The sequence below is a fragment of the Danio aesculapii genome, chromosome 25 (assembly GCF_903798145.1).
Source record: "Danio aesculapii chromosome 25, fDanAes4.1, whole genome shotgun sequence".
Classification (NCBI taxonomy): domain Eukaryota; kingdom Metazoa; phylum Chordata; class Actinopteri; order Cypriniformes; family Danionidae; genus Danio; species Danio aesculapii.
Window position 1 is genome coordinate 17,505,104 of NC_079459.1, and position 72,089 is coordinate 17,577,192.

General features: G+C 36.3%; 5 protein-coding genes across 5 annotated transcripts in view; all 5 read left to right on the top strand.

Moving 5' to 3' along the window:
- Window positions 1-2,728: 2,728 nt before the first annotated feature.
- zgc:171459 (uncharacterized protein LOC562056 homolog) lies at window positions 2,729-4,394 on the top strand. The gene is made up of 4 exons (XM_056451967.1): window positions 2,729-2,955; window positions 3,035-3,128; window positions 3,216-3,303; window positions 3,393-4,394. The coding sequence occupies exons 1-4, from the start codon at window positions 2,916-2,918 to the stop codon at window positions 4,080-4,082; spliced, it is 912 nt and encodes a 303-aa protein (XP_056307942.1). The 5' UTR covers window positions 2,729-2,915; the 3' UTR covers window positions 4,083-4,394.
- A 2,018-nt stretch (window positions 4,395-6,412) lies between these two features.
- zgc:113426 (uncharacterized protein LOC562128 homolog) lies at window positions 6,413-14,006 on the top strand. The gene is made up of 4 exons (XM_056451893.1): window positions 6,413-6,556; window positions 6,829-6,922; window positions 9,020-9,113; window positions 12,304-14,006. Exons 1-4 carry the CDS (start codon window positions 6,535-6,537, stop codon window positions 13,009-13,011), a joined length of 918 nt encoding a protein of 305 aa, XP_056307868.1. The 5' UTR covers window positions 6,413-6,534; the 3' UTR covers window positions 13,012-14,006.
- A 1,108-nt stretch (window positions 14,007-15,114) lies between these two features.
- mxh (myxovirus (influenza virus) resistance H) lies at window positions 15,115-30,006 on the top strand (the record flags this gene model as incomplete). The annotated part of the gene is made up of 13 exons (XM_056451293.1): window positions 15,115-15,144; window positions 18,350-18,536; window positions 20,310-20,447; window positions 20,570-20,724; window positions 22,243-22,381; window positions 23,234-23,432; window positions 24,215-24,293; window positions 24,370-24,492; window positions 24,591-24,723; window positions 25,992-26,150; window positions 26,239-26,315; window positions 26,404-26,661; window positions 29,397-30,006. Coding segments are annotated over 13 exons (1,902 nt in total), but the record flags the coding sequence as incomplete, so codon positions are not given.
- Window positions 30,007-34,354: 4,348 nt separating this feature from the next.
- On the top strand, window positions 34,355-51,131 carry mxg (myxovirus (influenza virus) resistance G). The gene is made up of 13 exons (XM_056451617.1): window positions 34,355-34,481; window positions 35,496-35,689; window positions 36,567-36,704; window positions 41,319-41,473; window positions 41,557-41,695; window positions 43,362-43,560; window positions 43,777-43,855; window positions 44,737-44,859; window positions 47,211-47,343; window positions 47,438-47,593; window positions 50,343-50,419; window positions 50,516-50,728; window positions 50,835-51,131. The coding sequence occupies exons 1-13, from the start codon at window positions 34,387-34,389 to the stop codon at window positions 51,069-51,071; spliced, it is 1,938 nt and encodes a 645-aa protein (XP_056307592.1). The 5' UTR covers window positions 34,355-34,386; the 3' UTR covers window positions 51,072-51,131.
- A 19,801-nt stretch (window positions 51,132-70,932) lies between these two features.
- The window catches only part of LOC130219023 (interferon-induced GTP-binding protein Mx3-like), a 15,042-nt gene continuing 13,885 nt past the window's right edge, over window positions 70,933-72,089 (top strand). Inside the window, exons 1-3 of the mRNA XM_056451294.1 lie at window positions 70,933-71,152; window positions 71,571-71,648; window positions 72,020-72,089. The exon at window positions 72,020-72,089 is cut by the window's right edge and continues 20 nt beyond it. Of these exons, the coding sequence (XP_056307269.1) occupies window positions 70,933-71,152; window positions 71,571-71,648; window positions 72,020-72,089 (368 nt within the window). The remainder of the gene's footprint in view (window positions 71,153-71,570; window positions 71,649-72,019) is intronic.

Sequence of the window (72,089 nt, forward strand, 5' to 3'; positions counted from 1 at the left end):
TTCTCCCTGCATTTGCGTGGGTTTCCTCGTGGTGCTCCGGTTTCCCCCACAGTCCAAAGACATACGGTACAGGTGAATTGGGTAGGCTACATTGTCCGTAGTGTATGAGTGTGTATGGATGTTTCCCAGAGATAGGTTGTGGCTGGAAGGGCATCCGCTGTGTAAAAACATAAGCTGTATAAGTTGGCGGTTCATTCCGCTGTGGCAAACCCAGATTAATAAAGGAACTAAGCCGAAAAGAAAATGAATGAATGAATGAAATTGGCCATAGCGTGTGAATGAGGGTGTATGGATGTTTCCCAGTACTGGGTTGCAGCTGGAATATATGTCTTAGTATTTCAGTTGAGATTACGTCAAATTTTGAATAAAAAATGCACATATCAAAGTACTTCACAGGACCACAAACAAACGTGAAGATGATCCAAAAAGGAACATGAACAAATGTATTGCAGTCTGCAACAGAACAGATTTTTTTTTGGCACAAACAGGATGTCATACATCCACATCCAACTAGTATTAACTAGACCACATCTCTCTCGTCCAATTAAGTGAAGAATTGTATGTTGACACTCTTCATCCTGACGGGACTTGTTGACTGTTTCTTCATTAGGGAAGAAGTCCCCCTGTATTATTAATAGTTTTGCAGAGGCTTTTAAAGGTCAGGTGCATTCATTGAAATTTCACACATGCTGTATAAAGAACTGGGGCAGGAAACAGAAGCTGTTGTTTGATAGAACTATAACTTATGATTTCAACTAAAATGCAAAATGTTTTATTTACAATATATATCGCAATTTTTCTTTCTCAAAGAATAATACCAATATTGTCTACCTAAAAAAAAACAAAAAAAAAAAAAAACGAATTGTGTAACTGACAACCATGGCACAACAATGGCAGACTATAGGACCATATATGTACAGCAGCATCGCCAACTACCGGTGTGGCATTTATAATACTGCATTATTAGTCATTTTCATATAAAAGGGACAATTGTTTGTTGTCTCCAAAGTTTTCAAAAAAGGCTATATTTTAATATATATAACTGATGATGACGTTACATGGGGATGCAAGATCGCTGAAGAATGCATATTGAGGAACAACCTTGATGTCTTTTTTGTTTATTTCTTCATTTAATCATTTACACTACTGTTTTTGAACATTCAGACACTCCCACATGGAGGAGGCAGGGTTGTAAACATGTCTAAATACTGAAAGGTATTTAGAAGTCAAAATGAACTTGTAAAATGAAGCCGAGAAGCAGAAGCAAGCTCAAAACAAACCCAATAATTCATAGAAAATTTATATTCAAGCAATGAAATTTGTCTTGCACTTGTTTTACACTTGACATTCTACTATCAACAATCGTTTATTGATAAAATGACAAATATTTGGGGATTTCTTTAAGTACAATGCAGAATTTTCTCTGTTAGCACTAGAGAACGTTTCTTTTAGATGTTAGTAGCAGTATGTTAGTTTTAAGGATATCTATAAGCTAATGTGCACCAAAACAGTGACCATTCATTTAGATGGAATTAAATTTTTTCATCACCTCAGACTTCAGTTTCTCATCAAATCTGGCATTCATAATACTGCATTATTATTGTCTCCAAAGTTATATGTAAGTATATATGTATATATGTATGTATATATGTATGTATGTATATATATATATATATATATATATATATATATATATATATATATATATATATATATATATATATATATATATATGTATATATGTATGTATGTATATATATATATATATATATATATATATATATATATATATATATAAATTTAAAAAAAAATATATATATATATTATATTTCACAATACTTTAGTAGGCTACATTGTTAGTGTAAAGGTACACAAAAAATATTGTATTTATTTAATTCGTTTAAACAAATCAAATGACAACTAACTGTAAAATAAGGGGAGATAATAACTCTTCAACTTTCACTGGGTATTTACTTGTCTTAAAGCCAAATGTTATATACAAAATTATTTTGTTTTGTTGTTTACCTGTTTACACTGGAACTTCTGACTCATTTTTTCACCTTTATCTTTGGTTGAAAAACGCTGTCCAGTTCTTTGCGATGACCATTTTATTTTTGTCTTTTTCCTCCTCCAGGAGGCGCTTAATGAAGCCGAATCTTTCAAGGGTGTATTTCAGTTTCACTCGATGGTTTCACGACATTTATGTTTATAAAGTTGGTGTTTGCAGTAAAATGATAATTGCTTCATCAAATAATTTGGTAACACCAACAAACTACCGTCGCACGATTAAAAAAGGCTCGTGTTTGGTCAAATCTGATCGCAATCGATGAGAAAAGTATCAGCTGTCGCATGATTGCATGGTCTTGTGATGCATGTTGTTTTTCTCTGCGCTGTTCGCGGTAGACCAATCACAGTTGTTTGTTAATACTCGTGAATCTTTAAGAGCTGAACAATAATTCAATAAGCTATATGGCAGTAAAGAGACTTTAATGATGTTTTAAAACGAAATCACACCTAAAATAACTACGACCATTGTTTTTAACCATTACAAATATACTCCGGTCCACTGAATCACGCCCATTTTAATGCTAATCATCTTGCTTTGGTGTTTGGTATGTCCTTTATAGCCTAGTCAGTAGACATATTTAAGTGCTCGTTAGTTTGTTTGAGTGTAATGTTATAATAGCAAAAACTAACTCTTTTAGCTCAAACTATATTTAACATTTCAAAAATGTTTATACATGCAATTTAAGAGCGCATTTGTACTCCTTCAAAATAAGGGCACTTAGTAGGCAGCCTATCCAGGCTGTGCTTGCGCGGCGCCATTTTCCCCTGGATGGAATGTTAAGAGAAGCACACTGCCAACGTGCACTATTAAGGGCCCTAGAAATCTGTTTTACGAAGTAATATAAAATATGGAATCAGCGCCGACCACCTCCAAACTCATCTATAAAAGTAAGCCGTTCGTTTTTGCGCGAAACTAATTAGCAATGTGCGCATAAAGCTAACCAACTGTCTGTTTGATGTGCACTAGTGTCTGATGAGGACATCACAAAACTGATCCAGCTGCGATCCAGCAACTCAGCGCTTTTTGATGGGAGGAAAAATTCATCCAAAACAGCGTGGAGGTGCCGTTTATAAGCATAAAATGTTTGACATATTCTCTCAGATAATGTGTTTGAATCACGTTATCGTTTTGTTGATTTATTTTCCAGTGCAATACTCAGAGAAATGGGGCTTGACGAGAGGATGACAACAGAGCAGATGGCCAAAAAGTGGGAAAACCTGAAGGCGAGATATAAGGTTTGCCCAAAAACCAATAGCATTTTTTCACCTCTAAAATGTTTCACACAGCATTCAACAGTTTAACACATTTTACAATTCATCACAAGGATGCAAAGTATCCCCCCACTGGCGTAGAGAAGAACCCCACCTGCTGGAAATGGTTCAATCTCATGGACGATGCTTTGGGGAAAGAGTTTGATGAAAAAATCAGCCAGCAAGTGATCGCATCAGAACCTGAAAATAATACAACACCTCATACGGGTAAGAGGTTACGACAAATTAAAGTTGGTGGTGAAATTTTGGAATATCTGGAAGAGGAAGGATCATCAGTGAATATACAACCACCAACCAGAACACACAAACCAGGAACACAAAAGGGCAAGCAGCTCATAGCTGAAGGTCATTCACTGGACATTATGAAATCCAAACTTCATAGAGAAAGACAGCTTTTAGAGAAGGAACTAGGGGGCCTAGACAGAGAGAAGGCCCTGTTGGAGCGGGAAAGGGCCCTTGCGGCACGGGAAAGAGCGGCTCTTCAGCGGGACAGAGTCCAGGTGGAGAAGGACAGAGCGGCGGTCAACAGAGACAAGGCCTCACTAGAACAGGACAGAGCCCGACTGCAGAAAGACAGAGAAGCTTTGGTGAAAGACAGAGCAGCCCTCGAAAGAAACAGAAGGTCGACGGATTTCACAAATCACCTGAAAAGCAATTCAAGCTGCAATGGGCTGGACTGTCCTCATGAGAAGAACAGAGAAAAGTTAATATTCTTACTCGAGAGGGTAATTGAAAAAATTTGAAGGCAGAAATTGCCACATGTCTAAAGTCTAAAGATACAGTTTAATGTGTCTTTTTGTGTACATTAAAATTATTGTTGTTACATATTTTTGGTATTTTTCACTCCAGATTTGTTCTCATTCGCTGTGTGGATTTTACTTGTGGCAAGCATCGACAGAATCCATATGGACACCTAAATAAAATGTGTTTGAGACTTGTTTACTGCTGTATAAAGGCTGGAATGTGGAGTGTTATTTGTGAATTAATGTAATATATCAGTGTCTGTATGTAAAGTGTACCTTTTGTGCCATAAAATAAATGTCAAAACACAAGAATCGGGGTCCACTTTGTTGTCTTTGAATGAATGAATGAATGAATGAAAGAACAAATGAGGGATTTAACAGTTTTCCAATCTACTGTTGCAGTAGCATTTTCATGGTATTTACACTTAAATCAGCTTATTTTATGTAGAAAGCACATTAAATACTGTAAAAGTAAAGTTTCTATTTGAATGTTTCTAATAACTAGTGAAATAAAAATTCTAAATAGGTGAAATATTGTTCCAGTTTATATCTCGGTAAATATTGCATACTTTTTTCTGACATATGGTGTATATCTATAAAGAATGTGATCATACTAAATTAATATTTTTGGTGACAAGCCTGTCTAATTTTGTGGCTTTATGGATAACCTGAAAGTATAAATTTTTAAAATCAGAGTATCAATTAGTATGTTATGAACTTGTTGCACATTTTAGAGCGTGTCTTCTGTAAATTATGGTAAAACTAATGATCTTTGCTCTGATAATAAAAAGTAAATTAAACAGGACACATACTGTATAAGGCGGAGTAAAAAAGTAAAGCTGTAAAATAAATCTTTAGATAAATATTTACCCGTCTCACTGTTTTTCTGTCTTTTTTTACACTTAAGTTGAGAAAGAATCTAAATAATTAAATAATAAAAATATTATCATGATTGTATAATAAATTTATTATATGACTGCATAATAAATAAAGCTTTTGGTAAGCGATTTTATAATGTGCTTTTACAGTATTTTAAATGTCATAATTTAGGTTTCAATTTTTTCTTAAATCAGTTTTAATCTTGAACTTTTTTCAGTAAGACAACACTTCTAATTACTCTTTTTGGATGTACTATTTATGTTGTATATTTGTGACTTAATTTCAGTTACACATTTATTTAAATATACATTTTGTTAAAATCTTTGTTTAAAATGTTAATTTTAATTAATGAATATATCAGTTTTGTTTAAGGCTTCTTATTTATTTTGCAAAACTCAATTTCTCACTATATTTGTAGATTTATGATCTCTAAATGATGAACATATTGATATGAAGATGTTAATTTTACTGTTATCATGACTGCATGAAAAATACTATAGTAATACATAGTATAGTCTTCTTGAACCATATTAGTAAAATGTATTACACTGTATATAATGTATTTGCAACTCTTCCATAATGAATGCTACAGAATATTGCAGTATTAACTACTGTGAACTGATAATACTGTAGTTTTTACTACGGTAACCTGTGGTGCAATGGCGCATATACCCTAAAATTGCCCAAAAATTGCAGAAATCTATAGTATTGAGTAATTTGTTTACTCTTTAATAGTTTTTATGTTACCATTTCAGCAACAATGGCATTACCACGACAAATTAATTCAGGTTTCAAAAATACTATTTACTACAAATTACTATATTTTGTCCATTTGGGCAGTTATAAAATAATACAAAAACATGATTAATCCTTTAACAAACATCGTAACCACCTGGTCAACCATTTATCCGCAGGCTATCATTATTATTTTAATTGCTTATTACTATTTATCAGAGTTGTGTCAGTATATTATTCAATGCAAGCATGGGCCAAAACATTTTTAAGGAGTGCACCTTAAAGGGTTATAATAGCAGTCAAATAGTAAATAATGATGTGATTAAAACATGTAAATGAATACAGTATTAAAGTGAGTAAGGGGGAAAAAATAACCAAAATTAATTAATTTCCAAATAATTTTTATATTTTTTTTCCTCAGTAAAATAAATATTTAGCAAAAAGATCTCTTTATACTGAAAACATGCCTTTTATATTACAAAACCCCAATATAATATAATATAATATAATATAATATAATATAATATAATATAATATAATATAATATAATATAATATAATATAATATAATATAATATAATATAATATAATATAATATAATATAATATAATATAATATAATATAATATAATATAATATAGCCATTTGTTCTCCTGACCGCTAGAGGGCAATAACCTGACACAATTCGTCCGTCCATTAGAAACGGGAGAAGCTGTGAAGAAGTGTGTCCGTGACACAGACCCTTGTTGAAGAAGTGAAAGAAAACAATAATATGGCATTACAGTATCTGTCATAAGAGGAGTTTGGCCACCTCTCACTCTTTGTGTGTGTCTTTAAGAAATGGCTCAACCGTCTCAACAGTGTGAGTGTCGCTGTGTAAACCTGCACTGTGTCTGTTTGCATCCATGACAAACTTTCGCACATTTCTCCAACTCTCCATTATAACTCAATTCATAATTCAAGCGTGATATAAAACTCGCTTCACCCACTCAATATCTGCATATGCTTTAGCTGACGTAAGGATTTGTTCGTGACTGACAGTTGTGATTGTTTAGTTTGTTTTGACTGCGTATGTTTATATAACATCATGTTACAGTAAAAATAGAGTAATTTGTACTGTACTGTTTGTTTCAGGGTCTCACAAGGACACAGAGACACTGATCAGGTGGCGAATGGCCCACAGCTATTTATTCTCAGGCTGGAGAAACACATGCAGAAATGGCTGGGAGTATGTATTCATTCTGAATCATAAAGTATTTGCATTGTATGTTATTTATAGCGTCGTTTATTATAATGCATAATAATATAGTTATTATAATTATTAAATATAGTTATAATATAATAGTTTTGTAATTAAGAAGAGTATGTGTAAATCCAGGAGGTTTCAAACTTTTGATACCATGGTGAGCCTGTTATCCTTACATAAATACAGATACTTCAGATACTAATGAGGCGGATACACTACCTGACAAAGGTCTAGTTGTCTATCTCAGTTGTAAGAGCAACAAGTAATAACTTGACTCCCAGGATTGGCCAGCCCAGTCACCAGAAATGAACATTATTGAGATTAAGTAAGATGAAGGAGGAGGCATTAAAGATGAATGCAAAGAATCTTGATGAAGGGAGTCCTGCAAGAACGCTTTCTTTGTTATTCAAGATGACTTTATTAAGAAGTTATTTGAGTCATTACAGAGATATGTGGATGCAGTCCTCCGAGCTCATGGGAGTCATACACAATATTAATACTTTTTCCACTGCACCATGACTTTATATTCTATACTGTACATTATTTTTGTTATGTGACATGCCTTTTGTCTAAGCTAAGTCTTACTGTCTTAATTAAATAACTAAAAATCAAGGCATGATCATATTTTATTTTGGTAAAATAAGCGTAATCTAGAGCAGTGTTTCCCAACCCTGTTCCTGAAGGCACACCAACAGTACACATTTTCAACCTCTCCCTAATCAAACACACCTGAATCAACTCAGCAGAACAATAGAAAAGACCCCAAAACCTGACACGAATGGGTCAGATAAGGGAGACATACAAAATATGTACTGTTGGTGTGCCTCCAGGAACAGGGTTGGTAAACACTGATCTAGAGGCCTTTGCCTTTCATATAAGCCACTTCTGATACCAAATGATCAACTAGAAGTCCAGTTACTATTTGTTGTTCCTAAAACTTGGATAGGCTTTTGTCAGCTAGTGTACTATAGTAATTCTAGCATTAAAATGAAAACAATTTAAAGTATAGAGTAAACATAAAATAAATAATATTCCAAAGCATATTTACAGACAATGTTGCTTTAAAAAATGTTTGCCTTTAGAAATCCAATTGAGGATTAGCAAGCAGAAACATTTTAGAAATATTTAACATGATTTTATTATTTTTTTTAGATAACATAGAATGTTGGTATTACAATAAGTGTTGATAAAATTAGATGTCAAATAAAATAACAATATAAAGGTAAATTATAAATCATCTTAAAATGTAAAACTAAAGAGAGCTTTCGCAATTAACAACATTTATTTGAGCAGTTTTCACGTTAAATACACTTCTGAAGTAGATATGAAGAGAATAATATCATCATGATTTATATATATATATATCAGTGTTTTTATTTTGAAATGTTACATCGGTATTAGGGCTGCACGATATTGGAAAAATCTGACATTGCAATATTTCGTTTTTACGCAATATGAATACACATTCATCAGATGCTTTCAAGAACTCTATTTGGAAAGTATTCATTCATTCAGTTTGATTGCAATAGGGGACTGAATCATGCATAAAAATAATAAACAAAATTAAAAGTATTGTTGCTTTGTGGTTTTGTCAAACAGTAATCAGGTACAGAATATGGAAAAAATTCTAAGTTAAAACAACGTATAGTTTTCATTGTATAAATAGTAAAATAAAACATATCTTTATTAAAGATACAAATGGTACCATTTCTTGTGCCTGAATGCTTTAAGCTCTTGAAATGTTTATACAGTCACAGCCCTTAAAAACACTTTAAAAAAACTATTAAACCCAACTCAACATTGCACATCCTGCAGTGTGACTATTGCAGATGCACACATTGCGATATCGATGCTGAAACAATATATTGTGCAGCCCTGTTTGTCAGTATTGTTATAAATGTTGTATTAAAAAGAAAATATGATAACAAAATGTGAAAAATGTAACAAGTAACATTAAAGTAAACCGAAATAGTGTTTTTTCTATTAGGTGCACACTTATATGAAAATACTATTTAATTTTTTTTTCCTAATCATTGTTAGAAACACATTTAAAGCTTAACCTGTGTTTTCTGCTTGCAGGATGTTCATACAAGAGTCAATCCTAAACCTGGATGGAAATATTACTTCTCAAAGAGCAAAACGAAAGTGGGAGAATCTAAAATGCAAATACAAGGTAAAAATATTTGCATTTAAAAATGAGCAGTTCAGAAAGTTGCACTTCTCTCATATTAAATATAGTGGCCTCCACAAATATTGACACAGTAAATATGACCAAAGGCGGCTTGTGATTTTATTACATTTTTTTTTATTGTATTTTAGTTAAAAAAGACTTCTGAGTTTGTTTTTGGATTAGACTAGTGGTGATCTGTGATGATGTTGATTATCTCGGTCTAGTTTTGGAGACTTTCTCTACCTCAAGAACCAATTAACCTACAATATTTCCTTTAATTTTAAAATGATCTTCATAGACGTGTGCAGGACAAAATTAAAGCACATTTTCCTCCAGGTTTATTCAGATCACTTTCAGTGGACTGAAATTTCTTTATCATTGCCTTAAAGGTGGAAATTGGTATTGTGCTGATGTTTTTGCTATATGTTATTGCCATTTTTTCCACAAATCAGAGCTGTGTTTTTTGGTTTTACCCATAAGGATTTTTCATAATTTATTTAAAATCATTTAAAGGCAAGCCATTGATTATCCTGCTAATTATTTCACTGTCATTTGCCAAGATGTAGACAAGTTACAACTAGTAATGCTCTTGGCGGCAAAATATTTGACCGAATTATTGTCAGGTATGACAGTATGGTCTCCCACTTTTAATCAGTCACAGGGCTTTGAGAGTTAATTTGTGTGCATGTAGATAGCTTGGACATAGCTAATAGCTCATTGTAGGGCTGCACAATATATATCATATTAGCATCGATATCGCAATGTGCAAATCTGCAATAGTCACATCCCAGGATCCACAATGTCAAATTAGATTTAGAATTAACTAGAAAACATTGTTCAGAACATGTGATTTATGGAATCGTTGCAAAGTTTAACTCTGATTTAATTATATGAAAGACTTTGATTTGGATGTGTTTTTTAAGGCCTGTGACTGAAAGATTTCAAGAAAATTTGGGCACAAAATTGAATAAGGTTTGCAGCTTTAGTAAAGATTAATTGTGTTTATTTAATACTATAGAATAAATACAATTCTGTGTTATTTTACATTTGATTATTGGATTTCTATATTCTATATACAGTTCAACCAAAACCCAGTCCAACCAAAAACCATAAAGTACTGTTTATTTAATTGTTATCTTAATTTAGTTATTTTCTTCTGTGCCTATTTTTTTTTTGTTGCACATTTTTGAATATATTTCTTGCAGATGCACTCAACTTCAAATGATTCCAATGAATTTAAAATGAGCAAGTTTCCAAATAGTCATCTTGTAAAATTATTTTCATGTCGCAATATCGCAGAAAAACATTGCAGTCAGTTTTTTCCAATATTGTGCAGCTCTAGCTCATAGTAACATCTGTTAGCTACCTCCATGGAAAGTTTTGATTATAATATTTTGTTTACTCGATTAATCCCTATCGGGCTTCCAGGTGAAGCACATAATGCTGTCCTCGTAACTACACAGATGAATGAAGGCGCTGTCAACCTTCACTGAGTTACTATATATACACAGTTAAAGTCAAAATGTTTTAGTCTTGAAATTGTAAATGAAATAGTCTTATTTCAGCTAGAATAAAAACAGTTTTTAATTATTTAAAAAACAATTCAAGGTCAAAATTTTTAGCCCTTTTAGGCTAGATATTTTTGATAGTCTACAGAACAAACCATTGTTATACATTCATTTGCTTAATTAACCTAACTTGTCTAATTAACCTAGTGAAGCCTTTAAATTGCACTTTAAGCTGAATACTAGTATCTTAAAAAGTATCTAGTAAAATATTACAATAACATACAGGGGAGATAATAATTCTGACTTTAACTGCATACATATATATTAGTGGTGGGTCGTTATCACATTAACGTGGTGCTGCGTTAACGCGAGACTCTTATATATATTATATACGCAAATAAAAATTATATCACCGTTAATCTATTCTCAAAGTTGGGTTGGGAGCTGGGTCTATTCTACGCAAGCTATGATGACTTTCACCTTGATATTTTAGCGCGGATGTATACCTGACCAGTGAGCCGTTTGTCAAAAAAGTGCCATTCGGAATCAAATCAGCAGGATGCCCTTCTCAGAATCAGAATCAGAAAGAGCTTTATTGCCAGGTATGTTCACACATACGAGGAATTTGTTTTCGTGACAGAGCTTCTACAGTACAACAAGATTACAGAGACAGGACAAAAAAAAAAATCTAGATCTTTCACTTACTTTAAAGACACTACTGACTACGTTTACATTGACATCTGTAATCTAGTTATTTGCCTTAATAGACAATAATATAATTAAGGTTTTTACGGGAAGAGCTTTCATGTAAGAGTTTCCTGTAATTTTGGGTGACTTTAACTGCAGTTCGGCAGTTTCACTTTAGCTCATCAACATTTCATTCATGCCCCTGTGACTAACTGGGGTATTGGATGCAAATAAGAAGTTGGGACTGGTGAGAGAAACTTCTACATTTTGCAGTCCTTTACTGACAGCCGCGTGTGTGGATCTTGTCGGAAAATATGGCGAAAAGTCGTACATGACGGTAATAGTTTGCGATGTTTACTTCAATAATGCCACTAATAAATGCATACTCCACATCTTAATTCTATTTCTGTTTAGTTCAGTTATGACTTTAGTCAGATTAAGGTGATTAAAAATCGCTGTTTGGAGCTTATGTAGGCCTACAGTTCAAAATTCATGTTTAACTGAATAAACAGTAAACACAAGTAAATGAATTTAATTTATTTTCATCACCAATTATCATAGTAGAACAGTTTCTCAAGCAGGTTGTGATGCATTTTGGAAACCAGAGATGAGCCCCTGGTCTAATGCGCCACCTTGCTTGAGCAACCCATTCTCAAATACTTATTATTTGGGTAGCACATATATTCTGAATGCCTTCGGCAGAATTCAAATGAGCCATTTTAATCTAGATTAATTCCAAGATTACAGTGAGATTAATCTAGATAAAAAAATTATCTATGCCCACCTATAATATATATATATATATATATATATATATATATATATATATATATATATATATATATATATATATGAATATATTGAATACAGATATTTTTTTACCATGTTTACTTGGTAAATATTTACATATTTACCAAGGCTGCTACTATTAACCACTTGCCCTGAATATGTGTATGCAATTGTCCTGACGTGTCTTTGTTTGTCATTTTTTGTTCTAGGTTCTAAAAGCTCTTGCAAAAGATGTCGAAACGGTTAAACCTGAATCCTGGCGATGGTTCAGACTCATGGAAAAGGCCGTTGATGGTGACCCAGGAGACATCGATCCTCCTAAACCCACTTTATTATCGAACCTGGCTGACGAACCCGATTGTGCAGCCCAGCCCAGTAAGAAGATGTATCAGGTGGAAATGGGGAGTGATATTCTCGAATTACTAACACACTCCGTAATCGAAGTCAACACTCAAACGACAGTTGCGGATGTAGGACCCTCATCAGACACAGTTGAAAGTGTGAAAGAGAAACAAATAGAAAAAAGCCCATCAGAGACTCAAGGTGAGCTACATTTGGAAAGAGCCAAACTCAGAAGAGAGCGACTGTTTCTAGAAAAGGAGCACGCGGACCTGGATCGAGAACGGCTGCTTCTGGAGCGCGAAAAATCTGTCGCAGAAAGAGAGAAAACGGCACTGGAAAGAGACAGAGCGCAGCTGGAAAAGGACAGAGCAGCAGTTGACAGAGAACGAGCGTTTCTGGAACAGGACAGAGCGAGGCTTGAACGGGACAGGGCAGCTCTTGAAAGAGACAGAGAGACGGTCAACGCCATGGCTCTCAGGACAAAGGGCACAGGACACACTGAAATAGACTCGCCATACGCCGAGGACAGAAAAAGGTTAATATTTTTGTTTGAAAAACTCATTGAGAGGTTTTGAGATCATTCTGACGCACTGAAAGAGGTCAGTGTTGATTATTTGGAAGGTATTTAAAATATTAAAGCACTTAAACAGATGGTTCACTCAAAAATGAACAATCTTCATTTAACACCCATTTAGAATCCCATAGTATTTATTTTTCCAATGATGCTGTAAATGGGTGGAGAGATATTTTTGGTTATTGACATATTTTCATTTGTGTAAAGCAGAACTTAGCAGAAATTAATACAGGTTAAAAAGAATTGTATGTTTTTGGTGAACTGTCCCTTTAAGAGAAAGCACTTCATGGGTAAGTTTCCACTTAAAACGATTTTGAGGATTCTCACGTTAACTGATGTAGTTCGCGAGTTCATTGTAGTTCACTACAAAGCATAATTGATAATAAATAATGTTCAGTTTATCCTCAAAGGTTCTTGGATGCATCAAGATTAAAGTTTTGTCTTTGTGTTGAATCGTTTACATTTTATTTGGTATTTTATGGCATTTTGTTCTTGTTTATGGAAGACCCATTAAGAGTAATTTTAGTAAGCAGGTCAAATGCAGAGCAAAAAATCACTTTCCGCTTGTCTTTATAAGGTTGCAAAAGAACTGAAGTGATCATTTTCAAGAAACACAATCAGATTATTTATATTTGAATATATTATATGTTTGTTTTAAAACATAATTAGTGTTTGATCATGTTAGTGTGTATGAGAAATTTGATTCAATGCTTTCTCTAACATTTATTTCATATTTTAATTTATTTATTTCTTTTTTTGGTCAAATTAAGCATGAAAGACGATGCTAAACGTTAATATTTAGTGCCTATGTTAATTTTAAGGATATTTAAGGAAGAGATTTGATGTAGATTTTGCATATTTTTTGCCTTAAGTATATTTGCACATTTCTTTATGTTTCTATAAATTTCATTTGGTTTAGACAGAAAACAGTTTCTGGCATTTTTTTCTGGAAATCAGGAAATACAAAACTGAAGACACCTTTTATTTTAACACCCCCCCCCCCCCCCCCCTTATTTTCCCCCTAATCTCTGTTTAACGGAGAGAAGATTTTTTCAACACATTTCTAAACATAATAGTTTTAATAACTCATTTCTAATAACTGATTTATTTTATCTTTGCCATGATGACAGTAAATAATATTTGACTAGATATTTTTCAAGACACTTCTATACAGCTTAAAGTGACATTTAAAGGCTTAACTAGGTTAATTAGGTTAACTAGGCAGGTTAGGGTAATTAGGCAAGCTATTTTATAACGATGGTTTGTTCTGTAGACTATCAAAAATATATAGGTTTAAAGGGGCTAATAATTTTGACCTTAAAATGGATTTAAAAAAATTAAAAACTGCTTTTATTCTAGCCAAAATAAAACAAATAAGACTTTCTCCAGAAGAAAAAATATTATAAAAAATATTTTTTTATTATAAAAAAAGAAATATTAAAAAAATTATTATATCTTAAAAATACAGTTGAAACCTGATTTACTTGTTTAAAAAAGTCAAATAAAATCATCTTGTCAAGACTTTTTGATCATATCATGTTTTTACAGTGATGTTTTTTTCCACTATTTTTGAACATTTGGAGTATATAGCAAATTGTTGCACCATTATTTATTAGTTTGCATAGTTTAATATGTACAGGTAAGGATGTTGTATAATTTTGACATTAATATTTGTTCATATATTTGTCAATTATTTGTGTCTGCTCTCTATGTACATGGCATTTGTCATTGAACTGAATTTGGACTATAGTCATGCACAGTTACTGATTACATTTATCGATTTGAATGGGGATTTCACATGAAGGATTTACCCATGCAGATTTGTTATCAGTTTCAAGATGAACAAATAGAAAGCCGATTGTTTTAACTATGGCTTCTGTGTGAACTTTACTTTCCTGCTGAATAAACCTTTTGTCCACAAAGATTCGCAGCTACTTAACTTTATTAACCCCTGCTGCCTGAATTTATTTATTTTTTGATTGTGTTGCATTTTCACCAAATATCAAATACCATTTGACAAATACCATTTAAGTTAAATTATTATTATTATTAATTATTTTTAAGAAAAGTCAAGTTAGGTTTGCTCAAGTTAACTTGACTATTATTCAACTCAAATTCTCAAATGGGAGAAAATATTTAAACTTAAGCCATTTAAACTGAAGCAAATTTATTCCACTTCCTTAAAATCTTAAGATAAAAATTTCAATTTAAAATGTAACTGTCAACATAAATAGAAAAACACACATTACAAAGGGTTCTGTATTTTGGATGATTTCGGCAAAGGCCTGAGAAATAATTACATTTGGTCACATCAAAAGCACAGAGACTATTTTACAATTATTGAACAATCCATTTACTACAGTATGATATTCATCTTTGTTAATGAAAATGAAGTCCTCACAGTTGCATAAACTAATGTTAGAACAACATGAGGTTTTAAAAATGCATTCGTAAACATTCATTCATTTTCCTTAGGCTTAGTCCCTTTATTTATCAGGTGTCGCCACAGCAAAATGAATCGCCAACTTATCCAGCATGGTTTACACAGCGGATGTCCTTCTAACTGCAATCCAGTACTGGGAAACATCCACACTCATTCACACACATACATTACGGCCAATTTAGTTTATTCAGTTCCCACTAACCACTGAGCCACTGTGTCTCCCACATTAATAAACAAACTATGATTAATAAATGCTATACAATCATTATTCGTTCTTATTAAATACATTAGTTAATGGAACCTCATTGTTAAGTGTGACCTAAAAAAACAGAAATATAGTGTAAATTAAGTAAATTTTTTAATGTAAAACATTTGCTGAAATGGCATGCCGGGTTGTTTTTAAACAACCAATGCAAATATCTGCTTCCTCGTTTGTATTTTTAAAGATTCTTGTAGCTAACATACACAATTCAGTGAACGTCTTTTAATAATTTGTGTATGCTCTATTTTTTCCAGCCAGACTATTGAAAAAGCAATTCTCAAATTTGAAATGCAAACTCATAAAGAGGTCATCAAATGACAAAATTATGGGAACTACTACAGTATTTCCCATAAAACATCTGGGGAAAAGTTCAAGTGTATTTGCCTCATGTTCTTCCTCTTTCTTTGAAATAACTCTGCTCAGTCAAAGTGCTGATTGTTTTCTTTTTTACCCTTCAGACCTGAATTATGTTCCAACTTTCCGAAAAAATGTAAAAGTACATTTTCCTTGTTCTTAAGGCGTCCATGAAAGAGACCAAATAAAAAATAATTATATTTCAATAACCTTTAATGGATTTTTGGTTGTCCATTTCAATGAACATCAGGTCAAAACAGCTGCACTTCAAAAGCAAGATCCCAACATGAAAAATAAAATAATAGAAATTGTTTATTGTTGTTTCTTAAGGTTACAAACCTGAATAATATAACATTTGAACTTTCAGGTTTTGCACGTTATTAAAACCCACTGCACACTAATGTATAGCCATTTAAAAAATGAGTTCAGATGCAAAAACCTCTAAGTGATCTGAAATTTTCTTCTGATATTAGCATTTTTCTCAGGCTCCTGTCTTGATTGAGTATTTCACTTATATGGCAAAGAATAGGTTATTTTTGATCACTTTTAACATGAAATAACTAAACATAAGAGGCTGAGAAAAATGCTCATTGTAGAAGAGAATGACAGACATCACTTCAAATAACTCTTCAAATAGTTCACCCAAAAATACAAATTCTGTCATCGATTGCTTATCCTTCACTTGTTTCAAACATTTATGAGTTTCACTTTTTTCTGTTGAACACTTTTTGAAGAAATATATTTGGATATTTTGAAGAAAGCTGGTAACCGGTATCCATTGACTTGCACAGTATTCTTGCACATCCTCCTGTTTTTTATTTTAGAAGTTATTTATTACAGGTTTTCAGCTCTTCTTTTGTGTTAAACAGAAAAAATAGAAACTCATAAGACATTTGGAATTACTTGAGGGTGAGTAAATAGTGATTTTTGGATGTACTATCAGGTTTACCTCTAAACCCACTGTCCATAGGACAATCTGATTTAAAGCCTGCCATACAATTGATTTTTAACTTATATTATGAAATGCTATCTTTCTTCTTTCTATACAATCTATGAAATATTGGCAAACATATTAATACGTCAATAAAATCTTTTAAAATGTTCCTTTGGTTTTTGGAACAAAGAGCTGCCTCTTTTCACCCTTATTACAACAAACAGAGCTTTACTGCTGTTTGATCGAATGACAAAAGTCCAATATCATAAACAACTGGCTTTAAATTTGGTAAAATGGCCCAGGAAATAAAAAAACATGACCTGACGTGATGTCAACTGAAATGCATGCAGGGTCCGAAAGGGTTAAAAATAATTTCTGCTTATATTTGACTGTTGTGTGTGGAACATCCTTTAAACCACATGCAAATAATACCTATAAAAGGTTCATAGAGTGCATTTGACTGTGATTTGTCAGGATTAATTTCTGACCTTTACTTGATTTATATATCAAATAAAGACATCACATTTGTGGCTAAAAAAAGTACTTTCTAATATAATATCACGCTTTGGCTGAGTCGGTGAGATTTCATTTCAGTCATGGACAGCTCACCAGAAATATTGGACTTTGATTCTTCAGATGAAAATGGGTAAGGAAGATCTTGATTTTTTTTTTTCTGAAAATAATCTGACATCCAGGTTTTTAAGTCAGTGATGCTCATTGTTCCTCGTTCATCTTCAGAACACAGATAAAGATATTTTAGATAAAACCGGAGAGCTCCCTCATCCTCCATAGACAGAAACAGATCTAAGATGCTGAAAGTCCAAAAAAAAATAAATAAATAAAAAACATTGTCAAAACATTCCATGTGACTTCGGTGGTTTGACTGTAATTATATAAACATATGCAGCAAAACAAATTGTAAATATGAATGTTTGCTTGTATCGGTCAGGACGTGCGTTTACTACAGGCTATAGAATGTACTGCCATTACAGTGTACATAATAAGTGATGTATTGGCCGTAAACGCAAAATCAAATCCGACGAGGAAGACATAGGTGAACAAAATCATTTTTAGAGCTCTTTTGGTGTACAAAACTGTTCTTGGAGCTTAATATGATTACAATTGAACCCCTGAAGACACCTGGAATGTTTTGACAAAGATTTTGGTTCCTTTTCTGGACATCTCTGCACTGTTGCTGTTTATATGGAGGATAAGAGAGCTCTTAATTTGTGTTTTGAATTAAGGTCTCATGGGATTGGAATGGGGAGGATGAGTAATAAATGACAGAATCTTCATTTTTTAAGTAAACTAACCCTTTAAATGTTTGTGTGTTGAGTCCTGAGAACAGTGGGATATTTCTGCAGCAGTGGGATGCACAGGTTCGGCCCTACATCGAGATGATTGACTTCATGAGGCGGATTGGCATCGAGAGGGAGCTCGCACTGCCGGCTATCGCAGTTGTTGGTGACCAAAGCTCAGGGAAAAGCTCTGTTCTAGAGGCGCTATCTGGAGTCGCTCTGCCTCGTGGAAGCGGTGCGTTGTACTCCTATAAAGCCATTTTAACATTTGTTACCCTGGACCAGTTCTAATGTTTGTAAGATTTTGAGATTTTAAACATCATCTGAAAGCTGATTTTGTAAAAGTTGCATTGATGTATTTGTTAAGATTTGGCTATTTGAGACAAAACTATTTATATATCTGAGGGTTAAAAAAAAATCTAAATATTGAGGAAAATCACCTTTAAATCTGTCTAAATGAAGTGCTAAGCAATGCAGATTACAAATATTACTAATCAAAAAAAAATGTTTTGAGATATTTATGATTGGAAATTTACAGAATATCTTCATGAAACATGATTTTTTATTTAATATATTAATGATTTTGACCCATACAATGTATTTTGACCACTGACTGGTTCTGTGGTCCAGTATGAAATTAATTCATTTACAGTAGTCTTTATTTTTATGCTATTAGTAGGCTACTGGTTTTTAAATGGTATCTATTGTCTATTAGTTCATATTATTTTCTTTTTCAGCTTATAGCATCTATTACTTTATTTACTGGTACTACTGTAAATTAAAATAATAGTACTTATTCGTTATATTTTGGGGTTACACTCTGTATTAAATTGTCTTTGTTACAGTAAAACTATTCATTTAACATTAATGTTAAATAGCTCTATAGTAAGTATGTGTAATAAATATTACTAAATATGTTAGATGAACATGTACTATGTTGTCTGTTAGACCCATGTGACATGTATAATGCTTAATCTTAGCCAGGACGCTCTTGTAAAAGAGATTTTTAATCTCAATGTATCTTTCCTGGTAAAATAAAGGTAATAATAATAATAATAATAATAATAATAATAATAATAATAATAATAATAACATGGTTAGGGTTAGAATATAGGTTAGGTTTAGGGTTAGTCACATGTCATTTTGCATAATTAATTGTAATTACTACTTGTGTAACAAGGACACCTTAAAATAAAGTGTTACAGATACTAGTGTTTCTATATTCCTTAGCAACATATTTAGTATATGGTACATATAAAAAGGTCTGTTAGTTATTTTACTAACATGAAAAAATCTTAATTAAAGATTTATTCATCTTTGTTGACATTAGTTGATGATATTTAAAGTTCATTGTTAGTTCTTGTTAACTCATAGTGCAGTAACTACTCTTAACAAGCACAACTTTGGATTTTAATAATGGATTAGTGAAAAGTAACTTGTCTTTTGTCATTAGAAACATTTGAATTAGGTTTTTATTTTAGCAATTAACAAAAAAACAAGAACATCTAATGAAGATGTATTAGTAATGTAATTTTAGGTACAATAAAAAAAGAGTTACTAGTAATAATTGGAATATGTACTATAGTAGTGTATAAAATATTTATACTAGCAACGAATGGATAATTACTACAATATAAATTTTGTCAAGTCACAATTTGTGAGTCAGATGTCAGATTTCTATAGATTTATTTACTAATTTTACTCAAAACAGAACTATAGTCACTTTTGAAAAAAGTAATTTGATTTAATAAATACTAGTATCTGATATTTAATCAAAAGGGATTAGTATTCAATAAGTCAAATTTTTTGTAATAAATGCTGTCATCTAAAGAAAAAAGTACTAATATTTTTATCTAGAATACTTGTATATAATAAATTTGAACTAGAATGTATGTTACTGCTTTTAGAAGCTAAAATAAGCACTACACAATATTAACTGTTAAATATTAAATCAACTTACCATAGTGTACAGTATTATATATATTTTTTACATTCTTTTGCTTAACAGGAATTGTTACTCGCTGTCCACTGGAGCTTAAACTGAGAAAAATGAATAGTGGGAGCGGATGGACTGCTGTAATCTCCTACAATGATGTGCGAGAGACGTTTCATGAACCCGCACAAGTTGAAAGTTTCGTCAGAAAAGGTATGGCTACTTTTAAAGCGAACATGTTTAGTAATCATTATAATATAGCAGGACATAAAATAGCTTCATCAGTTATAATCTTTATAAAGATTGGAGGATTAGTAGGTTGTTATCGTTTACAGCACAGAATATGCTCGCTGGAGATGGAGTAGGAATCTGTGATGATCTCATCAGTTTGGAGATTACATCACCTGATGTCTGTGACCTCACGCTGATCGATCTGCCTGGTATAACCAGAGTACCTGTGAAAGGTCAACCAGAGGACATCGGAGACCAGGTGAAAAATAAGAAAAATGACTTTATCAAAAAGCAAAGGCCTATGTTTAGTTCAAAAACAGAAATAGTAAGTTGCACTCTATGCTATTAACAAAATGTGTGGTGAAAATAAAGCAATGCAATGTGACCAACTTGACATTTCATGTGACGAATGAAACATCACTCTTTTGAAACATATGAAACATACACATTTTTGTGTAATTATAATTGACCTGACTGATCTTTTCAGTGAGAAGGAAACATGTCAAATTTAACACAAAAATTTGATCAAAATGATAAAACTGAACTTAATTCAATTTGAAAATAGATAAAAGATATAAAATCATTATTTTATGCAATTTTATATGATAGATTTTTTATTTCCAATTAGCAAACCAGATCATATTTGTATAATTAAAGTCGTAGTTGTCCAAAAATTTTTAATTTGCTGTTAATTTTAGAAAGTACATAGGTGATCTTTGTTTTCATTATGCTTGACTCACACCAAAAGCCATATCAAGTATTTGCACGAGTGGATTACACACAATGTCATTGCATATATATATATATATATATATATAGTTTACTGTAGTAAAGGCTAAAGTATACTACGGTAATTACTCTTATTTCATGATAGTTATTAATGATACTACAATATGTAAGTTAGTGTAATTTAATGCTTATTCATAAATATTTCCCTTTACTATACATTACTATAGTATTTTAAATGCGTAACACCTGGTTTTATTGTATTTTTTGTTTTTGCTGTTATGTACCATAATATGTTTCTGTTTGGTAAATTTATTATTTACAGAAAGTAACTGAACTGAACAATTCTGCCTCATATGATTCATTGACAGTTTTAGTGATCACTATACGAATGATAATTTAAGTTGCTTCGATTGCGATTGAAGTTGCTTCGAAAATTGCAAAAATAGCTTAAATGTAGCTAAGCTACTTTTGCAAAGTAGCTTTTAGCTTAGCTTGCTACATTTCCCAGGGTGTAGCTTTTTGTGTAGTTAAGCTACATTTTAAGTAGTGTAGCTAATAGCTTAGCTCGCTACATTTTTTAAGTATAGCTTGCCCAACACTACAAGCAAATATAGACAACATCTTTACTTCAATCACATCTTCTACGAAAGTTCCAGTAATTCAACTCCAGCTGAAAATTTGCTTGAGGTGAAAAACATCCCACGAGTAAACATAACATTGTGCTGTGTGTTTGTTGTAAATCCAGCATTTTTGTATAAGATCTTTTAGCTGAAACTGTGGTGATTCAATGAATTCAAAAATGGTAAAAATTGTATTCAATGGTTACCAAGATTCACTTTGCAGGTTAAAATTGACCAATCTTAAACTTTGGAATACAGCCAAATGCAAATTGAAAAATGGAAAGTATTTATGAATTAATCAAATATTGTACTGTGTCCACTCCTTAACCCTGTAACTTGATGAGAGCATACATGACTATCTAGTATACTACAGTTTGAAATATCTGCAGTCTTCTTTGTTTTCTTTATTAACTGTTAATTGATTGCAGATTCGGCGGCTAATTTTGAAATTCATTGCAAAAAAAGAAACCATTAATTTGGTTGTTGTTCCCTGCAATGTTGACATTGCAACCACTGAAGCACTTAGAATGGCTCAAGGTGTTGATCCTGATGGCGCAAGGACTTTAGGTATGACCTTTAATTACAAATGTTTAGCCCTCCTATGATTTTTTTCTTATTTCTTATTCAAATATTTCAGGAATTATGTTTAACAGAGCAAGACATTTTGCTGTTGAAGTATATAATATTTATTCTAATAATTTTCTAATTTTTATCCTATAAAAAAGAAACTCCTTTTTGTTTTATTTTGGCTGGAATAATCCAATAATTTTAATTAAGTTTTTAATTAAAAAAAACCTTATATGGTCGATATTATTAGCACCCTTAAGCAATATATAGTTTTTTTTGATAGTCTACAGAACAAACCATCATTATACAATAACTTGCCTAATTACCCTAACCTGCTTAGTTAACCTTATTAACCTAGTTAAGTGTTTAAATTGCACTTTAAGTCGAATACTAGTATCTTGAAAAATATCTAGTCAAATATTATTTACTGTCAACATAGCAAAGATAGAAGATCAGTTATTAGAAGTTATTAAAACTATTATGTTTACAAATGTGTTGAAAAAAACATCTTCTTTCTGTTTAAAAGAAATTGGGGGAAATATATTCAGGGGCTAATAATTCAGTGGGGCTAATTATTCTGACTTCTAACTTTTTGAATTAGTGGCTAATTTGTATGAATTTGTGCAATCTAATTCGTACAATTTAGTATGATTTGCTCTTTACTCAATGATTACTCAATGACTGAACTCGTATGAATTAGCCATTAAAAAACTGACAAAACAAAAAATACTTACATTTTCTTGTGAGATCAAGAATATGAAAAGTTATTAGATTTATTGATTATCTCACACAAAATATCACAGCAGGGCTTTTTTTAAAAATGTCGATTCAAAATATTTTTTACTGCTTCAGCGATATTAACAAAGCCAGACCTGGTGGATAAAGGAGCAGAAGCTGACATCTTACAAGTTCTACAAGGCAAAGTGGTTCCTCTCAAGAAGGGCTACACCATTGTCCGATGCAGAGGCCAGAGTGACATCAATGAAAACGTTTCTCTTTCTGAAGCCACAAGACAGGAAAAAGAGTTCTTCAGCAACCACCCACACTTTAGGTATTATCCACATGCACTCAAAATAAAAAAATATGACATCACTTACCATCATATCATCCTAAAACCATCACAAATTTAGTTTATTAACAGAAACGTAAATGAAGACTTTAAATATGTGCCTCAGTCTGCATTTTTGTGAATTGTACTTAAACATGTTTGACTGCAGTATGACACCAACAGATTTTGTTCCTTTTTACACTAATGATAGGTACAGGGATAATGAATTTAACTGTGTCTATGATTTGTAATAGAATATATTTTCCTCACCTGTCTATTTCCATATGAACAACTCTTCTGGCGTGGTCCATTTGCTCTGTGGCTGACTTTGTACATTGTTGTACTTGTGATGCAATGCGTTTGGCTTTAAATCTGGTTCGTTTTGCAATGTATAAGACAAACCCTGCCTTCTTGTTGAAGTGTACAGGAAAAACATGCATCTGAAACATACAACAAAACATACCCTAAGTAATGTATTTCAGATTTGCAAAAATGTAGAGCGCCCTCTAATAGATTTGTCATCTGAAATGTGCAACCAAAAAAAACATACCCAGAGCTACATATTTAAAATTTTACAAAAATGTAGGCTAAAGCACATATTTTGAATAAGCCTGTAGTACCTTTATATGATAAACAGAATAGCAAAAGTCCTTTGGGGGAGTAAAAAATGGCAGAATTTTTATTTTGGTGTGAATTAACCCTTTAACCTTGATGATGTTCAGTTAACTGTTGTTTTATACAACATCCATTTAAAATCCATTTAAAAGTGTTTCTGTTGCCATCAGTTATCTTCTTGAAGAGCAGAGGGCCACAACCTCCTGCCTGTCCACTAGACTTACTAAAGAACTGGTTGAACATATCAAGGCAAGTCTAAACAGGTCAAAATATTCTGAAACATACTCCAAACACTAAACCTACAGGGTTATTCCTTCTTTTACAGGCTTCCCTTCCATCTCTGAGAGATCAAATTCACATCAACTTGTCTGCAGTGAGGGTTGAGCTCAGGAGTTATGCTGATGGTCCTCCTTTAGAGACTGAGCGCATGGGGCCATATCTCAGCAAGGTACAGATAGAGCAAGTGTCATTACTTATATTTTCCAAAATCAAAAGAAGCCTGATTTAAATTTAACAATTTTAGATTCTGTTTATCTTTATGTGCAGAAAATATTGGAGTTCAGTGACCAGATCAGTGAATTGTGTAGAACTGGAGAATCAGAAACTGGAAACCTGTACTCACTCCTTCGTCCAGTGTTCAAGCAATGGGAATGTCATCTGAGTAACTCTAAAGCATTGTGTATGTTGTTTGATATATGACTAAGTGAAATAACATTAATCAATTTTTACACTGAATATGATTACACACAGGCAACATGGTGGCACAGTGGGTAGCACTGTCGCCTCACAGCAAGAAGGTTGCTGGTTCGAGGCCAGCTGAGTCAGTTGCCATTTCTGTGTGAAGTTTTGCATGCTGTCTCTGTGTTCACATGGATTTCCTCTGGGTGCTCCAGTTCCCCGCACAGTCCAAATATGTGCTGTAGTTGAATTGAATACGCTAAATTGGCCATAGTGTATGTGTGGGTGTGAATGCAAGAGTGTATGGGTGTTTCCCAGTGCTGGGTTGCGGCTGGAAGAGCATCCGCTGCGTAAAACATATGCTGGATAAGTTGGCGGTTTGTTCCTCTGTGGTGACCCCTGATTAATAAAGGGACTAAGCTCAAAGAAAATGAATGAATGAATGAATACACTCAATTCCCTTTACACCATGACAGGAAAGTTTATCCTAACATCATCTACTCATATGATATATATATTTATATAATTGGCATTGGGTGGCACAGTAGCTCAGTAGTCTTCTTGACAGTAGTCAAGAAGGTCTTGCTGGCTGGGCCAGAAGGCATTTGTACGTAAGGGTCTGAGAGGTGAGGATTCACATGCAGTTTATTGAAGGGAATAATCAGGCAGGCAACGATCAAAACAGGGAATGTGTGTAGGGGTGTTTCCTAGTAATAGGTTGTGGATGGAAGGGCATCCACTGCGTAAAACATATGGCGGGATAGTTGCTGGTTCATTCCGCTGCGGCAACCCCTGATAAATAAGAGACTAAGCCAAAGGAAAATGAATGAATGAATGAATGAATAACTGGCATCCTAAATCTGCGGTTCTCCATCCTGGTCCTCACGACCCCTCACTCTGCTTATTTTGCGTATTTTTTGCTTCTCTTGTTTACACACTTGACACTTGACTCCTAACCAAAAGTCAATGCACTGTTACAGCATGAATTATGAACTTGAAGATCAGTATTTAGAAGTATGTAGGATACCCTTTGGCGAGAGAAAGCCTATTTTGCCAGTTACCATCTGATCTTCTGCTATACAATGCAAAATTCCATATTACATCAGAACTGAATAACTGCTGCATCTTCTATCAAAAAAGACTAGCAGTGTCTTTTTGAACAAATCAGTTGAGTTGGTTCTTGTTGTTTCTTATCCCCTGGAGTAACCGTGCAACTCGTAACTTGTATTTTGTGTTTGAAATCACTATTGTAAATTTATTTTACTTTAGTCAGAGAATCCGTAAAAGAGATGACAGAAAACTATGATGAAGGCCATCGTGGGCGAGAGCTGGTGACCTTCAGTGACTACTGTGTGTATGAATCAATGGTGAAGAGACATGTTGGAGACCTTAAACAACCAGCCATGGAAACACTGAAGCTCATCAGAGGTAGCAGCCTGAATTTTTACTGCCAGTTTTTACAATAAATGTAGATTACATTTGAAATCTTTTATTAAAATGTTGGATATAATCATAGGTATTGTGCAGAAAGAATTTAGGGTCATGTGCGAACTTTGTTTCCCAAACTACCCGCATCTGAGACACATAATACAGGTTGACTCTTGTTTATCATTTTGTATCATTTTAATAGACAATAATAGTGCTGAAACGTAACATTCTCTAATATTTTGGTGTCCCTTAGAACCACATTGATGAGATTCACTCAAAGCAAGAGAGCAAGGTGGAAAAGAGGATCCATGAGTACATTAACATGGAGAAACTTGTGTACACACAGGATCCCATTTTTACCCAGAAAATTGTAGACTTCAAATTTGTGGAAAAAAGACAGGAGTATGAGTCTGTTACTTTGGATACAGGAGAAGACGCAACCTCACCCCACAACTGTGCTGTTTTTGACACCAGGAATCTGACACCTGATAAACTGATCATCTATTATGAGGTAAAAACCTATTTCAATGTCAGCGTCTTGGGTTCTTTACAGGGTATTTTACCGTATCTTTCCACGGTGTTGTGCTCCTTTATGCAAGATTTAAGATATAAGTCTGTGTATGAACCTTTAAAAGCAAATAAGCTGGTGTCTCATGTTCAAGAACAAACTTTAGACATGTCCAATTCCGATACCTAACACCTTGTCCTAACAACAAAAAATTCCAGCAAACAAGCATTTTGGTCGTTTGCACCAAATGTGACACAACAACGTTTAAATGACAGAAATGTTTAAATAGCAGAATCATTCAGAACCACCTCATTAACATTATTAAACTCACAAGCTGAATGACTGATGTCATTGGTTTACACTGAGTCACAGCTCTAATGTTCATGTTTAAAGGTCCATCAGAAAGTTTTACACCCAGTGGTTGAACTAGGTATTGCACTCCTGGTTCAAAACACACACAAGCACAGGTTGCCAGATTGAAAACATCAACAGGAGTGTGCCTGACTATTGAGCCTAAAGGCTGATTAAGGGTTGATTTAAGTTGTGTTCTAAATAAAAGCAACGGCACCCGATAGGAGTATTTTTCCATATTAAATGGAGTTGTTGTCCTAATTAGCACATTGAAGTTTATATTTTAGAAATGGCTTCTATTTCTCACAGGTTAACAACAGGATAAACTGACAATGATCCCCTCAGGTACACCTCATGTGCTTTATTCAGTGTTAAATGCTAACAATGTGAGTTTGAATACCAGTTCACGTGACATTTATTGCCATACTACTGAAAGCAGCAGCAGTGACTCAGTCCAAGCCAACACATACAAGTGATTCAGCTTGTACATTTAATAACGTTAAAGAGGTTTAATATGTATTAATTAAATTATAAACCTTCCCATTTTGTTGGAGTGCAGTGAGTGCACTATTTTGTGCTTCTGTATGGTTGTATTTAAATTTCTGTTGAGTTTTGTCTGGTGCAAAGAGCCAAATTGCTTATCAATGCAAATTTTGTCACGTCACCTACTGTTTTTGTTTGTAATATTTACATTATTTGCTAATTAATGAACACATCATGTGGTACTCTGAATCTGCGTCTCATTTTGGAGTCTGCTACTGTCCACCGGAGGTCGCATTTCGGTAGCAGACACATACTTTGAGAGCCTTTCTGACTAAATGAATGAAATACGCTGTTTTTTTTCACCAAGACAACCTGGGGTGCTGAAATATAATTGACTAAACTGGCATTGGGTGGGTAAAAGAGACCAAAGAGAAACAAGAATGCTCACTTAGCATGTTTCTTAAATATCTGCAAACATGTGGTATATGTATGCGTACTAACATATATTATAAACTAACATATACAGCACCTTTAAACTATATGTTTGCTAGTTACTTTCTTTTCAAGATTTATGGTAAACTAACTGCTGCTATCTTCAGCACGGCAATAAAAAAAGTCACAAAAAAGGGTATTTAAGCTCACATGAGTGACATTTAACCGTGATGTCAGAGAAGTCTTTATAAAATAAAAAACTATATTTTGTAGTGTTTGTTCATCCTTGTCACAATGGTGATTGAACCACACTCAAACTTCGCTAGAAAGTGCCCTATAAATAAACACCCCCACACACATATACACATTTAACATGTTGCTCTGTTGTTGTACAGGTTTCTGTAGAGTAAGGGAAGCATTTTCTTCAAAAGCTAATCTGATTAATCTGCCTTATCCTTAGCGGCTCAAATGTCAGGAGATGCTAATACCAACCCAGGTTCATTCTGAAAACGTACCCCATATACATTTCTGGAGAGTGCCAAATCCATCCCAGGAAGTACTTTTTTGCAGTTTTTGTTTTCGTGAATCCACCAGAGGCCGCTGTGTACACTTTTTGAGATTTCAAATTACTGTGCCATTTTATGCCTGCTGTTCTCGTGTAAATCCACTAGAGGCAGCTGTTGACTGACTGAATAACTGATCAACTTACCCACCCTCCTCCTTCCCTAAACCCAACCAATAGTTTTTTAAAAGCACAGACTGACCCACCCAGGCACTTCCCTAAACCCAACCCACAGTTGGAAACAGCAATCCAGAAAAAAAGAAACCCTTGCCTGATTTTGACCACGTTTTTGAATTCTTTCTCACCATATTTACTCTTCTATTTTTGGCTTCTGTTTTTGTCTTACCCACTGTCTGGAACCGTTTTTCACTGGACTCGAACCTCATTGTCGTAGTCAACTCCTCTCTGTGTTTCAAGTCTGCTGATTTACATGGCAAACTATTGGACAGACTGATAACAGCAGAAAAGCCGCCCATACGGAGGTAAGCGGCCAGCTGGTAAGCACAAAAAAGAACGTTGTCACACTGCCCTGTAGTGTTCATTCTAAAGATGAAATGCAATACGTTCCTCTGGCTACATAATTCGCAGTCTCCAGAAATGTATATAGGGCTGTGTCTTCAGAATGAGCCTATGTTGGCTAAAACACATCTGTCAATATCGGAGGGTGGAGCAACTGAAATATTACATCATATTGCGGACAGGTTCCAAAGTACTTGTTTTTTGAGCCTGGATTGATTTTATGAAGATTAAAAAAATGTACCTGGGTGGATTTTTATCATTCTAAGATGGCTCTGTACACACAATTCCATCACACATTGTTGTCCAAACATCTATTAAAAGTGGATTTTGCCCAATAGGTGCCCTTTAATTTTAATTGCACTGAAAATCTCATGTCCTCTCGGTTAATCAGATTGTGTATCAGCGTCTGGCCGACTACATTCCCATGGTGATCCTGTTGTTCATCCTGAAGGAAGCTGCCGTGATGCTGCGGGCTCATGCTATGGATCTGCGGGAAGGAGCTGACGTTGTGAAGCTGCTAATGGAAGATTCTGAGGCTGGACAGAAACGATCAGAACTGCATCAGCGCATGGAGCGACTGCGTTTAGCACAAGAACGCATCAGTATATACCTCTGAAACAGGAACCAGCAATGTTTCTCTGTTTTCTTAAATCTTGTCTTCACAACATAGGTGTTCATATTGGACAAGCACTCAACCTTGATGTGAATTACCAGATTCAAATTAGTTTTTATCAGCTAGAAAATATTGCAAAATTGTGTCTAAGAGATGGAAATGATAATACACGCATTAATTTCCACTTGCCTTGATTATTGCAACTCTCTTTTTACCGATCTTAGCAATTCAAAAAACGATTGTAAGTAGTTCAAAATGCTGCTGCTTTGCTTTTAACCCAGTCACATTACTCATGTAACTCCAAGTTTAAAGTCTTTACATTGGCTCGCTGTAAATTTTGAATGAATTAAAAAATTCTTGTCATGGTGTTTAGATTGCTGCATGGTCAAGCCGCAGAAGATTTATTGAGATGTTGCAATCATAACTCTAATAGAACACTGAGACAAGCTTCAAATCAGATGTTGTTAATTGGTCCACATACCAGACTAAGGGAGATTGTGCATTTGCAGTAGTGGCAAATGTAAAAGTAAGTTGTGCAATGCTCTCCCACTGAAATTGAGATCTGTGGACTCTGCTGACAATTTTAACTGAAAACTCACCTATTTACACGTGCTTTTGTTTAATTTCTGCTGTATGTATGTATTTGTATGGTTTTATGATTTTTATCTAGCAATGTTCTAGTAAAGCAATTACTGACTATTAGTGACCTTTATTTCTATGACTGAAAAGTGCCATAGAAATAAATATTGCTTACTTGCTTACCCACTACTGTAACTGCTCAAGAACTGAAAGTGAAACTACTATGGCTGTTTGTTGGTCAGCAAAGGAAGAAGTGTTTCAAATCACAATCTTGAAAAAACACTTATAGGGTACATACTGAGGCTTAGGTAGTAATGAATGCAACATTTTTTAGTTCAATCATTTGTATTATTTGAACTAATAGACCCTCACCATGATAATATTCTAGGAGTTTAGACAGTCTGTAGTAATAAAGGGTGTTATCCTCTGATAAATGTCTTTAAATGAAAGTAAAACAATGTCAGCTTGTATCAGTATTTTTATCTGAAATGGACATTAACAAAATGAACTCATACACACTTTAAAATAAATTTGATTTTACAAGTGTCAGAGGTTGAGGGTTTTTTTTTGTCATTGTCAGTGTGAAATTATTTACTTTTCTTTAGAAACAGGTATAAAATCACATGAAAACTAATAAATGCAAAAGTAAAAGAGATGCCAGCTGTAAAATTAAATGAAGAAGGTCTGCATTTTCATGATTAAGTAACATAATAACTTCTTTTACCTCACTTAAAGATTTCCCACCCAAATTGACAAGCTTCCCATGTCCACATACAGAGGTGCAGTTGAATTTTGCTATTAAAATGACATAAAACAATGTTGTAATGCTAAAAAAATGGTTGTATAAGTTGTCTGAACTAAATGAATCTATAAATTCCAGTACGTGACTGACCTTCCTCTGACACGTGTTCACTTTTTACATTTTCAATTTCATTGTTATGACACCTATTAAAAGTGGATGGTAACACTTTAGAATAATTGTCTGTTGTTAACAAGTAACTATGCAGAACGTAATAGATAGTATTGCATTAACTAATAGAAAAGCAAAACTAACTAAATAAGTAATAGCTAATTTAGGCCAATGGTAGTTCCCTATTAGGTATTTGATTATTACTAAAGAAAAATAATGTGGGAACTATGACCAATTAATTACGGAATATGAAAGTAGCCTAAATAAACTGAATACAGTTCTTAAGTTTACTTACATTTTTAACACATAGGTCTACTATGAGTAATAATAATAATTAATTTACAAATGTTGCTTACATAATTAGGAAATTACTCATGATTATATTAGTTATTATGAGCTCTATTCAGTTACATTAATGAGAGATCAAAATAAAATGAAATCCTACATTTAGTTCTTGAGTACCAGTAAGGTAACACATGAGTAATTAGTGAGGAGTTAACATGTTTTTCAATGATTTTACAAATAGTTTGAAGCTATTTTAAATTTTACGTCTGACACATACCATACAGCGATACATTTTTATGAGTTACTACTGATATTCTATGAGACATTGTTATCTGGATGTGGTTTTGTGCCTACAATATAAGTTTTTATGTGTTTTTATAGGGATGTAATAAACTACTTATATCATTAAAGTACTGATATTGGAGTGGAATGAAACTCATATTAGTGAACTAATACAATAATGAGCCTGTTGGTATCATTTTCTAATTATTTACCATTAAAAAATGAATTATTAATATAAATAAATATTAGTTTAAAATAAACAAAGAACATAAGTTATTCATGCTTTGGTATGTTCATCTTTTAGTACATTTGAATTAAGATTCATAAATTTGTCTACACTAAGAACATAAATATAAGTTTTATAGATGTTACTTTTGTGATCAGTAATTAATTGCCTATTCTTTATTAATTAGTCATAGTGCGCACAATATTTTTCTATAGTAATAATCAAATACCTAATAGGGAACTACCAATGTCCTAAATTAGCTATTACTTACTGCTTAGTTAGTTTCACTTTTATATTACCCACATAGCAAAGTATCTCTGGCCCAGCTCTGGCACACTCACAACCAGGTTTTGGTTTGGCCCACATGCCCCAGTGAATTACGGTACATGACTGGACAAAGTCTGGCTTCCAGACAAGGGCCAAACATGGACCATATCTGGGCCAAGTCTCAGGTAAGTTAATAACCCATAACTGAGCCTGAACTGGGCCAGATAGGTTGGCGTGTCATGACTGCAATGAAATTGCTAAACCTTTGAAACATTGTGCTTTAGGCATGCTACGGGCCTGCTTTTTCTCGAAGTGACCTGAATGGCAGAATTTTTTTTTCTTTATTCGAAAATAATTCAAATGTATTTTAAATGTGGGTCAAGACAGGCCAAACTTACACGGCCCACATATCAATTATTAACATCTGGGCCAAATGCTGCAATTTACATCTGGACATGCCGCCTCTACCAAATCAGAGCCATGTTTGGCCTACATGCTGTATGCCAGTGCCAGATGAATGCCTGCTGTGCCAGATTTATGTCAAATCTGAGCCAGAGTTCTTTAAATTCTTAAATTCCACCTTGAATCATAATAAGAATGAAAATGTAAAAAGTGAACTCGTGTCATTGGAGGATCAGTCACATACTTGACTCTAAAGGCTAATTTAGTTCAGACTAGGATAACCTTTTTAGCATTACAACATTGTTTTATGTCATGTCAAATGGTTTCCTCTAAAATGAAACCAAAATTCTGACACCTCTATACTGTCTGTGGGTATGTGAAGCTTTACAATTTGGGTAGGACATCATGTGTAATAAAAGAAGTAATTATGCTACCTGACTGTATATGGCTCAGCAAAGGATAAAGAGTTTAAAATCACTATCATCTCGGAAAAAACACTTATAGCAGGGGTTGAGAACTTCAGCAAAGAGCCATTTCTGATTTGTTTTATCAAATGTTTTTTTAAAGAGCCATTGGTGGTGTGTATATAACAAAACCTTTATTTATTATTAAACAAAACGTTTATTTATTATTAAACAAAACCTTTGTTTATATTCATGCACAATTCAAAAATAAACAAATATAACGCATCATAATGTATGGACAAAGGACAATTTGTAGATTTCTTTTTCTTTTTGCCATCGCCACTCATGAATGTTTGAATTTACATGCGCGAGGTTACCATAGAAATGTAAGTTGCTTGCTCTTTATAAGTGTCACGATTCAAGTTAAACCACAGCATCACATATCCGCATTGGTTAAAAAGCAAATTTATTGTAAACTGAGTTCTTAATCATTTTGCTGTAAAAAATACAATATAAAGAGAATTGTAATTGTATTTTCAATAGGAAACTGATTATAACACAGTTATAATTTTTAACTTTAAAATATTATTGAAGGGAGACAGCTGGAGAGCCATGTATTTTTGATCAAAGAACCACATATGGCTCCCGAGCGATAGGTTCCCTACCGAGCGATAGTACCCCTGACTTATAGGGTACTTTGTGAGGTATAGCTAGTAATGAATGTAAAATTGTTTAGTTCAATCATTGATATTAAAGTAATAAACCCTCATCATAATAATATTCTAGGAGTTTGAACGGGACCGTCTGTAGTGATAAAGAATGTTATCCACTGATAAATGTCTTCAAACGAAAGTAAAAGAATGTCAGCTTGTATCAGTATTTTTATCTGAAATGCACATTAACAAAATGAACTCATACACACTTTGAAATAAATATGATTTTACAAGTGTCAGGAGTTGAGGTTGTTGTTTGTCATTGTCCGTGTGAAATTATCTACTTTTCTTTAGAAACAGGTATAAAATCACATGAAAACTAATAAATGCAAAATTAAAAGAGATGCCAGCTGTAAAATGAAATGAGAAAGGTCTACGTTTTGATGATAAGATAACATAATTATTCCTTTATTTCACATAAACCTTTTGAAATGACATAAAACAATGTTGTAATTTTAATGGTGGTTGATTGGTTGCAACAACGTTGTATAAGTTGTCTTAGTCTTTAATGAACCTTAACAAAATTGACCTTTAGAGTCCAGTACGTGACTGACCCTCCCATGATACATGTTTACTTTTGACATTTTCATTTTCATTCTCAGTATGGGTGTAACACACTATAAAGTCAGTCTGATTTGGGTTTATAGTTAGTCTGAACACATTTTTGTTTCTCTTTCTAACCTGTTTTTTGCTCCCCAGAATGTCTGTTTCAAAGCAAAGCATGTTTTCTATGTTCTCATCTTCATTTTCATTAACCAGAAGCAGTGAGGATCCTGAAAATTCACTCTATGAAAGGTATGTATTTTCACATTTTTATATAACCTTTTCTACATGTATAGCAAGTTTCATAAACAATTGTTATTTAAAGTCTGTTCTTTAGCAGAGAGTAATATACAAACCTAAAAGAGATAAATGCATGCAATGTAGTGTATGCATTTTGAATTCCTTTTTATTTAAGCTTGATTTACTTTTTCGAAGCAGCTTTTGAATAGCATAAAAGTAAGGGAAATAGTGGATTACTTTTTTATTTCAACAGCCTTTAATTATTTTAACCTATTGAAGTCATAATATCATAATAACTAAAAATATTGTTAAAAATCACATTATTTTTTGTTGTTGCATGTAGCTTCACCATTTAAATGCCTGGGTATAAGGTGTATTTCAATCCGCAAGTAGCCTATATTTGAAACCTGTAGAGAGAGGTGGTGCAGTGATCATGGTTTGCTTAGAGCGGCAGTTGAGCTTAATAAAATGAATAACAGCATAGAAAAAGCCTTTTTAAACAGCATCCGCAGGATTAATGTCTTAAAATGTCTTAAATTTATTTATTTTTTTCAAAAAACCTTAAAAAGTCTTAAATTCACATAAATATTGGGTTGTTTATCATTTTAAACAGGTCTTCATTTTCCTATGTCCAGGTAAAGCTACCCCATCGAGCCAACACCCAATCATCAATAATCCATCTCAAAACTTTTTTTTAATATTTAATTTTTTTATTGCAAAGAGAGACAATTGACAACAGCTGTTGGACATTTTTCAGCAAATTCTGATCATTAAATTCTCTAATCAGGGAAAGAAAACTAAAGCAACACATCCCTTTACATGATCTACCATGATTACAAAAACTGTTTACAGAACAAGTTGGCCCATTAGAAAAATCCCTAATGTTTAGCCTTGTCTACATCTAAAATTTCATTCACAATGGTCTTAAAAAGTCTTGAAAAGACTTAAATTTGACTTGAAGAAACCTGCAGAAAAATATGCAATCCTACATTTGTACAAATAAACTGTATATTTTTATATTTACAGTCAGCAAATTAGAAAAGTTCACATTCATTTAGAGGAGAGCATTCGTCCTTACATTGACCTGATTGACACTCTGAGGTCAGTTGGCATTCAAAAGGATTTGGCATTGCCAACTATTGTAGTGATCGGAGACCAGAGTTCTGGAAAAAGTTCAGTGTTGGAAACACTTTCCGGAATTGGACTGCCAAGAGGAAATGGTGAGGAACCTGATTTACTGTCTAGATTTTGACATTTAAATTGATTGCTAATGAGAAAAGATTATGGCATCATGTGAATAGCTGAGTAAGATAGTTTTGTTTGCTAGTCATATTTAGAGATAAACAGCCATACCTCCAAAACCTAGGTGACTTTGACATTCCTGAAACTAATTTAAACTTTTTTTTTTTTTACAAAAAGATATTAACAAAACACATTTAGATTTTTTTTTGTTTACATTATGCTACAATTATTTATATAAAGTTAACAAAATAAAAATGAACGAATGGGAAGTCTGTCTAATCTGTTGATTTAATGACAATTTATTTCTGGACTGTTCATAGACGTCTGTTCGATTTTCATTGACAGCCCAAATATAATGTTGTTTTGACCAAGACCTAGACTTTAATGGGTAGTGTCTGGGTCTGTTTTTCATTGTATTCTGATATAGCAGTATAGGGCTGTGTTTTTGTAAGAGCATCATTGTTGCAGGACAAACTCACATGAGTGATGTTTAATAGCCAGTGATGTTTAATAGCAGAGAACAGTAGACAACTATCACAACCTTGACTGATTTTGTAATAATTTTGACTATTAGCAGGAAGACAGTGGCATAAAAGCAGTGCCAAGAGATGAACATTGGACATCTTACACAACCTCTGTTTTTATTCTACTTGTAGAACAGTGAACATCCACGATTATTGACGCAGATGTGAAGGGGGAGGAGAATTTACATGCGTGGCATTGCTGTTTATCTCTAAATTGTCAGGAAAATCGAAAACAAAACTAACTTTACACTGTCATGTCATCTACATGTTAATGTTGCATACATATTTACAGTTTGTTTTCTGGTTGTTAACTGAACTGTGTCTGCTGTAGGAATTGTCACCAGATGTCCACTAGAGCTGAGGCTGAAGAAGGTAACAGGTGGAGTCAGCTGGAAGGCAGTTATTTCTTACCGTGACAAGAGAACTGAATTTGATGATCCATCAATGGTTGAAAGACATGTTAAAACAGGTCAGTGGTTCCTACATATTTCATGGCAGTTTGAAGTCTAAAAGTTTGAAGATAAAAGCTTAATGCATTATCTTTTTGTAAAATAAACAGACCCTTAACCCTTGTATACTGTTTAAACTGATTACCCTTTCATTATGCTTGTAGCTGTTTTTGCCCCATTGACATCCATTATAACAATAGCCATGACACCAAATAATCATGCATTCTTGATTGTTGGTGTTTTTCCATGTTGGGAAGAGGTAAAACCTTTCATTTTTACTGTGAATCATTAGTTGGCACCATTACCCGTCTAGGCCTGTGCAAATAAGTGTCTAGCTTTCATATGGAGTTCTATAGAGTAAAACAACAAATAATAGAGTGTGTTTGTGTGTGTGTGTGCGTGTGTGTGTGTGTGTGTGTGTGTGTGTGTGTGTGTGTGCGCGCGCAAAAATACACTTACTCTGTTTACTATCTTCTGAAAACTGAGCTGTTCATTTTCTGTTTTCTAAAAGATATCAAGGTAAGTGGGCAAAGGTCTCTCTCACACTCTAACACGCACACACACACACACTATACATTTTTTTGCTACTGATGATCAACAGTAAAATTTACTAATTTCCCAACAGGGAAAACCAAGAACAATCAAGAATGCATGATTATTTGGTGTCATGGCTTCGCAATCAAAAAATGATATTGGGGCAAAAATAGCCACGAACATAACAAAAGGATAGTACATTTGCCAGTATACAAAATGAGTCAAAATAAGTTGTCACCAAAAATCATTACTATTTTGAAACACAGAGAAAATTGTGGCTAACTAAGGTTCAAAATCACCCCAGAGTGGATGAAAACCAAAAAAGTTAAAGAATTAAACAAGCCTTTGCTGAAACAACTATGCTATAACTGGCTCAAAAACTTTTGTCAAACCATATTTCACAAGACTTTTACCCAAATGCTCCACATCAGTTCACCAAAGGTGAGCGACTGTACTAATTTACTATGGTTAAAAGTCATATACATGTAGATGAAAAAAATAGTATCAAACATTTGCTGTCAACACTAAAGCATATAATTCATTGAAAATTCTTTAATTTGATGGTTGGAAGTCGGCAGTCACAAGCACCTGTAGCCCTGATTGTCATGGATCTGGAAGGAGGACCCAAATGCAAAATTATGTCAAGGGGATTTTATTGGCAAAACAGTTCAACAGGTGATGACAAGTGGTGTAGTGCTGGAGAGTCCTGAAAGATTGAGCAGGTTTGTCTGGGCCAGGCAGGAGGTGGTGAAGGCCTTGGATGAGGCACTGCAGAGCAGTCACTGGAGGATTGTAGCTTCTCTATCAGTAACAGCCTGGTAGAGGATGTCAGCAGCCGGGGACTTACAAAAAGACAAAGACAGACATGGAGAACTAAAAACTATGAAAACAAACAATAAACTAAATACCCAGAGACTATAAAAGGAAATGCTCTTAACAGTAAAAAAAAAAAAAAAAGCCAAATTAAATAAATTTTGCTTAAATTACTGAAATGACTGGATGGAATAAAAAAATCCATAGAAAAACTAAAAGAAGCTATTAATAAAACTGAGAAGATAAAGAATATAATTGCTAAGGTTTAGAAAATACTTATAAAGTATGAACTGGGCAATGCAGTGGAGAGTCTTGACGCTCAGGAACACACAAAGATCACACAAGTACAGAACAAACAATGTACTTGCAAAGACATGAAGGACAAGTAAACATTATAAAGGGAGGAAAAGCACACGAGGACCAGGTGGTGTCACTTACACAAACAAGGACAAGATACGGGCTAAACAAGGGGGTATTGAAGGGAAACAAGGATTGAAGGAATAGATGAGAACATGGCAGACACACACAAAGGCCCTGTCCACACGAACAGGTACAGTATTTTCAAAACGGCACTTTTTTTTTACAAAGTTTTGCTGTTTGTCCACATGAAAACACATTGTCAGGTGACTGAAATCAATATTTTCTGAATACTCCGGCCAGGGTTGAAGATTTTCCAAAACTCTGGGTACATAATTTGTTTGCATCGTGCCATTCGCGCATGGCAATAAACAATTGTTAATTCACCTCTGTTCTCACATTTGCATTGATTTGTATGTAATGTACTCTGCAAATACTTAATTCCCGTTTGGCATTAACTATGCATAAAAGTGTCATTATCTCCACCTGTTGGTTCAGCGTGCCCATAAGTTTTTACGTTTTTAGTGTTTTTTTGTGTGTGTATATATATATATATATATATATATATATATATATATATATATATATATATATATATATATATATATATATATATATATATATAAAGTTATTTAAATTTTTTATTTTGAGTTTGATTGATTGATTTTGATTGTAAGGTGCATTCTGAGGGATCAGGTCTGATTGTCTATAGGTGTAATGCAAGTTTGAGGCACGACTGTGTTTTTGTCTCCACGAATGATACTGAGGTGATCCTGAAGAGAAAATGCAAAAGTCAATGCAAATGTGAGAATAGAGGTGGATTACCGGCCCGTGGTGTGAATGATGCAGAATATGCAATGCACTTGCCGCAAACCTCCGCATTTGGTGTGAACCCAGCCGTGCTGGCCAATCAGAAAGTGCACACTCTGATGTCATGAGATAAAATCCACATGACCGCACTGTATCCAAAGATTCAGAAAATCTTCACCCTGGCCAGAGTTTACAGGTTTCAGTCACCCGATACTCTGTTCTTGTGAGGGCAAACAGCAAAACTGCATAGATAAAGTGCTGTTTTGAAAATACCCATGTTAGTGTGGACGGGGCCTAAGCCATGTGCTCAAACATAGGACAAACATAAAAACTTTAAACAAAGACAACAGAGATGTGACATACATTGGAGAGCTATGACACTGATAGATGTACATTTCTGTTTAACCTCTTCACTTCTCTGTTTTAAAGGGCACCTATGGTAAAAAATCTACTTTTCAAGCTGTTTGGAAAGACATATGTGCATGTATGGTGTATAGACCGTCATATTGGGGCGATATAAGCACACCTAGTGCTTTTTTTTTTCAATTTAACAACATAAAAAACGGTGGACCAATTGGAGCTGTTTTCAGATCGACCACAACTTTACGTAGGAGAGCGGTCCCGCCGCCCACCAATATTGATTGACAGGCGCGTCATCATATCCTCAGTTTGTTGATTCACGTCCGCCATTTTCAGCGTGAGTCGAAGCGATATCACTAAAGGAACACCCTAGCTCTATTTTTAGATGCAAGGCTCATTGGGCTCAACACAAGATCAATATTCTCCACATTATCGCTCTAATCGGAATTATTGGTTGTATCTTTAGGTAGGTTTGCAAACGTGTACTTCTCATTGAGTCTACCTTATACTTCAGCCTTATACTACCTTAACTAGCATGCGTTTTAGAATTCTATACATAGGTTTCTATCAGGGTACATTCAAGTCGACGGCTGGGCGCCGCGGATCGTTGCAGACTTGAAGCGCCGTTGTGTGTACCCTGATAGAAACCTATGTTTAGAATTCAAAAATGCGTGGCGCAACGATTCGGGACACTTCATGTTTCTGCCGCGCCACAGAGAGTGTCTGGTGTGCCGTGTCATGGCTTCGAGCGGCGCATCCGGTCAAAGTTAATTTGCCTCAGTCAAAGTTAATTCAGTGTGTGTGGTTATTAGTTTCTGTGTACAAGCTCGGCACTTGAAACTAGCACACAGTTGGCTGTAAAACTGTACAAAGTCACAAATGATTTTGTACTCTCTGCTTGGTCTGTGTCCGAGTCGTACATGTACGACTGAATGCGGATCCTCTCACTCTCGCTCCTCTCAGTCTGCCTGTCTGATTCTGTTTCAAACACAGAGCGGGTGAGCTCATGGCCCCGCCCCCTTGTTACGTTGGGCGGGAAGCCGAAACTAATTTACATGTGAAGCAACACACCCATAAATCAGCGAACTGTGGACACGCCCCCAACATGACACTTTTTAACACATTAGAATAAAAAATCTGAATTGTGTTTTAAACGGAACCTAAACTGGCACACTCAGAAGAACCATAATATTAATATTAAATCAGAAAAAAGAGGTAAACTATGTTCCCTTTAAAATTAGAATAATCTAATTTGAAAGCCACATAAGTAAGTAAAGTTTTCAGATCCACATAGCAAATTCATTCAAACAACAGATCTAATGTAAAATAAAAAAAAAAGCAAGAAGGTTTCTGATTTAAGTCCTGGCTGGGCCACGAGGCATTTCTGCATGGTTTGCATATGGTTGTGTGGGTTTCCTGTTCGTGCTGTGGTTCCCCTCACATTTCAAAGACATGCGGTATACGTGAATTGAGTAAACTAAATTGGCTGTAGTGTATGAATGTGTTTGAATGAGAGAGAGTGTGGGTGCTTCCCACCGCTTGGTTGTGGCTGACAGGTCATACACTGCATAAAATTTATGCCAGAGTAATTGGTGGCTCATTCTGCTGTTCATTTCGCTGATTGTAATAAGTGCAGTGACCTACAAAAGTTATACACGGGGCTTGTGTGATTAAATCATGAATATTTTTCTATTGACAGTCCTAACATAATTAAAAAATGAACTGTTTTAGCTGAGAAACATAACTGTTGTGTGTTACAGCTCAGGATGTGCTGGCAGGAAATGGGGTAGGAATCTGTAATGAGCTCATCACTTTACAAGTCATGTCTCCGGATGTGTGTAATCTCACATTGATTGATCTACCTGGAATTGCTCGAGTCCCAGTAGGAGGACAACCAGATGATATTGCAAACCAGGTGAGCAGTATAATCTTATTTTCAAGGCATTTAGTATCATATTTATACAGTAAAACTTTCTGTCTCGTTTTTGTCTCCTGTAGATAAAAAAACTGATATTCAAGTTTATTGTGATGCAAGAGACTATTAACCTGGTTGTGGTCCCTTGTAACAATGACATTGCAACAACAGAAGCATTAAAACTTGCACAAGAAGTAGATCCTGAGGGCAAAAGAACTATTGGTAACGTAATACGGAACACCTGCATTTAAACACACACACAAACATTAAATAACATTATACATACATATTATGGGTTGAACGCTACACTGAAGTCACAGTTTGGTACGTTTGGTTGGGTTCTGTTTCTGTTTATTTTGAACAGGGAGAAGTGTTTTGCCACAATTAGTACAGAACTGAAGAGCTTTTTGTGATGCAAAAGTACAAAATAAAAAGAATAAAATGATTTAAAAAAACAACAACTTTATAATCAGGAAACTATTTATTAAACTTTATAAGATTAACAATAATTTTGTATTAAATTTAAGATTCAGTAAGCTTCAATCTTAAAGCCTGAAATCTTTTTTAATCAAAATGCAGCACAGTGTCCATTCATAACAGCAAAGTCAACAACAGCAACTGTTTAATATCATGTGTGTATAGGGAAGGGATTTACGTGTACACAAAATGAGACAGTATCTTATATTTCCATTGTTTGATGTACGTGCATGTTCATTAAACACTCATGTCTTCGAGACATTTTTTAGATGCTGTGTAAAGATAAAAAGATTTCAACTTTTACCCGCAGCAGCGCTCATTTTTCATATTGTCAGTTCTGCAGCAGTAGCCCAATCAGAAGAACTCGGATGTGGACTAGTGTTGCGAGCTTCTGTTTATGGCAGCAAGTTGACATGACAATGACAACATGATAGAACCACAGCTGAGCGATGTGTCTCATGTTTTCAGACACAAATACTTGACCTTTGTGTGAATGGCTCTTCAGTTGTTGAACTGCTGTGGTCTTTCCTGTCTAACTCCAGTGATTACTCATCTGAACTGACTGTATTCGTACTAGTATACCCCTAATTATATTTATATAATTTAGGTTGTGGCCCAAAATAAGTTGTGTAGAATTGTTATGAAAGTACCTCCACTGACACATTTAAATAATGAACATTATAGCCAAAGTAATATTTTAAAAGTTGAGAATAGGGTAACATTTTTAAAATTAGTGATGGTTTTTAAGATTTTAAAGAAAATGGTCCCAAAATATTTTCTTAATTATTACGTTTTAGTTAGTGAAGTACATTGTCATTCTACAAGAGCACGTAGCAGGGATATTTATCCATATAGATTTAAGAGTGAACCAGGTAGAAATTCTTTTTTGTGTACTAGCTCTGCTGCTTGGAATGCTTTGCCCTCGATTTTTAAAGAGATTCAAATTGAGAGTGATTTTAAAAGGGAAATTAAAAAGTGGTTGTTTTATAGTTGATGTTGAGGATTTTATTGTGCTGAGTTGCTGAGCTGATGATGTTTGCATTCCATTTATGATTTGCTCGTTAATTTTAAAAAATATCGAGGACCACAATGGAAATAAGCCTGTGGCTTTTTTGTGTATTTTATCCTCGACAGTTTTTGAAATAATGTATGAATTGGTCTAACTGGACTTGTTTGTATATTTTTGTTAGAATTGTCAAATAAAATCAATCAATCAATCAATCAATCAATCAATCAATATATATATATATATATATATATATATATATATATATATATATATATATATATATATATATATATATATATATATATATATATATATATATATATATATACACACATACATACATATATACAATTCTGTGTCAGCAAATACATTTTACATGATAACTATATTTCTGTTTTGCAGCTGTTTTGACCAAGCCAGACCTCATAGACAAGGGTACAGAGAAAAACATTCTAGCCGTTGTGCAGAACAAAGTGATTCCTCTCCGCAAAGGTTACGTCATGGTGAAGTGCAGAGGACAACAGCAGATCAATGATGACATTTCTCTGGATGAGGCCGCAGAAATGGAGAGAGAGTTCTTTGAGAATCATGAGTTTTTCAGGTTTGCCCTCTATAGATTGCTCGCATTTCATCCCTAAACTGATATTTAACATCCCTTAGCTGTACACTATTAAAACTGGACACTATTAAAGTTTGCATCCACAAATCGCTTCCTGAAGAGCTACCTTTTTTAAAGTTTATTTTCGTCATGTTTTCTTTGGCCAAAACACAGGGAAGATTTTTAAAGATGACATGATTATTAATTGACTCTTTGCAGACGCCTGTTGAGTGAGGATAAAGCAACTACTAAAAGTCTTGCCAACAAACTGACTCAAAACCTTGTTGAGCATATTAAAGTAAGTTACTAAAAGTATTATGTAAACTGTCTCTTCATATTATGTGTATATAGAATAGAATATAAATATGATCATTCATGATTTTATTTATAATTCATCATTTAAAGTCAGTACATCAATTAAAGTGTTAAATGGGTCATTTCAATGTACTGTATACCATTCGGTTCGATTCATGTATAACCATTCCTAGAATTTCAGGCAGTGAATGGTTTACATTTGTCGGTGCTGTTCTACGCTCTTGTGGAAACAAAATTAGAACTGTACCTGACTGTTCTTAGAATGGTTGGCATGATAGTGGAAAAGCCTGTAATGGTCACATGTATTGTGCAAAAGACAATGAAATTTGGAAATTATTAAAACGTAACATGATTAAAACTGCACTCACAAACTCCACAATTCTGCTAATGTCATATATGTGAATTAAATATACAAACAAATCTTACAATAACATCACAATGAACAAAACAGAATGACACTGTTGGTGTGACAATTTGTTGTTACCATCAGATGGCAAAGTCATGCACTGTTTCTAAAGCTTCAAACCCTCAATGCAGTTTGATGTAAAAACCTCATTGCTTCAGAAGTTTCATTCTGCACAATATTATTACGGTGTATTTAAAAAATGGTGCTTCCTGTGTTGTTCCCTTTGTAGCATGTGCAAGTGATTCTCTATAAATGAATTAGTGTTCTAAAGTGAGTCTGGCTCCACCCTTTAGGTACCGTAATATTGTGCTAGGTACACTTACGCAAGGTTCCTAAACTTTGGTTAACTTCTGACAACTTCTGACTGGAAACTGAAATACTGAGTACTAGACTGTACCAACCATACTACTAAATGGAAATGAGCCAAAATATGTGTTGATCTTTACCGTCTTTTTCAGAAATCACTGCCACAGCTCAGTGAGCAGATAAAAAAGCAGTTGTGGGACCTGAGGGATGATCTTAAAGAGTGTGAGGCTGGACCGCCACAGGACTCAAAAGGGGCCAAACAATTTCTTATTAAAGTAAGACGTTTTAAGCATCCCATCTAGCAGAAAAAATATTAGTGGTCAATGTTATTAGAATTGACTGTGCTCTGCCACACAAAAACTCTCTGCTGTCTGATTTAGCTCCAAAGCCTGAGTCCCCTGATGTGCTAGGGCACAGTTACTAATTTACCTTAACTCTGGAGCACATTTCAGATTTTCTAATCCTGGAGCCTCCAAAAGCCTCCTGAGCCCTGTCCTCCTCTTTAAATATGATGGTATTCTGTTGTATTCTGTTGAGTTTCTGTTTTACTCAAACCTCCATGATCTGTGCCACCAGCACTGCCCTGCACTCTCCTATAGTTCCTAAATTGACCCTATGCATGGTTACTGTGGGTTTCGATTAGCCAGCCTAGCCTATTCCTGTGAACTGTCATATCATTTTATATTCACAGCATTTAAGATCTGCCTTCTTGAAAAATTAATGATCAACACTGCATGATTGAGACAAAATTTTTGACACAAAAAGTGTGTTACATATCAAATTTTCAATGGATGTGCTTGGCAGTGTTCAGTCTCCTCATGGCCCTTACATTTAATGATTTAATGATGTTCTTTTCATCTTATTTATGACTAAATGAATGCTTAGGCAGTTAAAGAAACCTTTATGAAGTTGAAGTTGAGATACATTCAAACCAATCTTTCATCAAAAATGTTCAGGCTGGCTTGAGAATGTTCCATGCTCCATGTATATGGTCTATTGCCCTGGCACTTCTGACCCTTTCGGACCCAGGAAAGACCCCTGGACAGCTTACCCACATTATTCCTTTTACTATGGTAATTTAATGCCACTGTTTAAAAAACAACCACAGCTATCTTAAGCAATGCCAGACTAATGTCTCTCCTGACATTTTTTAGAAACACTAGAATGTGTTGTCTTCAATTAGTAGCTGCCTTTTCTATCCAGAATCTTCTGGACACTAACCAGTTTGGTTTCAAAAGTGGCCACTCCACTTAGACAGACCATTTCACAGTTGTGGAAGGCAGCTCTGAGACTTGCAAGAGCTGCATTCAAGAGCTCCATGTGTTATAAAAGCTTGGACAAGCAGATGGGTAGCATGTTCTGATAGGAAAGGTTTAATCTTTGTGATGTTATTTAGAGCAAATCTGCATGAACAGGCAGTATGGTCTGTAAAATTCAGCTGGTCAAGAACCACTCCTAGAGTTCTCCTCAGTGCTCATCCTGCTGGATTTACAGTATATGCTGCTTTTGATACAGTGAACCACAAAATTCTCTTGGCAACCAACAAGCAGTACGCATCCCAGGAACCACACTCTATGGTTCAGCTCTTACCTTGCAGATAGGTCTTTCAGGGTTTCTTGGAGAGGTGAAGTATCCGAGCTGCATGCTCTTGCCACTGGGGTGCCTATGCTTGGACTGCTTCTCTTCTCTATTTATATCGCATCACTTGGGTTTGTTATTTAAAAACATGTCTTTTCCCACCACTGCTATTCTGACAATACCTAACTCTACGTCTCATTCCAAATGGATGATCTGATGATTGCTGCCTGGATATCAGCATGTCTGACAGAAATTTCTTGCTGGATGAAGGACTACCACATTCAAATCAATCTCACCAAAATAGAGCTACTGGTAATCCCATCTAGCCCAAAGATTAACCACAATTTTACCCTACAGCTGGGCAACTCCTTCCAGGATCGTCAGGTACCAACTCTAGGAATGATTCTTGATGACCAGCTGAATTTAACAGACCGTATTGCCACAATTGCTCGTTCATGCAGATTTGCTCCTAATAACATCAGAAAGATTAGACCTTTCCTATCAGAAGATGCTGCTCAATTGCTTGTCCAAGCTCTTGTCTTGTCAAGAGACTTGACTATTGCAATGCTCTCTTTGCTGGCCTACCAACCAACACCAGTAAAAGCCTCTTCAGCTGATCCAGAATGCAGCTGCATTCTTGTCTTTAACAATTAAAAAAGACGTCTTTATTTATCAGTCTACACTGATTCAAGACAGTCTACAAAAAATCAAGGCACTGTAATTCATCTACAAAACAACTGCTGGCTAGGTACCCATTTAATTAAGCTCATATACTGCAGGTATATGTACTTAACAAGATCTTGCTCTCTGCTACTAAACATCGCTTTGTGGTACTATCGTCCCTTTGAGGTACAAAATCCATTGCAAGGACATTCATCTTTAATGTTTCGTCCTGGTGTAATGACTCGGCAAACTCTACGCAAGGAGCTGAGTCTCTGACCATTTTTTAAAAAAACATCTGAAGGCTCATGTGTTTCAATAAATAGCTAATAATTTAATTGTCCAACAACAATCTCTTGGCTGTGTTTAATTAATATTTTTTGTGCAGATCTTAACAAAGTTTAATGGACAAATCAAGTTATTATCATCAGGAGAAAAGATGGCTGAGAAAAACTTGTTTGTGCTGCTTCGGGCGGAATTCAATATGTGGAATGATCATCTTAATGAAACAAAGAAATCCTGTTAGTGTATTTTCAAATAATAACAAAACCTAATACAAGTTAATTATAAAAAATATTCTCTTTTAATAAGAAATGTGTCTTGTTCTCCAACAAGTAAAACAATCAACTAAAGAGAAAATAGAGGTTCTCCAGAATTTCAGAGGGAGAGAACTGCCTGGCTTCAGCAACTACAGAGTGTTTGAGGTGATTTTGCAAAACCATGTGGCCACACTTAAGAACCCAGCTACTGAATTACTTAACGCCATCAAAGGTAACTCATCATGTATTTTCATGTTTAAGATCTTTCTGTTCCATACTGGGAGTCAACACTCCCAATTTTTCCCGGTAGTCTCTTGTATTTCACACCCATCTTCCCCCACAACCCCGTTTTGTTTTGGTGACAGGAAACTCCCGTAATTTGAATGGCTCAATGAATAATCATGTCCATTTTTTAGTCCAAGTTTGTCCAGTTACCAGATCTTTCAAACCATTTTTAACCTCAATCTTGCAACCTAAAATCTTGTGCTGTTAATTTCTGCATAGGTGATAGATCTGAGATTTGAATGGCAATGGTAGTAGCGTCAGTGATAGAAATAGAAGAAAAAGTGCCTGATGGTGCTCAGATTGCATTTTATATATACAGTTGTTGTACAATGAAACTGAAATGCCTGGTTTTAAACCACAATAATTTAATAGTATGGTTTAGGGCCTCATTTTGTGGACAATACAGCATTGATTTGTCTTGGGAATAACCCATAAGTCCTGCACAGTGGCCAGAGGGATTTTGAGCCATTCTTATTTCAGAATAGTTGCCAGGTCACTACGTGATGCTGATGGAGAACAACTTTTCCTGACTCACTCCTCCAAAACACCCCAAAGTGGCTCAATAATTTCCGCACAATAATTTTCAACTGGTACATTTGTCTGACAATTGCACTTAAGAAACCATGTATTAGATCAATGGAAATACAGTACATTCCGAAAGTATTTATAGCGCTTCATTTTTTCCAAATTTTTTTATGTTACAGCCTTATTCATTCATTCATTCATTCATTCATTTTCTTTTCGGCATAGTCCCTTTATTAATCTGGGGTTGCCACAGTGGAATGAACCGCCATCTTATCCAGCATATGTTTTACACAATGAATGCCCTTCCAGCTGCAACTTATCACTAGGAAACCCCCATACATTCTCATTCACACACATACACTACGGACAAGTTAGCTTACCCAATTCACCTGTACCGCATGTCTTTGGACTTGTGAGGGAAACCGGAGCACCTGGAGGAAACCCATGCGAACACGGGGAGAACATGCAAACTCCACACAGAAACGCCAACTGACCCAGCTAAGGCTTGAACCAGCGACCTTCTTGCCGTCAGGCGAGAGCACTACCCACTGCGCCAACGCGTCGTCCCAGCTAAAAAAACTATTTTTTGAAACTGTTGCAAATTTATTAAAAATAAAAAAAACTTGAAAAATCACATGTACAGAAGTATTCACAGCCTTTGCTCAATACTTTGTTGATGCACATGTGGCAGCAATTACAGCCTCAAGTCCTTTTGAATATGATGCCACAAGCTTGGCACACCTGTCTTTGGGAATTTTTGCGCATTCCTCTGTGCAGTCCCTCTCAAGCTCTATCAGGTTGGATGGGAAGTGATGGTGTACAGCCATTTTCAGATCTCTCCAGAAATGTTCAATAGGATTTGGATCTGGACTCTGGCTGGGCCACTTAAGGACATTCCCCGAGTTGTTGTGAAGCCACTCCATTGATATTTTAGCAGTGTGCTTTGGGTCATTGTCCTGCTGGAAGATGAACGGTCACCCCAGTCTGAGGTCAAGAGCACTCTGAAGCAGGTTTTCATTCAGGATGTCTCTGCTGAAAAACATCCCCACAGCATGATGCTGCCACCAGCATGCTTCACTGCAGGGATGATATTAGCCTGGTGATGAGCGGTGCCTGGTGTTCTCCAAACGTAACGCCTGGCATTCACTCCAGAGAGTTCAATTTTAGTCTCATCAGACCAGAGAAATTTGTTTCTTATGGTCTGAGAGTCCTTCAGATGCCTTTTGGCAAATTCCAGATGGGGAGTGGCTTCCGTCTGGCCACTCTACCATACAGGTGGATTACTGCACAGATGGTTGTCCTTGTGTAAGGTTCTCCTATCTACACAGAAGAACACTGGAGCTCAGACAGAGTGACTATAGGGTTATTGATCACCTCCCTGACTAAGGCCTTTCTCCCCCGATCACTCAGCTTAGATGGCCGGCCAGCTCTAGGAAGTCTGGTGGTTCCAAACATCTTCCACTTACTGATGATGGAGGCCACTGTGCACATTGGAGCTTTCAGAGCAGCAGAAATTTTTTCTGCAACCTTCCCCAGTCTTGTGCAGTACAATCCTGCCCCAGAGGTCAACAGACAATTCCTTTGTCTTCATGCATGGTTTGTGCTTTGACATGCACTGTCAACCCTGGGACCTTATATAGACAGGTGTATGCCTTTTCAAATCATGTCCAATCAACTGAATTTACCACAGTAAATTCAACCTTTTAAGCTGTAAGTAACTCCAATTAAGCTGCTGAAACATCTCAAGATTGATCAGTGGAAACAGAATGAACCTGAGCTCAATTTACAGCTTCACGGCAAAGGCTGTGAATACTTATGTACATGTGATTTTTCAGGTTTTTTATTTGCTGTAACTTAAAAAAATGGAAAAGTAAAGCGCTATGAATACTTTCCGGATGCACTGTATATGGGGTATATAACATATTCTATTGAAACATGTCAAGGATTTGTTCAATATAATGTTTAAATTCTTTTAAATGTTACATTATTGATAAAGCTATAAGGCCATGTTTCACTCAAATTTAACTCTAACTCTAACACACCCGAGGAGGTTGGATTTTAGCACTTAGCTATATGAAAGATGAATGATGCCTGGAATTTTTTTTATTATATTTGCTTTACATTTATGGTTGTGTGCTGTTTTTGATGTACTGTATTTTCTTTACCTGAAGGCATCATACTTGACCATTTCACTGAGGTTGTCGAAAATTGTTTCCAGAATTATCCTGTTCTTCAGAGTATCACTAAGGTATTACTATTAGCTATTACTCCTGTTTAGATGTAAATAAATCTGCAACAATGAAAGTTACCTTTTAAAAAAAATATTTCTCACCTGCAACTACAGGACAAAATTGACAACATTCAGTCAAGCCAGCAAGCAAAGTTAGAGCGGAGGATCTCAGAGCAATTTCAAATGGAAAAAATGGTCTATACTCAAGATCCCATTTTCTTAAAGGCCTTGAATGAGATACCAGATAGTGAGACATTTTCAATAGATGAGTTACCTGTCTTTGACAAGAAAAGCAAGTACAGTGACATGCTGGAGGCATATTATGAGGTACATCTTTCTAGTTGTCAGTAAATAAATATGTTTTTGTTAGTTCAGACATTGAATGGGCTGCAAAACTTGTGATGTATGAAAGTAATTTGAGATTTTCTTTCAGATAGTAGTGCAGCGGATGGCTGACCAACTGCCCATGATGATATTATTTTTCATGCTGAAGCAGACTGCTAAACTCCTAACTGCAGACATGTTGAGTTTACTGAATGGGGTAAAAGTGAGCGAGCTCCTGTTTGAGGACACAGACGTCAGCAGAAGGCGTAGAGACCTACAGGCTCGTCTGGACCGCCTGAGTATTGCACAGGAAACCTTGAGCAATTTTGAAGGATCTGCTGAGTAGAGGTTATCATCTAAAAATGAGTTGTGTATTAAACATAGTAATTACATTCATGTATTCTGAAGCATTATTTTTGTAATTACTATGTCTGAAAAGTAAATACTCAGTAAGAAATTTTATTTTGATATAAATGTTAACACTTTACAATATAGTTTAATTTGTTACTAAAATAAACAAACAGCGCACAATACATTTATTACAGTGTTTATTCATTCATAATATTTCATTCTTACTTCATGTTAGTAAAAATATTAAATGACATTCACATTACACACTTTTGCACCATTCTCCCTAGAAATGAATTGTGATGCATCCATCTAGGCATATGTCAGGACTAACTGTGTGGCATATTTGTGAAAAGTAATAAAACAGCGCAAGATTAATGCAGAACAGGTCAATTCATTTTGTAACAACACTTAATGAATCAGACCGTTTGTTGTTAATTAACATGGTAACGAATGAAAGTGTTAACATCTGATGATTCCAGCTATAGCCTCGTCCTTCAGTCATTTCTGATTTCATTTAGCATTTGTTTTAGGCTAAACTAACCATTAATTTACGAATGAGTTAATCATTAATCGCGCACCCTTATTGTGAAGTGTTGCAATTAAATGTGTATTTAATGAAATATTGAAATGTAAACATTTAAGTATATTCTATGCAGAATAGAAATATCTGTGGTTGTTTCATGTGGTGGCCACAAATACTCTGTAAAAAAAAACTGTTAATTAAACATTTCTGTGTTTTGTGATTCACAAGGTTTCCGTTTATTCATGGTTGTGTATTGCATAATGGAAATTCAACTCTACAATTCAACTCTCAGACAATATATCACTTGAAACTAAAATGAAAGTGTAATTTAGTGTAATTATAAAGTATATTTTTAAATAGTTATAAATGTTAATAAAATCAAATTTTCAAAAAAAAAAAAAAAAATAGCGACCAACTTAACTAAAAAAATGTGTAAAGTAGCAGATTTCCATCTGTTTTTAAACTTTCTTTTTCAGAAGAAAGATTCAGGTCCCGTAATGCAATTCAAAAGCATAAAATAAAAATTGTGGAAAACTGCTAACTAAGAGATATTTTCAGTTAGTTTAGTTGGTTGCTGTTAACAAATTTATCCTGCATGATTCTAGCTGTATAAGGTTAGACTTTCAGTAATTCCTAATTGGTCCATTCTTTCATTCACCATCATTTCATGTTAAACTAATTATTAATTTAAATATTAGTAAATCATTAATAGTGCCTGTAGTTTGCAAGTGTTGCCTATAAATGTGTATTCAATGAAATATTGAAATGTAAACATTTAAGAAAATTTTATGAAGAACAGAAATATCCGTGGTTGTTTTCATAGTGGCCACAAATACTACATTGTAAAATCTAACAGTTAACTTTATCAATTCCTCACTGTATCATTACAAACTGATCAGAATTTCAGCTGAAAGCCTACTCAAGACTCCCGGGGAAAAACGGGAGTGTTGGCAGGTATGTGATATAAGGAACTACTGTTTTCATTTTGATTTTAGCAACTTAACAGACAGCAAAAATGTTGAGGCGTCGTGTTGCTACATATGAGTGTAATCTTCACTGTATGCATATTTATAACAAGCCTATAACATTACTGCCTCCTTTAATTCTCATTGAAAATACGAAACATGCCCTCACTTTTGCTGAATTTCAGTTTGAATAATCAATAATGGCCATTATAAAAGTAGAACGTACAATAAGTTTATACATTATAGGAAATAAAGGCAAGCAATCAGTCAATATACAGAATGTACCTGGTTACATTAATTATTAACTTATCTTTGCACTCAGCCAAAACACGTTACTTGAGAACAAGTAATAGATTCAAAAGACCAAAGTCTGGGAATATGTCGTTAGATATAGACAACAAGATGAATTAAATATCACGTTTAACAAATATAGTAGGATTAGATCCAGCGGTAGATCCCTGATGAACAGTCAGACGACCACAGCTCTCATCTGGGTAGATATGCTGCAGCGCATGCCAGAGCGTGTGTGTGTGTGTGGTCACATGATGTGCGTTTTCAGGGGTATAGTGTGGACAGAGAGCTGTTCAGAAACGCTGGATGAAACGCTAGTGTTTGTTTTTATTCTAAAACGCTGTTTTAAAACTAAAACGTACTAGTATAAACGGGGCCTTGGTCTTGTCAGACCCCAGAATCTTATTTCTCACCATCTTGGAGTCCTTGAGGTGTTTTTTTAGATTAGATTAGATTTAACTTTATTGTCATTACACATGTACAAATACAATGCAACGAAATGCAGTTTCAGCCTAACCAGCAGTGCAATAGCAGCAAGTGCAGGATACAGGTATAAGTTATAAAGTGTCAGTCAGTGAGGGGCAGAGTTCAAAAGGGAGACAGCTCTGGGGAAAAAGCTGTTCCTCAGTCTGCTGGTTTTTGTCCGGGGGAGCCTGAAGCGCATGCCGGAAGGCTGGAGAGAAAACAGTCTGTGAGCAGGGTGAGAGGTGTCCTTAAGAATACTGCGTGCTCAGCGCAGACAGTGTTTCTTCTGGATGTCCTCTATGGCTGGCAGTGTAGTCCCTGTGATGCGTTGGGCAGTTTTCACCACCCGCTGCAGTGCCTTACGCTCAGCAACAGAGCAGTCTGCCATACCAGACTGTGACGCAGATGGTCAGGATGCTTTCTATTGTGCAACGGTAGAAGTTCACCAAGACGGCTGATGAAAGCTGGTTCTTCTTAAGTTGCCTCAAGAAGAATAGGCGCTGGTGAGCCTTCTTGACCAGGCTGGAGGTGTTGGTGGTCCAGGAAAGGTCCTTTGAGATGTGGGTCCCCAGGAACTTGAAGGATGAGACAGGCTCAACGGCCATCCCATTAATGTGGATGGGATCATGTGAGCCTGTTCGTCCCTTCCTGAAGTCCACAATGAGCTCCATGTATATAATTAAAAATTTTAACTTGTACATATGTCTGACAGTTTCATATAAGAAACAATGTATTAGAACAATGACAACATATGGTATGTATGATATATTGCATTAAAACATTTCAAGGTTTATTCAATATGTTTAACTAAGCGTTACATTTTTGATAAAGCTATAAGACCCTGTTTGACACAAATTATTATTATTATTTTATTTCAGAGTTTAATATTTATTGCCAATGTGTTTTAATAGATTTATAGAGATTTTAGTAATATTATATTATTGAGTGAAGTGATTACTTTTCAGACAAAATAATTGTTAATTAGTAACAAAGTAACTCACTCTGCTTTTAATTCCCACACCTAACCCTCCATTTCTCTCTGGGTACTGCAGTAATTAGCTGTCCACACTGCTCCAGGTATGTGCCCACAGTGTGTATATTATTACTGCTCACTGCAGTATTACTGTGTGTGTATGTATGTTCTGGTTTATGTAGTTTATGAGGACACAAATTGTTTAGTGACATGTGTATGATCTAGAAATTACACTGTTAAGGTGCTTTACAAGGAGATATCATGCATCCTCGTAATTCAAAATACTTAAAAGTCATACTTAATGGGGTCTTTTGACATTCAGGTTTTGCCACAAGTTTCCTGTGATGGTTCGGTTCAGAGGAAGGGGAAGCATAAGGCTATATAAAGAAAGGTTGAAAAAGTTGAAAATGGTGACCTATACTTGGAATTTGTCGTACTGTATGTACTTTACCTAAAGGCATCATACTTTTCACTGAAGTTGTCAAAAAGAATTCCAGAATTATCCTGTTCTTCAAGGCATCACTAAGGTAGAGCAAACATTTCTCTTGTTTAAATGTAAAGACATCTACAATAATGAAAGTTCACATTTATATAGCAAGCAGAGGCAGAGCGGAGGATCTCAGAGCAATTTAAAATAAAAAACTAAACATTTTCCTAAAGGCCTTGAATGAAATGGCAGATACCGGTGAGACATTTTCAGAAGATGAGTCACCATTCTTTGACAAGAAAAGCAAGTACAGTGACATGCTGGAGGCGTATTATGAGGTACATCTTTCTAGTTGTCATAATAACTAGTTGTCATAATAACAAATATGCTTTTGTTTGTTCAAAGGTTGAATGGGCTGCAAAACTTGTGATGTATGGAAGAAATGTAAGATTACCTAATTGCAGACATGTTGAGTTTACTGGAAGTTGTGAAAGTGAAGGCGTAAAGAATACCACCTGAGTTTTGCTTACAAAACCTTGAGCAATTTTGAAGGATCAGCTAAGTGCAGTATATCCTCTAAGTCATGTATTAAACAACGTAATTACATTCATGTATTCTGAACCATTTAACTTAGGGTTCAACATTACATTTGGGTGAAATTAATTACTAATTGAATCATTAAAATTGTTTTAAAATTAAATTTGTATTTGCTATGTCTGAAAAGTAAATACTCAATGACAAATGTAAATGCTCGACTCAATACTTTTTAAAATGGATATAAATGGTAACACAACAACAAAGTTTCATTTGGGAATATTAATGTTTTAACTAACACGGACAGTGAACAATACATTTATTACAGTATTTTATTTATTCAATTGTTCATTCTTCATGTTAGTAAAAATATTAAAACACATTAACATTACAGTTTGCACCTTTCTCCCTATAAATGAATTGTGATGCCATCCATGTAGGCCTAATGCAAGACTAACAGTGTGGCGTTTGTGTAAAAAGTAGTTCATTCAATTCATTCATTCATTTTCTTTTCGGCTTAGTCCCTTTATTAATCTGGGGTCGCCACAGCGGAATGAACCACCAACTTATCCAGCATATGTTTTACGCAGCAGATGCCTTTCAAGCCACAACCCATCACTGGCAACACCCATACACACTTATTCACACACATACACTACGTCAACTTTAGCATACCCAATTCACCTATACCACGTCTTTGGACTGTGGGGGAAACCCAATACCCAGAGGAAACTCATAGGAACACGGGGAGAACATGCAAACTCCACACAGAAACGGTAGCTGACCCAGCTGAGACTTCTTGCTGTGAGGCGATCATGCTACTCACTGCGCCACCTTGTCGTCAGTGCAAGATGCAGAACAGGTTAATTAATTTCATGACCAAACCTCCCTGTCAAGCATTGCCAGACCAGTTTTTGGCTTTTAGTTTCCTTTATGTTAATGATAAATAAAAATTCTTTACTTTGCAGTCGTCACCTCTTCTCTTCACCCACACTGATATAAAGCAACCCATCTGACATGTTTCATCTGTGGATACTGGTATGCTGATCGGCTGGTATTTACATTCTTAGAGTAGGAGGGATGCACTATAAATTCAGTCTGACAAACATTTTCATTTATTTCTCTTCATTTTAACACAAGCAGCTTATAAAGCAGGACATTATAACGGACATATTCTTAAAGCTAACATATTACATTTTTGCTTTTTTTATTTTCAGGAAAATGTTTCCTTCAGACTTATTGAAGAGTGTGTTTTCAGATCCTGCTCAGGATGATGAAGATCTGTGTAGTTCTCAAAACAAGGGGTTAGTATAAATTTTATATTACTTAGTATTAAAATAAATTTAAATAGTAAGTTAAAGTGAAAATTGATTGTAAAGCACACACACACACACGTTATTATATATATTTATTATATAATTATATTTTTTTACAAATGTATCTTAAATACAAATTTGTAAATGTTTACGTATTTAAAAAAATTCTCTCTCTCTATCTCTCTCTCTCTCTCTCTCTCTCTCTCTCTCTCTCTCTCTCTCTCTCTCTCTCTCTCTATATATATATATATATATATATATATATATATATATATATATATATATATATGAGATTAGATTCAACTTTATTGTCATTACACATGTACAAATACAATGCAACGAAATGCAGTTTAGGTCTAACCAGCAGGGCATAGCAGCAAGTGCAGGATACAGGTATAAGTTATAAAGTGCAGTTATAGAAAAACTATGGTGATATTTACAGATGGATGTACTATGAACATTATATACAGGTTGTATTAGCTATGAACTGAGATTTACAATAAATGAATATATGTACAGGATGCTATTAATAGCAGAAGTGTGCAGATAGATAAACATAATTACAAATGTATATGTACAGTGGGAGTGTACATAATTACAAATGTCCATGTGCAGTGGTTATGTACAGTTCAAATAAGTGTATCAGTGCAATGTAGTGCAATGAATATGTGCAAATTTTAAATGTGCAAATGTTAAATAGTGCAGTGATTGTGAGGAGTATAAGTTAGAGCAGAGTGGGGGGTGTATTGGGGTGGGGCAAAAGAGTCGGTGAGGGGCAGAGTTCAAGAGGGAGACAGCTCTGGGGGAAAAGCTGTTCTTCAGTCTGCTGGTTTTTGTCCGGGGTAGCCTGAAGCGCCTGCCAGAAGGCAGGAAAGAAAACAGTCTGTGAGCAGGGTGAGAGGTGTCCTTAAGAATACTGCGTGCTCAGCGCAGACAGTGTTTCTTCTGGATGTCTTCTATGGCTGGCAGTGTGGTCCCTGTGATGCGTTGGGCAGTTTTCACCACCCACTGCAGTGCCTTACGCTCAGCAACAGAGCAGCTTCTATACCAGACTGTGACGCAGTTTGTCAGGATGCTTTCTATTGTGCAGCGGTAGAAGCTCTCCAAGACGGCTGATGAAAGCTGGTTCTTCTTAAGTTGCCTTAAGAAAAATAGGCGGTGGTATACCTTCTTGACCAGGCTGGAGGTGTTGGTGGTCCAGGAAAGGTCCTTCAAGATGTGGGTCCCCAGGAACTTGAAGGATGAGACAGGCTCAACGGCCATACCATTGATGTGGATGGGATCATGTGAGCCTGTTTGTCCCTTTCTGAAGTCCACAATGAGCTCCTTGGTCTTGTTGATGTTAAGGAGCAGATTATTGTCGGTGCTCCAAGTGGCCAGATGCGGTATCTCCTCCCTGTAGGCAGTCTCATCATTATTGGTGATTAGACCAATCACTGTGGTGTCATCTGCAAATTTAATGATGGTGTTGTATCTATATATATAAGATTTAAAAGCATTTAAAATGTGTTTGCTTAATTATTAACTTGTAACATTGGTAGAAAATCTTTATTTAATGTCTAAACAAAAAAGTTACAAGTTTTTACAATTCTTGACTTTAATTTTAAAAATCATTTATTAAATGTGGCAATGTTTTTATTTTGAAACCTTTATTTGAGCATGACAACATAATAATTGTGCTCTTTGAGGTAACCATGATTCATGAAGAGCACACTAGAGAATTTGCGCTAAATGCAACCATTGGTTTCACAGAGTAGACGTGGTTCCAGCACACAGACTCAAGTGATCTTGTTTTTGCAGAATGAGTGACTGCCTATTAATTGCTGAAATACTAGGGGTGTATAGGCACAATGATGTCACGGTTCAGTACGAACCTCGGTTTTGGGGTCACGGTTTGATATGGTTCGGTAACAAGAATAACAACAAATATTTTGAACAGGCAGAAATTAATAATGAAAAATAAAACTTTTGAATTAGGAGACAATGAAAAAATGTAATTATGTGTAGATTCAGTAAGCTTCAAAACTGAAATATCTTTTAATGAAAATGCAAGAACTGTGTTCATCATAACAGCAGGAGCAGTGTGTAACAACCAGGCCAGGATCTCCCCATTACTCCGATCATTATCACCTGAGTTTTGATTAGCCAGCACCTGCACGTCATCCTTAGCCATTCACGCCAGTCCCATAAATACCTGCAGTCCAGCTCTCTCAGTGTCTGGCCTCACCGATATCTAGCATTTCCTGAAAATTACTTACCTGTCTTCTTTCCCTGTTAGCTCCAGTATTGCTCGTCTCTCTCCTTCCTAGTGTGTTTCCTTCCTGGTCTCGTCTGGTGTCTGTCTCCTGATTGCATCCGTAAACCTGGTTCCACCTTTTCCTCTGGCCCCTCCATATCATCCTCTGGTCCCTCCATATCATTCGATCCACATCTCCACTTCCAAGCTGCAATAGACTCTTGTTGGTCATAGTCATTAAACTGTTTACATTACTCATAGTTCTGGTCCCAGTCCTCCTTCTGTGACAGAAGGCCAGACCCTAACTAACAGGATGAACACCACAGGCCCATTTCAAGCACTTGTGGACTCACTCAAGCAGGTGCTGCAAGCACCACCACCATCAACACCAAGCATTTCTGCTCTCCGCATGATTTCTTTCCAGCAGGTCAATGGCAAGGCATGGCAAGTCTATTTATATAGCACATTTCATACACAACAGTAAATCAAAGTGCTTTACATAAACAGGAATAAAAGTATAAGACAAGTATAAGAGAATAAAAACAGATTTAAGCAGATTAAAATGCATTGAAACAGGTTTTAAAAGAATGTAAAAGAAAAGAAAGACATAGCAGAGCGATCTGTCGAAGTATGGAATGTGTTTCCAGTCTTGATTTGAATGTGCCTAATGTGGCACATTGCCATAATGTGGCCTAATGCTTTGTTCAAGATTATTTGATCCTAAAAATATGAGTGATCTGTTAGGTTTGTATACAGTGAGCATATCTGTAATGTATTGAGGTCCTAGGCCATTTAGTGATCTAATGTAACTGGGAGCCAGTGAAAAGACCTGAGAACAGGCGTGATGTGCTCTGATTTTCTGGTTCTGGTCAGTCCTCACTGGAAACAAAGCATCTATGATAGTATGCTGATTTAGTTACTGCTTTGACATGACTACTGAAACTCAAATCTGACTCCAGATTAACACCAAGATTCTTGACCTTTTTTGTTGTTGTTGTTTGACCCTTAGAGCCAAGGTATGCACTCACCTTGAGAACCTCCTCTCAGTTCCCTAATTTAATGACTTCAGTTTTCTCTTTGGTTAAGTGAAGAAAGTTTTGGCACATCCAACTGTTAATTTCATCGATGCATTGGCAGAGGGTGTCAATGGGGCTGAAGTCATTAGGCAGTAAGGCTAAGTAGAGAATACGTCATCAGCATAGCTGTGGTAGGAGATTTGGTTCTTTCTTATTATTTGGCTCAGTGGGAGCATATAAAGGTTGAACAGGAGAGGTGCCAGATTGAACCTTGTGGGACTCCACATGTCATGGGTGTCCACGTCGACCTATGATCACCTTTACTGACATAGTAACCTCTCCCTTTAAGGTAAGATCTGAACCATTTGCCCAGCCGGCGCCCTACTCAGGCCTGATGGAGGAATGCAACAGGTTTTTGCTTCAATGCTCACTAGCATTTTAGATGCAACTATTACTATATCCTACTGATGATTGAAAAAATGCTTTGATAATCTCTCTGCTTACAGGAAAGGCATTGCGCTGGGCTGAAATCTTATGGAACTAAAAGATTGTGGTATCACAATCAATAACGTTGTTCACCAAGCATTTCAAGGCTGTGTTTGGATGCTCTGTCGAAGAAGCTTCCGCTGGGGAGCAGTTATATCACTTAAAACAAGATACGTCTGTTTAAGATTATTCATAAAAATTTTGTACCCTCGCAGTCGCCAGTCAATTCCTAGCTTCATGCCCATTCGTCCAGCACGTCCCACTGTGAGTGCCTATGCACTATGCAAGAGAACATGCTAGTCACAACTGTTGTGACGCTTACTGCACCTAACCCTATCTCTCTTCCAGTTGTCACACTCCTTGATTCCAGTTTAGCTGGTAACCTTCATCTTTGGTGCCCTTTGCCATCAGCTCCACCGCAAGACACGCTCCTCAAAGAAGGGCTATAATGTTCAGTTCATCATTGGAAAGCCCCTAAATCGCTGTCACATTAACCAAGTGGTGGATTCCATTCAGATGCGGATTGGGTTGCTTATCAAGGAGTAAATTGAGTTTTTGGTTTTGGAATTGTCCATCGTGGATTCATCTTAGAGCACCCTTGGCTGGTAAAACACAACCCTGTGGTCTCTTGGGGCACAGGGGAAATCCTAACGTGGGGAGAGAAAGTTTTTTTCCAAATGTTTTCCTGAGTTCCCTGTAAAGAAAAGTATTAACTCCATGTCTTTGTGTACTACTTCTATAGAAAGTCTGGCAGATCTGTGTTCCGAAAAGATTCCACAATGTTCAGCGACATCTTTTGCCCCAAGAGAGCCACCCAGCTTCCCCCTCACAGGCCATGGGACTGTGCTACCCGATACCCACTTCCTCTGGTCCCAGCAGTCCAACATTTTCGCTGGGCCAGTGTATTCACAAAACTAGACCTCCGAAGTGCATACAATCTAATTTGGATAAGAGAAGGTGATGAGTGGAAGACGGCGTTTATCAACCCTAGGAGCCACCATGTTTATCGGGTGATTAGCCAGCGCTCCCTCCATGTTCCAAGATTTCATGAACTTGGTACTTAGTGAGATTCTGTTCAAGACTATCTTAGTCTATATTGATGATATTCTGATTTATTCCCGAAGTCTGGCAGAACATTGTAAACATGTGGCAGAGGTCCTATCCCGGCTCCACAAACACAACCTATTCCTCAAGGTTGAGAAGTATTCCTTTCATCAACCATCCAGTTCCATCATCATATATGCCTCTGGTCTGAGGATGGATGAGGGGAGGTTGGATGAGGACGAGGCATTGGTTGGAGGGGTCAAAACATAATTTCACGGTACTCATTGATCATAAAAACCTTAGTATCTGCAAGAGGCTCGACATCTAAACCCCCGACAAGTGAGGTGGGCACTGATCTTTGCTAGATTGAACTTCTCCATCTCATATTTTCCAGGTCGGAAGAATGATGCCCTCTCGAGGCTTCATAGCCCAGGAGAAACCCACAGTGATCCCGAGCCGATTATTTCTCTTTGTAAGTTCTATCGAGTGGGAGACCTCTCCAGCCACAGCAGATGAGCATCAAGCTGTCCCTTCAGGCTGCCTGCCAGGTCTCCTGTTTGTTCCCTTTCCACAACACAGTTCACTCATAGAATCCTCACACTCCTCACTGGAGGAGTGGACTTCATGACCAATTTCCCAGTGTCAGGAGGTAACACGTGTATCTTTGTCATTGTAGGTGGATTTTTCAAGTTCTGTAATTTGATCCTATAACCTTGGCTACCTTCAGCCATGCTAACTGCAAAACTGTTGTATTTTTTAATTATGGTCTACCAGAAGATATTGTGTCAGATCAACAACCTCAGTTCATTTCCTGGGTCTGGAAAGCCTTCTTCCAGCTCCTAGGTGTGACCGTCAGTCTGTCCTTGGTGTACCATCCCCAAATCAACAAACAGACCGAGAAGAAAATCCAGGAAGTGGGGCGATTCCTGTGAACCTTCTGCCACGGTCACCAGAACTCCTGGAACTAGTTCCTGCGCTGAGCCAAATACACGCAAAACTCCCTGCGTCAACCTGCCTTCTTGTGCATACTCGCTTTCCAGCCCCCTATGTTTCCCTGGTCAGGGGAACAATCCCATGTGGCAGGTATCGATCACTGTTTCTGGGAGAGCGAGGATGTCTAGGACTCAGCCCACCATTTTCACCAGAGGGCTGTATGGAGACAGAAAAACTACACTGATCGTCGCTGCTCCAACACTCCCAGTTTTGAGGTCGGTCAGAGGGTATGGCTATCCACCCAGGATATGCATCTCCATCAGCCCTGTAAGAAGCTGAGTCACAGATTTGTTGGTCCCTTCCCCATCACCAAAAAGATCAACCCATTCACCTACTGGTTATAACTTTCACCAGAATACAGAGTTCCCCCAACTTTCCATGTCTCATTATTAAAACCATTCTACCCTCCTTTCTCCACAGAACCAGGTCCTGTAGAAGCGCCCCCCCTCCTTCCCTCCTTGTCGAAGAGGGCTCTATCTAGTCGGTCAAGAAAGATATCAACTCAAGACGGTGGTGGTCTGGGAAGGAGACTGTCCAAAAATAAGGTCTTGGGAACCAAGGGAGGACATTCTAGATCCAGTCTTGCTTGAAGAGTTCCACAGTTCCCATCCTGAATGTCCATGTCTTAAAAGGAGAGGGCAGTCAGGAGACCGCACTGTATATATATAACACCCAGGTCAGGTTCTCCCTGCTCACAGTCACCCCAGTCACTCCGATCACCATCACCTGACTTTTCATTAGCCCTGCACCTGCACTTCATCCCCAGCCAAAAACGCCAGTTCCATAAATACCTGCACTTCAGCTCAGTGTCTGGCCTCGTCCATAGACAAAAGACTCTGACTCTCACTGTTAGTGATAACTAGCATTTCCTGAAAAATACCTGTCTTGTTTCCCTGTTATCTCCTTCCTTGTGTGATTCCCTTTTGGTCTCGTCTGGTGTCTGTCTCCCAATTCCCTCTGTGAACCTGGTTCCACCTTATCCTCTAGTCCAGGGATGGGCAAACTCGATCCTGGAGGGCCGGTGTCCCTGCATAGTTTTGCACCAACTCTAATCAAACACACCTGCTTGTAGCTTTCTAGTGATCTTGAAGACACTAATTAGGGTGTTCAGGTGTGTTTGATTAGTGTTGGAGCAAAACTCTGCTGGGACACCAGCCCTCGAGGATCGAGTTTGCCCATGCCTGCTCTAGTCCCTCTATATCATCCGATCCACATCTCCATGCTGTCTTCAAGCTGTTTACATTTTGCACAGTTCTGGTCTCAGTCCTCCTTCTGTGACACAGTGTACAACAACTGTTCAATCAAAATGAGACAAAACAGCGCTTTCTGTGTTGTCATTCTCCTGGCTTATTGCACATGTGGTATGATTTCTTTTTTAGGTACATTTGGCAATGGAAACAGACATAAATCTGTACCATACCATAATGTATCAAATCGGACTGCTCAGTACAAAGGGGCCATCAATGATAGAGAAAGAGAGCACTCTGATTAGTTGCTCAGCAATGAATCAAAGTGTGAGAGAAACAAAGACTGAAACGATGAAACCAAGCACATAATTCAAGTCAAGAGGGAGCACAAACAAAGCCATCTGTAATTTTGTTGCATTTCTCAAATATTTGAAAACTATATGAATTATTAGATTATCAGTCATGAATATACATGTAGTGAGTGACATGTATGGAAGAAAATACTTATCTTTTTATACTATTTGCATTTATATATTGTTTATGCATGTAGTGATTGGTTCTTATGGATCTGTGCAAAGCACTTTTGTTTCAGGATAGAGCATTAGAATAGAATAGATTTAGGTCTATATTTTCCTATGACAAAACACAATGTGTTAGAAAATGTTATGTAAATGTTATGAAAATGTATCTGTTAGAAAATTTCAATGAGTCTTGCCATAGTTAGAAAATAATGAAAGGAGAGTTTCACAACAGATGGCATCTGCCAGTAAATGGAGAGAGATAACTTGTGGCAGGTGGATGACTACCACTAAGTAGTAATTTATGTTTTTCTATATAACTTAATTTATGTAAATTATATAACTAATATCAGAAATGAAATGTCTACATAACCCTCGTTCCTTGAGGGGAGGAACGAAAATACTATGTTGAAATACTTTCACTATGGGTATTTCGCCAGAAAGCCAATCATCTGAAAGAGTAATAAAATGGGCCAATGAAATGGCAATGAATTGGCAGCATCAATGTATGCACCAGGCAGCAATCACAATCAGCTGTGATGCAAGTCAGGCGATGCCATAAAGATGCCAGCCACACGATGCTAAGCACCTTTCTAGCTGAAGAGCCAAACTACAGCTGTCAGCTAAGGTGCAATCACTGTGGCAAAGGAACATAGTATTTCTGTTCCCCCCCTCGAGGGTTACGTAGTAACCATTTTATTCACCAGTGGGAGGTAAACTTCAATGCTATGTGGAAAAACTTCCACTTTGGGGAAATGTATGGAAAACGCCACAGTGATTAAACCTTAACACGTCGCTGGTGAGTGGTTTGCCAGGCTCCAGCGTGAGCGCACCATCATCACCAGAGACACAACCCTCCAACGTGCCCCCTGTTCCTAACTTACCTTACCTACATGTGAAGCGCTTAAAGGCTTATTTATTTTTTTTGGAGAGTCGTAAAAAATACACCTAGTTAAGTTCTAGGAATGCCGGGGTCAAGAGTGGGCAAGCCCGAAATGCTGCCACACTTCGCTGATCGAAAATGCCTCCAGATACCCGACCCTCTTGACCGATGCCAACTTGACCAGCAGAGCTGTCTACCTGGAGAGAAATTTTAGCAACTGGATGATGATGCAATGCTTTCCCAGCGCGCTGACATCCCCTTGTCCTTAGAGCACGGAGTGCAGAGGGGACAGCCTTAGCTTCAGCCAGCTGAAGGGGAATAGCATCACACTGATCTGGCATGTCCGGGGTCCCTCTCGGAGAGAAGTACACCACACAGCAAATAGACTCCACTTTAGGGCGTAGGCATGCCTCATAGAGGGTGCTTTAGCCTGAGTGATGGTGTTAACCACCAAACCGGTAGGTCACATCTATCTATGGACCACATGTGAGGTTCCAGAGATCTGGGCGCGGGTGCCAGATGATGCCTGTCCCAGAGAAGAAGTTGCTTCTTCAAAGGGATATGATAGGGAGGGAGAGAAGAGAGCTGAAATACAGGTCTGGAGGAGCCAGAGAGGCGCAATAAACAGACCTGCTCCTCGTCCTCCCTGATGTCACACAGTTAATGTGCGAGTAGGCTCACTGGAGAAAATAAGTATTTACGCATGCCCCAGGGCCACCTGTGTTCAGTGCACCCAAAAAGCACCCATAACAGCTGGACAGCCGGAGGTGGAGCCTCCATTCACCCGGGAGTGAACTATCGTGAGAGCGCATCTGTTGAAAGGAAGTTGGTGACACATGCGTGAGGATGGCGGCAGCAATCATTTAACATTACAATATTCCTTAATTAAACTTAATGTATTGTAATGAGAGTGGGAAGTGTGGTTTGTCAATTGTAATGTAAATTTTTGCATTTGCAGCTTTTAAAAAACACAAAATTTTATGGAGGCAGGCGGGGGGCGGTGACTTGGGGGGATTTGGAGTTTGTGGTCAGATGGGATGAGTGATGTGGCAGGGTGATTCATATGTCCCCACCAATGCCAAGAGCAAACCTACTTCCTTGTCACTGCAGACCAATCTTGAGGACGGACGCACTGGGGGATGAGCTTCTGCATGATCCGGCCCTTCAAATAGTGTGACCAAGACATCAAAAAAAAAATTAATTCAGTCAAAAAAGGCCGCTATAGTTATGAAGTGACGTGTGTCTGTTCAATACAGCACGAGCTCACCTGACATTAAAGGGGTGGTCTTGAATGTATTTTTAGAGCTTGACTGTGTTTATAAGATGCAAAGCAATGTGTGCTCATATTTCACTTGAAGAAAATAACGTTATTTTTTCATATATCTTACTTAAGTTATATTCAGCTACTCAGCTTACATCAAAACAACTGTCATATTTCCTAGTTCCTCTGAAAGGCCTGCCCTCAAGTGACTCTGATTGGTCAGCTAGCATAATGTGCTGTGATTCGTGGATTGGCTCCACGTCACCATGTCACGCCTCTATACAAGCGCGCTTTTGTGCTGTGTAAACAGTCAGTCAACCTCATGCCTGCTCTCTAAAATAAAATCTGACAAGTGTCTGTAATGAGTGACAATGAGGTGCGACTGCTTTAAGAGAGATCGCCATTATGTATGTGTGTGTGTGTGTGAATTGTCTGTAAATGCATGTAACACGAGTAGTGCATGTGTGCGGGACCGATGTTTATTTTTCTTTTTCTTTGATGCTCGAATTAAGTTATTTCTCTGTAAAATACAGTCACACTGTTGACAGAAGAATAAAGCACAAGATGTGGGATGTGACACATGTGAGCGGATCCGTGTGAGCCTTGATTGATCTTTCTGCTGCAACACAAGTTAGGCGAGCTATGCTGTCTTTTTTAACTCAACTCGTTACATGACGTCTTTCACATATATTCTGAATATGCATGTGTAAGTAATATGAATCATTCACATATCATTTACGAGTTCATTATCTGAGATGTAGAACATACGAAAAAGCTACTTATAGAGAGACACTGCACATGCTGGTCAAGAGTATGTGCTTACAGTGGTTTGATGGATAAATATGAATTTGTAGCTAAATTGTTAGCGGTGCTAAACAGAATTTGCTGTTTACATCCGTGCTACAACATACAGTTAACGATAGACACTATGCATGTCAGGATCATTTTTAACAAATTAAAAAATCTTACAGGTTGTGGATCACAATCCACAGCTTCTGCTTTTTGGAGCTGCTCCTTTGAGGAGATTTTAACCGAATCCAGCACTGAACTGAGAGAGATTCTGGAAGCTGGTCTTTGTCAAATGCTTGCTATATATTTTATGATTCTCTGGAACATAATTAAAATTAAATTGTAAGCACTTCTCTCTTTGCGTCGTGTCCTTTGGAAGCCCAAATACAGAAACAGAAGAAGCTCTGTGGAAATAGCAGCGTTTGGACGGCATTTTAGCTTTCTCTGCTGTAACATTACAGCACCTCTGGCCACGCCCTTTAGCTGCGCAGTGTGTGCGCGTGGTAAAAAACTTTGTGATCTCACTGGCCCGGATGTATTTTTTGTAGTCCCCAAACTTCGTTCGCTGTAGGCTTTGCTAAGCTACTCTGTAAAAGCCAAGGTCTCCCTTTGCATTTAACATTGAGCATATTACATTCAGAGATGTTGTTTATGTTCACACAGCTACATTACAGATGAACAAAAGTTTAAAATATGATATCGTAGTGGACCACCCCTTTAAGCGAGTGGTGTGAGCAGCCGAATACATTTGTATACTAAAGATTAAAGGCCTCTTAACGCTGCATAACATTTGGCGAGGAGCAGCCAAGGTGGATAGGTTGGCGGGGAGAGCTGTTTTGAAAGACGGCCAATTGCAATTGACTGCCAGGTTTAGCCAGAGGTGGCATTCCTAGACCACTAGTGTGGTCATCGTCCTTCCCAGGGCACTCGCAGCTGACCTGGTGTTTTTACAGCAAAGTTGGTTGCAGTGCGTAGTGCATTAAACCTGGGTCGAAATCTTCCTTGTGCCGCTGGGCAAACGTCTGCGCCAACCATAGCAAGCAAAACAGAAGCAGCCTGGCCCACAGCAGTGTAGGCTCTGGCCCAGAGGGACGCAGACAACCTACACTGAGGCTAACCACGCCAGGAAGGGGCACCACACAGGTAAGATTGACAACGCTAGCGCGCTTGACCCGGGGATTTGCCTCATACGCCCTGGCTGCTCCATCAATCGCACGCAGAGGGCAGAAAAAAGTGCCCTCAGCGCTACGTGAACTTACTGTGCACCACCGGGAAGAAGGGGACAGGAAGCTTAAAGAGTTTCTCCCTTCTTATCCATCTAATCGGTCTGGCGGCGGAGCAGGGGGACAAGCCATATCCAGCCTCGCTGCTGAAGCAGTTCTGGTTTAGCACCGCCATCATATCAAATTCCATATCCATAGCCTTGCTTACCACCCCTGAGGGAGGAAGCGGGTCCGAATTGTCATCGGAAAATGACAGCCCACCCTCCAATGCAGCGATGGACATCTTTTTTCACAGCTGATTGTGATTGCTGCGAGCTGCGTACACTGACGCCGCCATTTCATTGGCCCATTTTATTACTCTTTCAGATAATTAGCTTTCTGGGGAAATTTCCATAGTGGAAGTTTTTCCACATAGCATTGAATTTTTAATGATTTACATCATTAATTTGGATGAGACCCTCTACAGTCAAGGAACTAATTGTACATTTTAATTGTAGAGAAACAGGACACTCAGAGAAATGGGGAAATAACTCAAGATAAGAACATGGGTACAAATAGGGAAAACTTAAGAAAGGAGGGCTAAGATACACTCTCAGACACTCAACCAACTGCCTCTTGCTGCTCTTGTACAACCACAATTCAGAAAAAGTTGTGACAGTATGGAAAATGCTAATAAAAATAGTTGGGAGTTTGGAGGTGGAAACTCTGTAGGAGTTTCAGTACATAAAGGACAAGGGCACAAGCCTAAGCTGAACAACCACAATCTTCGATCCCTCAGGTGGCAGGTCAAGAACCCTTATTCATCTATAAACAATTTCACCATATGGGCTCAAGACTACTTTAGCAAACTTTTGTCAAGTACCACAATACGTAGTTACATCCACAAATGCCAGTTAAAACTGTACTGTGCCGAAAGGATGCCTTATGTTAACAGTGTCCAGAAGTGCCGTCGACTTCTCTGGACTTAAGAGAGGCATCAGGAATGGACCATCACACAGTAGAAACAAGTGCAAAAGCCAGGGTCTGTCATAGTATGGGGTTGTGTCAGTGCCCTTGGCAAATGTAACTTGCATTTCTGTCATGGCTGCCATCAAGGAGACATCTTTTCCAGCAAAACCACATTCTGCACATATTACTTCTGGCCTGTCTCCAATAGAGAATGTGTGGCTGATTTTGAAGTCCAAAATGCGACAATGAAGACCATGTATGGTTGCCTACCTTAAGAATTGAGCAAGAATGGGACAAAATTTCACCTGAAACACTTCATCACATGGTGTCTTTAGTCCTTAAACGTCTTTTAAGTGTTATGAAAAGGAATGGCAACACTACAAAGTGGTAAATGCTTTACTGTTCCAACTTTATTTGAAATGTGTTGCAAGAACCAAAACTGAAATATGTGTTTATTTTGAAAGAAAACAGCAATAAAAATCATGAGAATGTTTGAAGAATGTTTGTTGTATTGTCTGCAATAAAATACAAGTAAAAGTAAATTTAGAAATTACTTCTTTCTTATTTTATTTGCGTTTACCATACTATCCCAACTTTTTCTGATTTGGGGTTGTAGAAATAAAGACATCTTGGCACTTGGAAGATCTTGTTTTTTTTTAACTTTGAAAATAACTTTGTGACAACTTTCCAAGATACAAGTATAGTAAAATGATACTAAACGCTCCTGTTTATTGTTTGTATGTGCGAATCTCAGGTTCCTCATGTCTTATGCAGATACAGAATGCACACTTTCATTTCAGTGTACTTCTGTCCATTTGGTGTGTTCGCGTGCAGACAAGACCAGACATGACCAACTTGATTGAGGCAACAACATAGTAGTTTTTGTTGGTGCTAGTTCTTTGGCATAGGCTTGCTGTGTCTCAGGCTTTAGGTTCATGGAACACTGCTTAAGAGCCTGTGCCAGTTTCAAACTTTGTTTCAGGGTTGATATGTGTTGGTCGGGATTTCAACAATCAGGGATGGTGTATGTTCTCTTCACATGTCCCATGTTCACCAACTCCTATCTGGAGAGAGAAATGGCTGAAATTGCTGCATGCTATTCATCTCCCATGGGAGCTTTATCATTCACTGGCACACAGCTAGATCCGAAATCAGGTGTCTGACTCTTCATTTGGAAAATGTCCTGTCCTGGCAAAATATAGTGCTCAGATAAATATGATAGAGGGGCATAACATACTCAAATGTCGACGTGTGAAAGTTCCTGCTCAGAGAAATTGCTAAGGGGGCAGCCATGGCTTAATTGTTAGAGAGTTGGATTTGTGATCAAGTTTGAGTTCTGCTCCCCAACTGATCTGCCAACTGCTCCTCGTCCATGGCTGCCCACTGCTCTGGGTGTGTGTTCATGATGTTTGTGTTCACTGCTGTGTGTGTGCACTTGGCTGAGTTAAATGCAGAGCACAAATTCTGAGTTTGGGTCACCATACTTGGCCATGTCATGACTCACTTTCAAATCACCACTATTTTTAAAATAATGCCTCACAATTTTATGATTTTGAATATTTGGAAAAATTTCGAAAATGAAAGAAAACACAGACAGTCTGCACAGTTGCCAGAGGACCGTCCTCAAGGTAATAATGACATTATGCAGACAGTACAGACAGTTAAAGTATATTCTAGGGAATAAGCTTTCAAATCTGAAATGGCATCAATTAAATAAGAGAATGGGCATAAAAGGACATAAAGTAAATGAAAGAGTACAATGTTGTTTTACAAATAAAATGTACATTTTTTATCTTCACAGTCAGTTGATGGAGGGAGAGATTCACCATCATTTAGATGAGAACATTCGTCCCTACATTGACCTGATCGACAATCTGAGGTCAGTTGGCGTTCAAAAGGATGTGTCATTACCAACTATTGTAGTGATCGGAGACCAGAGTTCTGGAAAAAGCTCTGTGCTTGAAGCTCTTTCTGGAGTTGCACTACCAAGAGGAAGTGGTGAGAACAAATTTGAACTCTCTAAGGTCAGCAAGATGGTTTAGTTCGCACCTACCCAAGAATGGTCTCAGCCTCAGACTGAAACTATTTCTATATCTCAGAAATCATGGAGAAAAAGAGAGAGTGAGCAAGAGGAAAAAACAAGAGAATCACATGTAGTTATGTATTAAGCATTAAATCATAAATGAATAGCACAGAAAGGTATTTCTAAAGTAAATGTTGCTAATATTGCCTTTTAACATGAAGAAGATACCTTTTATTGCATGTGGTCGAGTGTGTAGTTTGGACGCGGTGGTAAGAGAATGTAAAGAGAATTATTTCTTCAGCCATGACCTGCACTTTTTTTATATAATGCACTTGTGCTCAAATTTTCCACCATTAGTTTTCCTTTTTACTAACTCAACTTTGTTTGCTGTAGGAATTATCACCAGATGTCCTCTAGAGCTGAGGCTGAGGAAGGTTACAGGAGTAGAGTGGAAGGCTGTTTTAACTTACCGTAAGAAAAAAAAATTGTGGATTCATCATTAGCTCACAATATTAGTAAAAAAAAGTTTTCTTAACCTGAAGGGTTTCTTAAACTGGTTCTACATTATTTGTAAGCATTTAGAAGACAATTTTATCCAAAGCAACTCACACGCATGAACAGGCAACCCGGAACAGTGGGCTGCCCGGATACTATTTGGCCTTAGTATTGAGAGTGGAGGACATCAGTGGTTTTCACTCAAGCCACCTACATTACCTGCCTGTTCCAGGCATCAAACCTGTGACTTTTAGAACACAAGTCAAACTATCTTAACATTAGGCTATGGCTGCACACCTAAAACATTATTGATCTTATACCTGTTTAACCAAGATTTTATTTTTCAGGGTCTAAATCAAAAGCAGATAAAAAAGGAAACGATGTGAAGAAATTTGAATTTAAAAATTCTTCCAATGT

What these genes read in the sequence shown, in the direction of transcription:
- zgc:171459 (XM_056451967.1), top strand. Translation starts at nt 2,916, where the DNA reads ATGGAATCAGCGCCGACCACCTCCAAACTCATCTATAAAA. An exon ending in CTCCAAACTCATCTATAAAA is followed by an intron (nt 2,956 to 3,034) that starts GTAAGCCGTTCG and finishes GATGTGCACTAG; the next exon opens with TGTCTGATGAGGACATCACA. An exon ending in ACCTGAAGGCGAGATATAAG is followed by an intron (nt 3,304 to 3,392) that starts GTTTGCCCAAAA and finishes ATTCATCACAAG; the next exon opens with GATGCAAAGTATCCCCCCAC.
- zgc:113426 (XM_056451893.1), top strand. Translation starts at nt 6,535, where the DNA reads ATGGCTCAACCGTCTCAACAGT. An exon ending in GGCTCAACCGTCTCAACAGT is followed by an intron (nt 6,557 to 6,828) that starts GTGAGTGTCGCT and finishes TGTTTGTTTCAG; the next exon opens with GGTCTCACAAGGACACAGAG. An exon ending in ACATGCAGAAATGGCTGGGA is followed by an intron (nt 6,923 to 9,019) that starts GTATGTATTCAT and finishes TTCTGCTTGCAG; the next exon opens with GATGTTCATACAAGAGTCAA.
- mxg (XM_056451617.1), top strand. Translation starts at nt 34,387, where the DNA reads ATGTCTGTTTCAAAGCAAAGCATGTTTTCTATGTTCTCATCTTCATTT. An exon ending in GAGAATCATGAGTTTTTCAG is followed by an intron (nt 43,561 to 43,776) that starts GTTTGCCCTCTA and finishes GACTCTTTGCAG; the next exon opens with ACGCCTGTTGAGTGAGGATA. An exon ending in TGCTGGAGGCATATTATGAG is followed by an intron (nt 50,729 to 50,834) that starts GTACATCTTTCT and finishes ATTTTCTTTCAG; the next exon opens with ATAGTAGTGCAGCGGATGGC.